This window comes from Empidonax traillii, unplaced genomic scaffold, assembly GCF_003031625.1.
Source record: "Empidonax traillii isolate 1590-97213 ecotype Southwest subspecies unplaced genomic scaffold, ASM303162v1 scaffold126:size1624879, whole genome shotgun sequence".
In the NCBI taxonomy this organism is placed as follows: domain Eukaryota; kingdom Metazoa; phylum Chordata; class Aves; order Passeriformes; family Tyrannidae; genus Empidonax; species Empidonax traillii.
Window position 1 is genome coordinate 781,030 of NW_020955319.1, and position 70,402 is coordinate 851,431.

General features: G+C 48.1%; 2 protein-coding genes across 2 annotated transcripts; one reads left to right on the forward strand and one right to left on the reverse strand.

Annotated features, from left to right (window-relative positions):
• The first annotated feature begins 18,260 nt into the window (after positions 1 to 18,260).
• On the forward strand, positions 18,261 to 19,237 carry ODF1 (outer dense fiber of sperm tails 1). Its single transcript, XM_027883399.1, has 2 exons — positions 18,261 to 18,631; positions 18,815 to 19,237. Exons 1-2 carry the CDS (start codon positions 18,402 to 18,404, stop codon positions 19,122 to 19,124), a joined length of 540 nt encoding a protein of 179 aa, XP_027739200.1. The 5' UTR covers positions 18,261 to 18,401; the 3' UTR covers positions 19,125 to 19,237.
• A 22,246-nt stretch (positions 19,238 to 41,483) lies between these two features.
• KLF10 (Kruppel like factor 10) lies at positions 41,484 to 46,960 on the reverse strand. Its single transcript, XM_027883404.1, has 4 exons — positions 46,871 to 46,960; positions 44,797 to 45,037; positions 43,818 to 44,694; positions 41,484 to 42,946 (listed from the first exon to the last, which is right to left on the reverse strand). Exons 2-4 carry the CDS (start codon positions 45,025 to 45,027, stop codon positions 42,687 to 42,689), a joined length of 1,368 nt encoding a protein of 455 aa, XP_027739205.1. The 5' UTR covers positions 45,028 to 45,037; positions 46,871 to 46,960; the 3' UTR covers positions 41,484 to 42,686.
• Between the last annotated feature and the right edge of the window lie 23,442 nt (positions 46,961 to 70,402).

Consider the following 70,402-nt stretch of genomic DNA (forward strand, 5'->3'; position numbering starts at 1 on the left):
ATGGCTTTACACTGAAAGAGGTTAGATTTAGATAAAATATAAGGAAGAAATTATTCACTGTGAAGGTAGTGAGGCACTGGAGCAGGTTGCCCAGGGAAGCTGTGGATGTTCTATCCCTGGAAGTATTCAAGAACAGGTTGGGTGGGGCTTTGAGCAAGCTGGTATAGTGTAAGGTGTCCCTGCCTGTGGCAGGGGGATTGGAGCCTGCTGCAATCTTTAAGGTCCCTTACAACGCAAACCATTCAATGAATCTGTGATTTGTTTCTCCAGTTTTTACTGTACAGTCGGGTTTACTTTCTCTGTTTAGGGGAGCTGGCACAGTATGTCTGAGACTGAAGTGAAGTGTCTGCCGAGTACTCAGTGGAGTTTGTAGATCCACTGGTATCTGTCAGACTGAGATTTTGTTTTGTCACATCCCTCACTTGGCTTTGCTCCTCATCTTCGTTGTAACCCCTCACTTGAGTCCTTCTCTTCCAGCTCTCGCAGAGGCACTCATGAACACCTCTTCCTTCAGACTGGGCATCTGAGATGTCTCTTCTTTGTGGTCCCCATCACAAAGTTTACATGAACACTTTTATATGTGTATAGCAGACCTGTCCACTGACAAATGCAGCTGAGCATGGCAAGAGGAGCTCACCAGCCATCCCAGGCACCGTGCAGGAGCCAAATGTCCTGGAAGAGAGGCTGTGGGCAGCTGCCCTGTGCGACTGTCGCTGTAAGATGGTGTGAACAGAGCTGGTGTGCACAGTATACGTGGTGGGTATGGCTGAGACTTTGTGTCTCCTGGGCAGGTGTTCTTCTGCACGCAGCAGGGTTGTGCTCTTTTGCATCAGAGTGGCTTCCTGTAGGTTCCTGATAAGGAAAGACACAATTTGACCTTTAGCAACCTAATGGTGGGCATGTGTCCCTGGCAGGTTGTCTGGGTTCCCTGTGGAATTGCCATTTCCTTCTTATCTGTCTGCAGGCTGTCAAGGGAGTCCAAATGATTAAGTAGGATGAAAAAAGATATTTTATTTTCCTACTGGTTCCATTTCATTGGATTAGTTATTCATCTTAACCATATTTACCTTCAAAAGTGGCAGTTTTGAAAAAAAAGTGCCTTTATAAATTGTCAGGGTGAAATGCATCCACAGCAATAGTTTTGTATGGCCTTGATTCATGTACTGCCTTCTGGAATTATTGCTGAGTAAATTTGTTTCTGGCAGGGAAAGGAGTGGAGACCTTCCAGGTCAAAAGCAAGTGAATTATTCCATGGTCTCCAGTGGAGCCATGATTTACCTTTCAGTGTATATACTTCCAGCCTACTTTTTAACTGCTGTTCCTCTGTTATCAAATAGCCATGTGTCATGGATGGCTATTTATAATATAGAAAGAAATAGTAGATGGTTCTTGCATTTGGCTTTAATTCCCTTTGAAAAAAATACTAAAATTAAAAAATTTCCTGAGGTGTCCAATGTAGTGCAAAGCAGTGGGTGGTGAGAGCCCAGCCAACCCCCTTTTGAGGAGGGTTGTGTTTGCCAGCTCTAGGTGTGTTCATGGACTGAACATCCACAGCCTCCCCAGAGATCATGCTGCACTTTGTGAGCACAGGTTTCCTTTTGGTTTCACCCCAAGGGAGCTCTCAGGCTGCTCCACAGAGTGAACTGGAGGGTGGTGAGGAGCTGATGAGTTTCAAACCCCAACTGCTGATTTGAACGATAGCACAGGCACACAGAGAGGAAAACTGAGCTGCCCGTGAAAGAGCTCCAAAGCAGCCTCCGTTTACAGCTGGCATTTTAAGCAAACCAGCGGCTGTGTCATTTGAGAAGTGATAAACAGTGGCTGTTGAGGAGAAATTTGGCCTGTACAAAATGAGTGTACACAGAGGCTGCAAATTCACCACTCCTTCTGAAATCGTTCTTCCATGTTTCAGCAGTCAGGACTCCCATCATTAGTGTGCAGGCTTTCCCTTTAAATGGTGGTCTTTGCTTTCAGTGGAGATTGCACCATTCTGCTAAAAATCTTGTGAGCTTTTTTCTTCTTTGTTTCTCCCCCTCCCCTCCGCTTAAATCACTAAGGACATTCACACTGAACAGGATGACTGTTTTTCAACTGTGTTTCCATGTCCCTATAGGATATTCCCAAGCTGGGAACACAAATGCAGTGGGTCATCACAACCAGTTCCAGAAGTGATTAAATGTAAAAAAAGTAGATGTTGACTTTGTGTGAAGAGAGGCAGCTCTAACAGCTGAGAGTCCCATGAAATAAGGATTTTTATGGTGATGGAGCTTCAGTGCTGAAAGGGAGAAAAAAAAATTGCAATGGGGATAGTGGTCAGTAGGAGATGGAGCACACAGAGACTGTGCTGGGAACTGCTTTGGTAGTTAACATTTAGCTTCATTGAAACTAATGGAGGAAAAAATATGAATAGATAGCCTGGAAGGTTTTTTTCCATTGCAGTGTAGGAGGAAAGGGACAAGTTAACTGATGGATGAACATTTTATTGTGAATAGCAGCAATTGCAACACTCAGTTATATATGCCTGCATATGTGTTGGTGAGCATATTTCTATAGATAGGCAGGTAGTTAACACAAAACTTCAGGCAGATTGCAAATTCGGAATTACTTGCTACTAACTAAACATACAAGTAGTTTCCTCTGCAGTGAATGTTGCCTTCTGCTGTGAACTGACACTTTAATTATTTGGGCTTAAATGTTTAATACTGTGTATCTGCTTTGTCTGGTTTTTGACAGAAGTGTCAAGTTTAACTGTTTGCAAAATGTGAAGTTAGAAAAAAGATAGCCCTAAGTCATCTTTGAAACATTTTCTTGAAAACTGTAATGCCACTAGAGTCAGAAGGGAGCCAGTCAGTATATTATCACTTTAAGGAAACTTCACAGTTTTCCTGAATTTGGGTTATGAGCACTGGGCAAAAGAAAAACTTAGCTAAACAAGCCAAGTAGAAACTTGTTAGGATTTGACAGATCTGTTCACTCAGGATTACCTACTTACACTTGTCCTGTTCCCCCTATAGCTTGTACAAGCTACCCAGACCCCGCTACATTTGCCTAAAGCTTTCCCTGTTGGTGCCTTCCTGCTGGCAGGGGAGGAGGTGGCAAGCCATCCTACCCCTTGGCTGCTCCTCTGGGCAGAATGCCTGCCAGGCACGCTGCTGGAGGGGAGCTGGCATCGAGTGGGAAATGTCTTCTGCTGTCCCCTGACTTTTGGGGCTACAAAGTCAAGGCACAAGCGCATTGGTTTGTGAAGTCCCATTTAGAAATGCTGGACATTTTTATGCACAACTTACAGGTGTTTGCCTGAGGAATGTACAGAAGTTTGTAGTATTTAAGTTCAGATAGGCTTCAGTCATAACAACAGGCAACTTATCCATTTGGCTTATTTCCTAGGATTCATTCTGCTGCTCCAATAACCTATGATTTAAAACATGGTGAAGTGCCAGTGCAGGCTAAGAGTCCCTTCTCCTGTGCTGAAACACATCACTGAGAGTAGAAGACGCTGCACTTTGGATCTGACTCCCAAGGTGAGGGAGAGAATAGCTGAGAGGCACGGGGCTCAGCCTGCAAAGAACACCTCATGGGCTGGAGTGGGAATCAGATCCAGAAAACAGATCCCTGATTTTAGGTATCTAATCTCCCACACTAGTCAGGGGAGACAGTTACAGGAGTCAATGGGCTGGGAGTGTGACTCAGCTGATGAAACGGTAGGTAGGTATCTATCCTCTGGTGAGCTGAATCTCTCCTGGCAGTAGGAGGTGGGATACTGAGCTCATACCAGTGTGTCCACACCTCTGGGCACACATCTACACCTGGAAGCCCATCCCTGGTAAAGATGTGCTGATGACAGAGACCCACTCTCCAGCTGCTGCATTGTTTCTCCAGTTTTTAATGAGAGGGGTGGGCTGGAACCCCCTGGCGAAGGCTGGAGCTGCTGAGCCCTCTGGAGGGTCTGTGCATACGTAGGGCACCTTCAGCCCCTCTGTGAGGGGTGGGTGAGCACAGTAGACCTTATTTAGGTAGAAAATGGCACCGGGAAAGACCACTCAAGGCTCTGCAATAAAGGAACAACATTGCTCCATTAAAATTATTATTACAACCTCAATTGACGAGTTCAGACAAATAGACTTACACTAGCCTTCTCAGGATATGAAACATTAGTAGCTACCACTTATGTTTGAAGCTATGTTTTAGATTTTATTTTCGAGACAAAAGAGTAATTTAAAATTATGCAAATGAGCTGCCAAAGCAAGGCATTATGCAGATTTGTGGAGGCAGGCAGCAGAGTGTTAACCCTTGGTGGTGCATCTCCCTGCAGAGGGAGTGCTGCTGCATTGGCTCTGTGTGAATTCCTCCCAGTCCCTGTGCTCTTTAATTACAGAGGTCCTGAGTCAGGGACTGAAGTGTGAGGCTCACCCTCCTGCATACCCCCATTGCCAAGTGTATTGTATTTGCTGCAGTGTTCACCTCAGTCCTACCTGGCACAAGCTGTACCCAAATACAGCGTGAGCATCTCAGAAAAGACAAGCATTGTGACTGTTGTCCACTGTTTCATACAGGTTGTTTCCAGAGCATTTGAAGTGACTGTCGTGGGAGAAATACTGAATTGCTTTTCAAATATCAGCAGTGCAATAATACTTTATTAACAATGACACTGTCAGCTAGAAGTCCTCTAGCTTCCTGGGCTGGCTAGTGTACACAAGATGCAGTAGGATCTTGTGGAGAAGAAGGCTATTAAAAGAACTCCATATTGTGCTAATTTGAGGGTTCAATAGCTCATTATCCCACCCAGCCATAAAGGTGGGGGAAATAACTCTTCAGCCAGGAACAGATGGGTTTTGGTAGAAATCCAGGGTCTGATCTGCTCTGCTCTGGAAATTTGCCCTGATCTCTGTAACCGATGCCAACAGCTGACATAGCCACGCTGGTTCAAGCACTAGCGCTGAGCAAGAAACCCAGTGTTTTATAGCAGTGGCAATGCAAATGGTAGGAGCAGGCAAATCCCCAACATGCTATGAGGGTGTAAGAGCAGGTAATCTCTAAGGGAGGTGCATGATGCTGGGTTAAAACAGTGGCAGCCAAGCCTGGGGAGAGAGGGAGAGAGTTCATGTTGGGTGGTTTGTGCCTCAGTTATGCCCGTGTGTGGGATGTCAAGCCCTGTGAATATGAGGTTTGTTCAGCGTCAGGCAGGGATGGATGCTGCTGAGGGTAGAAAGGACTCTGGCTGCAGCATGGAGGGACTTGAATCCACCTTTGCTCCTGCACTTCAGTTCATAGAATCATAGAATAGAATCATACGATCAGAGTTGTTCATGGCTCTCTATGAGACAGCTCACAGAGCAGTGCAGGTTCCAAGGAAAACACCGAGGCACTTGGCATTTGCTTTCCAGTTGATAAATGTGTGTGTGTGTGTGTGATTTTTTTTCCACCATCTTTGAAGAAATATGTATTTGTGTAGTGAATTACTTTAGTAACAAACAATGTGTCAGTACTGCTCTAGGAGATGGAGGCAATCTCTCTTGCACCTATCTTACACCCAAACCCTTTACAATTTTCTCCACTCACCAAATTACTTCCTCACTTTCTAGTTAAGAGCGTCATTTCAAGCTTCCTGTCAGAAGCTGCCTGTCTGAGCCAGTACACGATACTGAATAAACACTTCAGTATGTTCAAACATGCACACTATCAGTGAATTTACAGACCTAAAACCTATGGCCATTTTTAAAATGGATACATATGTGTGCGTGCAAAGGTTAGCTCTGTTTATCTGCTTTGGTTTTGCATGTTCTTAAGAGCATTTTTGGCTACAAAATGTGATATCTCTCATGTATTTGGAAAGACTTGTCCAAAGCACATGATCAACATCTGTTCGTTTCGATGTGCCAGAGGAGCACAAAACATTGCTGCAGTTTGTATTTGTTTTTAGATATGGACTTGGAGTTTTAGTATTGCTCAGCAATTTGAGCAACGGACTGGTGGTCTGGTTAGTAAAAATAAGCGAGAAACCCACCTGCGTTTGCTCAGGTTTCTGTTAGTTTTGAAGGAAACAGCTGAAAAAGATATAAATCAGACACTGCTGCTGTACTGCGCATGCCTGGCCAGCTTAAAAGAACTGAACTAGTTTCAATAGGCAGAAATGCTGTTCTGTGATGGCCCACATCTCAAAACAAATTTGAGCACAAAGACCATGGAAGGAAGTTGCTAGGAAACCTCTGCAGTGTGCAGAAGAAGTTTTGCAGCGCAGGGACCTGTAAGAGAGTCATCACCACCTGCCAGCCTGGGCATTTCCTAAAAACTGAGGTGTAGAATTGTAGACCACAATAATTTCTATAAATGCAGCATCAGGAAATGCCTTACAGTTCACTTTAAATCAGTACATCTTCAGAGGACTTGTAAGCCATTCCCAGAGCTGTCCCTGAAGACTTGGCACTAAGGTCCTGTCTACAATAACACTGAAGCTCTGACTTCTGTGATCAGGAAAGGTCTGCCCAGGCTCCTTTGGTAGCACATCCCTACACTCATCCTAATTAGGTTCTTAGCAAAGATCTTTGCTTTCTTGGGCTCCAACCTTGCCTATACTGAGATTGCAATAAGGTAACTGTAAATCAGACTAACCCCCTGGAGGCAAGGCTGCCCTGTGCTTTTGCACTGAGTCTCAGGGTGGTTGTGCCGGCAGAGATTTCCTGCAGGCATGCTGCCACCTCAGGTGAGTTTTCTGCGTGGGGTTGCTCCAGAAAGTTGAGGTGCATCAGTCAGAAACATTACAGCTGCAGGTTTACCGTGTCAACATGCACATATTAAAGCCTCAATTTCTGTACCAAGCAGTTGTAATTATAATGATGTCTTAATCCTCTTAACACATGATTTCTTTACTATGGCTACTTCATAGCTGAACCTTTTAAGCCCATTTCTATGAGGAAACTGGTAGCTGAAAGATTGGGGAATCACCAAGGACATGTTTTTCTTTCATCATGAAGTCATCTGTCAGTGCTGCTCGTGACTGGGTTAAGACAGGTAATGTCTATCAGGTGTTGCTGGGGTTGCTCGTCTGCACACTTCCTTAGTAGCTTTTACCTAAAATGGGCAATGTGAGACACGGGGACGGAGGAGTTGCTGCCGTGAACACAGCGAACAGAACAAGCTGCCCATGGTTTAAGAGTCCCCATGAAATTCTCTTTGTGTAGGAACCCCCTGAAGGTGTGTCAACAGCAAATTCTTGCCTGCTGCCACCCGTCCTTGTTACACAACACATTGCCCACTCCTCCCTGCCCACCTGACCCATCACTGCTAAAAACCATTAGCACTCAGAGAGTGGACAATGGGATTTCCCCTCTTTCAAAGATAAGCAATAAATGAAGAGAAACTGGGAATACACGTTAAGCCTGAGGATGCTCCTTTAAAGAAAGATTCCTTTTAAAACAAAAGGATTCATTCCACAACAAAGAAGGCACTCCAAAAAAGGTGTGATGTTGATATGCAGTGCTGATAACATGAAATGTGGCTCCAACAGGATTTTCCATTCTGGTTTATCTAGTCCCCTGACATATAAAAAAGGCAGGATCCAGATAGTCAGTTTGACTTAAAAAAACCCAAACCTCTTAGGAAACCCTTTTTTACACAACATATAATTAATGTATGGAATCACCAGTGGTTATTCCTGACAGGTTTAGACTAGTTCTGCACTTGATGGTCTAGCACTGTTTGTAATCTCTGTCCGTGTGAGATGCAGTGGGAGGAAGGGCTCCAAAACAGTCTGTAATGGCAGGAACTCAGTTGTTAATTTAAAGAAAAGCCCTCTCCTCCAGTATAGTTTCTGAAGCAAGAAAACTGTGCAAGAGCTACGGCAGTGTCTGGAGCTTTCCTGGTTTGGAACAGGTTTTCTGTGTTTCAGAAAGGATTACATACATGGACAGAAAGCATTTTCAGTGATGTTGCTGGAGTAAGGTCACATCCAAAGACTGTCATATCCCATGCTTTGTGACTCAGAAAACAGCACCCATCTCACATGCTTTTATAGTGGTGATGCCCACACCTGAGCAAGTTCCCTGCACCTTCCTTATGGCAACTGGGGAGAAACAAGGACCCAACAGACCCAGCTGTACAGCTGCTGATGGGAATAGCCATGCACTGGGAGCACCTCTCTCCTTTGGTGGCTGCAGAGAAAATTTAGAGGGGAGTGGATGTGTTTGCTGTAGAGGTTTGAAGAGAGTGAAGCCCACCAAGGTGCCTGCTGACTGCAGCTGGGGAACATCTGCCTGACCCTGCTCTGAAGGCAGTGTCACCCAAGTGGGGATGCTGGGAGGCTTGCAGGTCCCACTTGGTGTTGGGTGTTGGAAGGAGTTCCTCTTGCAGTTGTCCATCCTGCCCCTTTGGTAGACACAGTTGCCCTGAAGCGAGGATGTGCTCCTCCCGTGAATCATCTCCTCAGCCACAGATGTTAATGTGTCACTACATGACTGCTGGTCCCTGCACTGAGCACAGCCATGGGCATGGCACTGATGCAGAGCAGAGCAGGACCCAGGCAGAGCGGCTGAGTAGTGAGGAGAAACAGGAAAGGCAAGTTCAAAGGCAGGTGTGACACAAAGGAAAAGGTGAGGGTAGTAGCACCAAGCCAGCAGCAACAGCAGCTGCTGCACGTGGCAGGCACAGGCCCACACAGCCCACTGCTTTCCACTGGACCCTCCACATCAGGATATGCTGTGACAGCACCATATCTCCAGCTGGAAATGAGGAAGGGTCTGCCCCAAAGCAACTAGCATAGGCAGGATTGTTAGAGGCAGGATGCCAAAGCAAACCTGAGCCTTGCTCATGGCCACAGCATCCATGTGCCTCTCCCAAAGCAGCAGCTCTCACAGACCTGAGCCTGGGAAGTGTGAAGAACCTGCCTGATACATGTGGCCATCACAGTGATCAACGCTTCTGAAATAGGGTGTGATCATTACAGTTCATCAAAGCACAGGCTTAATTTTAAACTCCTCACTAATACCAGAAGTTACTGTCTGACCCTGTCTCACACCCTCACAGTGCTGCCAAAGGAGGAGGGAAAGACTTGAAAATTTACACGGTGGCATATGGAGCGATTCAGAATTCCTCCAAAATGAAGATGTTGAGAACAACTTTTCTGTCAGGTCTTTGATCCCTTTCAAAAATACAACCCTCTGGATGTGGTTAGAGAGGGCTCATGCTGTGTGCTGGTGTTTTTGTAATCACTGCTGACTAGAAGTGCCTGTCATCTGATTTGTGCATTTTTCCGGTCTGTTTTATAGTACAATCAAATTACTATTTCCACATTGTAAGAGATACTTCAGAAGTTTCTTGGGAGAGGACATCAAGTTCCAAGGCTAAGTTTTTTGTCCTCTGGAAAAAGAACTTTTCCATTTTTCCTTCCTAAACCATTTAACTTGATAATTAACCACAGAGGCTGAAAATCGATTCAAACAAATCTTGGCTCATCTCCAGGTATTCCCCAAAACTGGAAGCCCACAATTCAAAAGAGTTTAAAATAGAATGAAAGAAAAATCCATAAATTGAGGAACTTCATATTTCACAATACCTAAATGGTGAAAACATCTCTTGTAGAGTGGCATGTCAGGATGTACCTGATGCCTAGAGGTATTTCCAGGTAGAGGTTCAGATCCCTGTGACTGGTCCTAAACCACTGCAGGAACAAGATAACAGAAGCCTTTTGATTTTAGCCACCTGGTTATTTACATCTGCTCTGAGGATACTGTAGATAAAACCTTTGGTGCCCTAGGATAGACTCACTGAAGAACATAAGGCTGACACAGCTCCTGTTTCACCACGCTTAGTGCCACGAGGTGGGACCTGTCAGCTGCACAGCTCATCCTTCTGGGCCAGTGCTATGGCTGCACCTTGCCAGGGAGACCCTCACTGAAATCAATAATGAAAAGGAAGGCAAAATTAGGGTTGGGGTTTTCCTGTCATTCCCAGAGCCTATGCCTTGTTCCATCCATGTGGAGAGAAGCTGTCACAGAAATGATGGGAGGTTGGCAAAGAGACCTGACTGCCAAAGGAAGTCACTGTCAGTAGCCTGGAGTGTGCAGACAATGTTGAAGAGTGGTATAAATTTAATTGGTAACTCATTTCTTATTAAAACTGACAGATTTTTTTCTTCCTAGTGGAACAGACAAGAGTGGAAAGGTTTCATGTAATCACTGATTTCACTGAAACTTGACAGCATTATCAAGCATTTTAAATCTTTTTCAATTTTATATGAATCCCATAAAGCATTGAAACACCAGCATATAAACAAAGGACTTCAATAAACTTTGGTTTTCTATTATGTTCCAATTTGAAATGAAAGGAGATGTGAAATAATCAATTTTCCCAAGAAAATGTGATGTTTGAGACTGACACAGCTCTAACCATGCTTGCATAAGCCTCAAGGAGCCCAGTGACCCCTGCTGATGGACAAGTCACCTCCCGAAAAGTCTCCTCCTGCTGCAACAAGTGCAGCACACCTGCCACAAAGGGAATTTTCATTCACATCCTGTTGGATGCTCAGGGTCACCCTCCAGGGTGGCAGCTCCAATAGCTAATACCGTGTTTAAGAGACATACTTTGTGAAGCACACTGATGGAAATGGAGAGGTCTTCACTGGTGCTTGAGTAACACAGGCACATCTCTGACAAGTGAATAGACCTCAGCTTCATCCTGCAGAAGAGGAAACAAAAGGCACATGCAAACTATTTTCTGCTGAAGAGAACGTGGATGTTGGAGAAATGAGAGAGTTCTCATTAAAAAAGTTCTCTCTCACGCTGCACTAGCACATTGATTTCTAATCCCGCAGCAAAGCTGGGTTATATTTGTAGGGGACTAACCTGGAGAGAAGCAGATATCAGGTTGAAAACTAACAACAACAAATGCACTTTGTCATAGCAAACAACATTTTCTTTATTTACACTTGGGTGGACAAGATGCGTACAATGGGAGAACAAGACCCAGCAAATACACTACATATTGAACTGCACAGGCACCAGTGGCTTTTGGCACTTGTTCTCAGATGGGGCTTTGTACCCCGGGGGTGTTGTGCACAGCTGGATAATACCCACCTCTCCCATTCCACCAGAGAGCTGGAAAGCACAGATAGCTGCTGTCTTCAGCTGCTCCACAATTTACATTTCTTCTGGGTGCTCAGTTTGCTGAGCTATTTGAACTAAATGGGAGCAGTAGGAATTCAGTAATGTTGGCTGAAAACAAAAGCTGAAGCAAGGGGATTTTCAGAGCAGCTTTAGGGCCTGAAAACTGCTGCAATCCTCCTGTTTGTGCTACAGAAAGGTGATGTGAAGTCCTGTAAATGACTCTGGTTGTGACAGAGAGAGAAAAAATTCAATTTGTCAGCAGGCTGTTCTCTTTAGGCATTGCAGCAGCTTTCAGATACTACCTTTGGGAAGAGTGGATTGGCTTGTTGGAGGGATTGAGGAGCTCTGCCATAGCATCACCCCCTCCAAATGTGCATGATGGCAAGCAGCTGCTGTGAGTGCATCTTCCAGGTGGTCTGCACAGCCCCACCAGTGTGGGAACATTGGCAGGGCTGGCACAGCCAGGCCAGGTCCCCCACATCAGAGAGGCAATGAGCAGGCAAAAAGTCAGAGCTAGTGGGGAGAATTTGGAACATTTTGGGGTTAGAAGAGGCTCAAAAAAGGGCAAGCTTGGTGAATGAGCACAACTGGCATGCCATGGCAGGCATGCCATGGGCTTTTGCTCTCCAAGGCGTGGTGCTGCAGGATGTTTTGGTCAAGATCCTGTGTACATATGGGATGAAACATCTTTAACAGTGATGCTGGGTACCATGGTGCCCTGAAGTGTGCTGGCAAAAGACTTGTCACTGCTTTAATTGTATTCAAATATGCAGAGTTAGAGTGAACAATACCATGAGGAGGTAAGGAACTGAGTAACTAGTTTTCTATGAAAGGGAAGGGTAACACTCATTTTCTTCAACCTGGACTGTTTAGACCAGACCTTGTTATGGAGAAGGACATTTGTTCATTTAGGTGTAAGAAAGCATAGTCCTGCCTCTCAGATCCTCTCCACTGTGTGCCAGTGGGAAAGCAGGAATGGAAGAGAGCCCAGGATGATGAAGGAAAACAAGGAAAAGACAACTTTTTAAAAGTTAACCAGGCATCAGTGTGTCTGAACAGCAGCATGAGGAGTCAGTGCAAAACATTCAATGGATCATTTAAATTTGCATCGGAGGAATTAAATTGATCCATTATGAATTTCAAGTGGAGACAGGATTCCTTGAAGAAAGACATAAAAAGCAGTTATTGATATAACATGAGTATTTTTTCCCATGGAGGTTAAAGAGTGTTAAATATGTCAGTAAAACCAAGAGAACATCAAAGGATGTCTCATTTACATAAACAGTGTTTTGGCAATCCAGAAATACCATTCCCAGGAGTTAATTCCTCAGGTTTGTGGGTGAAGTCAATACTACTCCAAGTAGCACAAGACTGAGCTGGAGCCTTTTGCTTTGGGTCTGCTCCAAGGCTTTCAGCTGTTCTTGGCTGTACACATAGGTGCACAGTTACATGGTTAATTACTTCCATTCCACATGGAAATTAGGAGAGGGGGAAATGATCATTATTATCCATTTGAACACATGGTTACCTGATTGCAGTGTGTGGCTGCAGTGCTCTGTGTGCAATTGCATCCTCAGTTAAACAGCATCTGGCTGGTCCAAAATGAGCTTGAGGTGATATCCTTATACCCCACTGAAGAAGGCATTTGGAGTGTTAAGAGATTCTGGATGATACCTGTAAATCAGCAGATCAGACATTGTCAAAACCTGACAGGTCTGAAAATATGTTGACCAAACTCTGAATTGATCAGTACTTGCTGAACTTGATCTGTTCTTGCTCAAAAGAAATCAAGAGAAACTTTGAAAGAATGGTCAGTTCAGGCATTATGTCTGAAAGGACAATGAAGGCAGCAGTGCTTCCAGCCCTGGGAGTTGGATTTTGGAGTTCTGGGGGTTTGGAGTTGGGTTTTTTGTTTGAGGGGAACTCTGGAGGGGGTGTGTTTGGTTTTAGGGTTTGGGGGTTTTTTTCAATTTTCAGGTAATTTGGAGTACCCTAAAGTCCATCTCTATGGACTCCCCTGGCAGGCGGATTCTGAGCAGATGGGTGCCTGGCTCTGCACCGAGGGCAAGAAGAGGCAGTCACACCTGACATAAGCAGTGAAGGTCATCTTCCAGTTTCCATCTCTTCATTCTGCTTTTACATTTTAGGAGCTTCTCAGCTTCATGGTTTCGGGAAGACCTTGACAACCAGGGATGCTAAAGGGATCAGAACAATGAGCCAAAGATCCCCTACTGTGTTTGACTTGTCTGTGTTGGGATGCTTCCTTTAAGGTCTCTATGGGAGTAGTTTCAAGACAACCTGAGACTGACAAGGGCTGGATGAGAGATGGATGCTGTAGTATATGCAGTCCTTCATCCTCTTCCTCATTCCAGGTCAGAGCTGACTGTCCAGGATCCCTAGGAGTGCAGCAGACTTGAAGCGGGAGGATTTCCTATTCCATTGATAAGTAAAGAACATTTCAAAACAGCCCTTGCAAGTTAAGCTTATTAGTGGACTCGCTTCACTGACAGCCCCAAATATGTTTCATCGCTTGATCTTACCAGAAGTCAAAATTCACCTTGACTTCTCAGGGCAGGGACCTGATTAAACTGAAGCCTTCATCACACCACAGTGGTTTTACCCTGCTGATTCTCCATGTCCCAGTAACACGGAGCATCCACATATCAGCATGTCACCAGCAACTCCACATTGCATTTACAGCACCGGCTGACTTGCAGTGAAGGAGAACCTCTAAGAGATCCTCTTTGCCAGATGGACTACTGGAACTATCCCACCGGCAGCTGGAGTAACACACTATGGCAAAAGTCCCTCTTTCCCCCAGGGAAATGGAGCTGAGTTGGTTCTTGAAATGACAGACAGCACACCTTCAAGGTGGAGTTGATCTGTACTCAGAACAATTCCCAACCATCCACATACTTCCTCAAAAGTGTTTGGTGTCTCTTTCAAGTGTGGCCAGCTTGACAGACCCACAGAAATGTGAGTGCCACTTCCCCATGCCTGAGAAGTCCCCAGCTCCACAGCGGTGACGTTGGCCAAGTCACCTGCACGAGGTTGGTTACTCCTCTGATGTGTGTTCATAATTACCTCTCCATGCCCAGAAGGGCAGGCAAGCTCTCCCACAGCTCACAGGAAATAATTACAGAGCAGCTCATCTTCCTGCAGCACGAAGCTCTTCCTGGTACATCCCAGAGGCACCAGCAGCATTACTCATAGTGGGTGATGTTTCCCGGTGTGATTCTCCCACCCCAGGTCAGCCATCCAGCCCACTCCCATCTGGGGCTAGTCAAGCCAGGACAGCACATTGATGCAGGGGAGCTGGGGAGGAAGGGGAGCAGAGGACATGGCTCTGGCTGTGGGAAGCAGCCTATCAAGAAATGCTTGTTTAAGGCACAGCAGATTAGCCTCAGGAGTGAGCTGTTTCTGAAAATCAAATTGCTTGTCATGAGTCAGAAGCCCAACCCTTTATTACAGTGTTGCATATTTTCAAAAATGGATGAAAAAGTAGCAGGCATTTTGGAGAGGCTGTTTCACATTGCTGTGGCTCTACTTCCAATTTACTTGACTGGTTGCTGTGCCACATCTGCAGCTCCCCAGCTTCATGTGTGGAGTAGCTGGAGGTGGTGCAGCACGGTGCTACCCTGGAAGAGGTACCCTCCCATCCTGATCCTTCCTTGATAAAGGAGTTAAAGGCAAAGGTGGGGGACTTCTCGTGCCAGCTTTGCTGGAGAGATGCCGTCTTAGCAGCTCCACCTGCAGTACTCCTCATTCTTCTGATCTGGAGGTACCTTGAGTATCCCTTGTTTTATTCAGGAGTGGATGTAGGTCTCTGGTGGAGACCCAGCAGCCTTAGAAAGTCTTTTTACCTGCTTATGGTGATGCCTTAGGACACAATACCTGCCTCAGGGAGCGGACCTCACAGCTGTGGCAGAGAGAGAGCTTGTGTGTCACTGTTTGTTGTCCTTGTCTGGTGACATGTGGTGGTAGCTGAGGGACTACCCTCACCCCAGTCCGTGAGTAGGCTGGAAGAAGCTGGGAAGTGGGACCTTCATTCTTCACTTCCCTATAGCCCTGCTTTGTGGAGAGAGGTGACTCCCCACCATCACTGCTGGAGGCTGTGGCCACCATATCTCTCACAAGGCACCATAAAGGCTATTTTTGTTTGGGTAGTTTAGCTCAATAAGCACTGTGGAGAGTGGAGTAGCCCATAGCCTGAAGGCTCATGGAAGACCTTGTGTCCCTGCAAGCTGATGCACTCTCAGTGATGAGCCCAGAGCATGGGCCTAGCAGGCTTTTCAGGGCTGAGAAAGTCTGAGTGAACACTGGGTTGTTTAAGATACCTTTAGCTGCCACAACAGTCACCAGCTCACAGTGATGTTGTAGAAGATGCCAGCTATACCATGATCTTTTCAGAAAGAAGCAAGACTATGAGAGAAGTCTGGGAGAAAAGGCAGAGAGAAAATAGAGGGTGGAAAGACACATATTCTGGATTGTTTGGAGGGTGTAGCCAAAACCTGGAGTCAGTTTATGGGTCATCTATGTACCTCTCTCCCACCAATTGATCTGTGTCAAGCCTGGGCTCAAAAGGACCCACCAGCACAGAGGGGCCCAGGCAGTTGCCCTGTCATCTCTAAGGAAAAAAAAATTGCTCCATCCAACCTATCACTACTGTGGTATCAATATCAGGTCACACATTTTTCCCCCAAAGGGTGGTGGGTGATAAAGCTTGTTGTTATAGTTTACTCACCTGAGCAGGTCACTCACTTCCCCACCTGTCCCCTATTTCTCTCACTGTAAAAGGAGAAGGTAACATCAGTAATTTGGGGATTTTTATTGTTAAAGTTGTTGGGGTTTGTGTACCAGGCTAAAGTGGGATCTGACTTCTCAGAACCATTATGACCATAGATTTCTGGGTAATGCCAGCACCCAAAGGGAGTGAAAGCCTGTAAGGGGATACCAGGCAACCCATCCACTGCCACTGTTTGCCAAGAGAACCAAATCAGTCTTTCTCCTCTGAATGCTTTTGAGGTCTATTTCCTAAGAATGACATCCACAGATGTCCTCTGTGGGGGCACTACTGGAAATGATCATGTACGGCTGAGAATGCTGAAACTAAATTTGTAATACTCAGCTGCTGTGATCTGCAAACAGTGCTAAGTGCTAGAAAGAGGCAGCAGCCGCCTTCCAAAGCTGTTCTCAAGTACGTATGATCAAGAGAGTCACTTGTCAGCCACAGCAGGTGCCCACTTCTACTCAGACCCAAGGAAGTCATGAGGGCAATCACCATGCAGATCTTTATAGAAATACCATAAAACATGAGATGAAAAATAACTGTTGAGTTGTCTAGTCTAGCCACTCATCCATCCCTTATAAGTACAAAGTGAATGATTGGCACCAGAAGACCAAAGGTTTAAAGTGGGGGTGTTTAACTAAAAACAGCAATAGAGGCACGAGGAAAGCAACTCTGCTAACATACAGTTCTGGCTTAGCTGGTGCAGTAAGAGGAAACAAGGCTACAAATTACTTTCATTGCTCTGTACTTCCATTTGGTTTAAAAACTACAGCCCGGTTTTCAAAGCATTACAAAAACATCCTGCCTGCAAAGAGGTTTTTATTATTTTTAAGCACTGATTGCAAATATAAGTGCAGATATGCAGTTGGTGTGAAAGGGCCCCTGGGGATGAACAGCTCTGCACAGAAGTGTTTTGGAAAGTCTCTGTAAACACGTATTGCTACCCCTGGGCTCATTGATTCCACAGAGGGCACTCACTGACACGGTGTTTCATCCTACTGCAGAATTTCCTGGGAGGTTTTGGGACATAGTAAGATAAGGCAAAGCCCATGCTGTTCCCAACACATGGCAATGCACACCAGGAGCACTGCTGGATGCTGTGCTTCTGCCTTTGATGATGGGATGGGAAACAGAGCAGAGGAGGAGAGCAGCAGATTGGCAGATGTCTGCTTGGTTGATTTGTGTCCACAGACACCTACTTATCCTATGTAAGATGTGTGGTGATCCCCTCCAAGGTTATTTTGCATGCAAGTCCCTCTGCTCAGTGGTCTGCTTGCAGGTCATGCTGATGATCTCCAGGTCTGGGAACAGTCTCCCTGGCTGTGAATGCCTGCAGGAAAAAGCTCTCCTCTCCTAGAATAAAGATCCAACCCAAAGGAGTTGCATCCTCTGGGCACCCCTGCCTGCAGGTCTTCCTCAGTCTCCTGAGGTGCTTGTGGTGAATCCTCAACCCCCCCAATTTCACATGCCAGGAAGGTTTAACTTCAAGTTATTTTCAAGCTGTTGTTTTCTCTGCAGAAATTTTGAGTTGCTACATATCCTTGTGTTTGCCTCTTTGCTTTGTAGTGGCTCTTGTGGTCCGTACTCTGGCAGGAAGATTGAGCTCGATGCTCAGTTCGAGTGCTTTTTCCAGACCTCGTCTCTTCAGATGGGGCTTGGCAAACAAAGCTCCCTCTGGGAAATAAAGGGTTCAGATTCCCCAGGCAAGAGAGACCTCCTGAAGGACTCTTTCATGTATAGCCAAAGAGACTAGAGAGTGTCAAAGACAAAACACTGCCGTCAGAAAGGTGTACAGGCTCCATACAGAAGGGACCCTTCACAACCTGGCAGCCTTTGAATTCAGCTTTTAAATGAAAGGGTTTTCTTCAGACTGAAAAAGTGATGCAAAAGTAATAACGCATAAAGAAAAGGGGTTTTTTGTGGATGAAACTACCTTTCAGTATAAAATAAGCTGGCTCTTTTGATTTATTGATGAGCCAAACACATATTTTGCCTTGGGAAAATAACACATCATCCAGCTGACCACTGGGCAAATGCCTGAGAGACGAGGGTGTTGGTGCTGCTGAGGCTGGGATTAGCTTCTGTATCACAGGCCAGTCTGAGGGAATATGGCCCATGTCTTGGGCTCCAGCACTTCATCAGAGATGATGGTGTGGACAGCTGATGGTGAAATAATTCCTGGGAACTGTGGGCAGCCGCACTGAAGCAACGTTGTGCATGAAACCACGCCCAGGTTATGCTCCCCATGGCCTGTGGCTCTGCTGCCTGGCCACTGTGCCCCAAACCCCTGGGTGTGTCCCTGGGCTCCCCTGGTCCTTGTGGGGGCTGCAGCAGTGGGGATGCACGGACTGGGCTGTGGTTCCCATGGCGACTGCGGAACGGTGGCCCTTGATGTCACAAGGTGCCTGCTGGAAGGCTGCAGGAGCACCCGCCGCTCTGCTCACACGCTCGCCACCAGATGAAAGTCTGGGGCCACCCGAGTTCATTCATGCCCTGACGCGCTTTGCAGCTTCGCAATGTCGGCGCGCGGTCACTTCATGGCAGACACCAGCCAGCACCTGAGGCGGATACAGCGGCAGATGAGGCTGCTGGACCTGCGCCTGCAGCTGCTCCGTGAGAAGCTGCTTGCAGCCCGCCTGCACAGGATGATGGCCTTTCACCGCTGCTGCCTGCAACTGCCCGAACTCCAACCCCCACCAAGAAGAGCCCTCCCTGCAAGGCTGGATGTGGAGCGACGAATCAGCAGGTAACGGGTGTCTGCTTTCTACAAGCATCACCACCCCTTCAGGTAGGATAAGGGAAGTTTAGCATTGCTATCGGGAGCAAATGTTGAAACAGATAAGCGGGATGGGAGAGAAATAGCCATTTTGGAGAAATAAATTGGAAGGGGAACGGGAAGGTAAAGGCTACCCTCTTGTTTTAATTCCAGAATACAAAGATTTAGCAGGACGTTGAGCTCGTCTCATAATCGGAGTCATTTGGCTTTGATTGACGTGAAGGGTTTTGAACCCAAGGACGTCAGTGTGGAGGTGAAGGACGGGAAGGTGACAGTGTTAGCAGAGCACAGGGAGGAGCGCAACACCTCGGTGTCAAAGACCTGTAACTACAGAAAATTCATGAAGGAGTTCAACCTGCCGCCAGGGGTGAGCGAGGATGAGGTGACCTACTCTCTGGAATCCAACAGCGTCATGAAGATTGAAACAGCACCCAAGGGCTGCCCTCAGCTCCAGAACTACTGAGGAGGCACAGTCATCCCTCTGCCGCATCCCTTCTTCCCACCAGCTTAAGTCTGTCCTGCTAACTGTGTGCTAGCAGCTTCTCTCACCTCTTCCAAAAAAGAAGACAGCACTCTCAACAGATGCGTATGAGCCTCATTTGAAGGGATTTGGTGGGCAAAACACAGGGGTGCCTGCAGGGAAACATGAAGATGTTTTTGGGCATACGTGGCTGTGGTCACTTGCTGGGCACTGAAGGCAGGGCTGGAGGTGGTAGGTTTAGGGTTTACAATCTCGTGGATTTTAAAGGCTGAGAGGCACAATTATGGTCAGTCACATTTCTGTAAGGACACTTCTCTCAGTCCAACCTCTTCCATTTGAGCTGCAGGGTGTTTCTAGAAAGAAAACCTTGATGATTAACACATTGAGGAGAGGTACTGTGCAGTTATGCTGCCCAATTGAAACCCCTCAGAGAGGGCTGTCGTGCCCTGCCATCAGCCTGGCTGAGAAATGCTGTCACACAGGGGGACCTTGGCCCCCATGGGACCCTCGTGCTGCTGGGACAACATATCTCTGGCAGCCAAGGGGTCCCCAGTGCCAAGGGCTCCCACTCGCTGCTGCATCAGGGAATAGTACCCTGGAAACACTCACACCTAAAGAAAACAAAGCCAGTCCTTTATTTAAAGCCTGCAAACAGACAGACTCACTTCCACAGCTCACATGCATCATATGAAGGTGGTGAATCAGAGGGGACAGGTCGCAAAGCAGTGAGTCCATGGCTGGGAGCGCCACGGCTTGGGAAGGCCCTCGGCTCTGTCACCCCCTGCTCCTCTCCTCTGGTGGGAGATTTGCTCTAGAAAAGTACAAATCTGTCTCTATCCATGCATCCAAAAGGCTCAGAGCAGTCTTCTGTGTCAATTTGATGCCATTTGGACCAGGCTGGTGAACAGCAGCACCTTGGCCTTCTGTTGAGTTAACACAGCCCGTTGAGACAGCTCACTGCAAAGTCTCCCCAAAATCATGATCACTGTGATCCTTCAGTCAAACGTGTCAGCAAGTGGTTGAGGATCAGTTTGTGTTGGCCATAACCAGCTCAATAATTTAATTTTGGCACAAGAAATTAGATGCTTCTGGGACGTTTCCAGCATCCAGCTACCACTTAAAATAACAGCTGATAATAAATTTTAAGCTTTATGGGCTTAATGTGTAGCTGGGTCAGTACAGAACCATACAACCATGAAATGGTTTTGGTTGGAAGGGACTTTTTGAAGGTCATTTACTCTAGCCCCAGCAGGAACACCTTTCACTAGAGCAGTTTGCTCAAAGCCCCATCCAACCTGGCCTCTGGGCAACCTCTTACAGCGTTTCATCACCCTCAACTTAAAAATAATCCTTCCTTGTGTCCAATTTAAATCTACCCTTTTTCAGTTTAACCCCCCTTGTCCTGTCACTACAGGCCTTGGTGTGAAGTCTCTCTCTTTCTTACATGCTTTTTTTATACACTGAGAGGCTGCCCGTGCACAGGTAACCTGATTCTGCTGATGTTGGTCAGGGATGTTTAGACCTACCCACATCTCACCAGGGAGGCTGCAAGGGAGACTCCCGGGAGAGCAGGTGGCAGGGATGGGGACTGGGGTGCTGCAGAAGACTGTCTTCCTCCAAAGCAACCCACTGAGTAATAAAACTGAACCCCTTTTGGGATACAGTCTTTGCACTTTGTAATGATTTCTGAAGAAGCTGTCTAAGTGTGCAGAAGGGAAACATATTTCAACACCTCCCCTTTACCCATGACTTGCAGAATGTATCGAGTGCCACAGCAATCACAGGGCTGGCTGTGACTGCTCTTATCTTCATAGCTTATCCTTTAACACATGCTCATCACACTTGTCCCTAAATTAGGCTTCTTAGGCTCCTAACACCAAATTACACTCCTGAGCACTTTATTGGCAGATGTGACTGAAAAAAAATTTGAATCCACTTTAGATCCTGTGAAATGCTGGGCTGGGCTGGTGGGATAACCTTTTAGGACCTTTTCCATAACAGAAGCAAAGCACTGAAAAGTCACTTGATTTTGTGAATACCTACTTGCTGTTAACAACTTGGGTCATACCCCAAAATCTGTACCTTCCAAACACTGCTAACCTGAGAGTTTGCAAAGAGGAAATACCTTTGGAAAACCCTCATTAATATGGCAAGCCATGCTCACATCAGCATCTCCCATAAAACAAATCCATTTGCCACTAGGTGGCAGATACTATTTTTTTTTTCAATTTATCACCGTGCAACTATTTTATTCTAAGCAAACCTGCTGAAGGTGGTGACACAAAGCAGTAAGTCTGGGACACACTGCAGCTGGTATTTTTCTTTGTTATGCAAATAGCAAATGAAGAGGAGGGCAAAAGACAGAGCTGTGTTTTGTGATCCTGGATGTGCGGGAGCCCTCGGGACAGACCACTATCACATTAGGTTGTTACACTGGATTATATCGACCTCAGATCCTGCAGCTCTCCCTCTTGGAGTACAGCTCCTAGATAAGGCAACTTTCATTTGCTTCAGCAGCCCAGCTCTACTCCAGTTATCAGCCCAACAGGGGCTTCCAGGAGTTCATGTATTCTTCAGCATATTGTTGCAACAAATTATTTTGGGGGCTAATCTTGACCATTCTCATGTAGCAGATATCCTCTCTGAATTCCCTGGCATGAGGAAGATGCCAGAGATGGTGAATTGGCTCTGTAGTTCTCAGTGCTAGTGCATTCTTGAACTCCAGTCTTATGGAGGCATTTATAAATAGCCAAGGAATTTGTAGCGAGAGGTCATCTGAGGATGCTAAATCCAGACTTCTCCTCAGTGATCGATTTCTAGGGGATTTCCTGCAGCCAAGCAGTGCTCTGAAGGCTTAGGCTGTGTAGAACTGTTGTTTCTCTCTCAGCTATTGAAAACCTGGAGAGAGCAGTCCCTTGGTGGTAAGGTGTGAAGTGATCCCAATTGTCCTCTCCCAGCGCTCCGGTGCACCTCTGGGGCAGGTGGCTGCTCTCCCAGGGGGCAGTGCCAGCCTGGCAGGGTAAGATGATGCCTGTTGCAGGGGCCAGCTCTGCTTCTCACATCTCCCTTCCTTGTCCTTGGAGCATTAACATGGCCAGCCTGTTGGGATGATGCCAGCCAAGTGGGGCCCACATGGCCTCCACTGCACCTCTACATGAGGTGAGAAGCTTCATCCCTCCATCCACTGTGTTTGTGTTTACAGTTAAATTTAACCATTGTATCTGCTATGCTGTTTGGCACCTCAGTCTCTTAGATAAACTTCCCAAGCCTGTTTTCCTTCATCTCCCCTGGAGAAAACCCTAAGAGTTTAGAGACAGACCAGGATCCATGGTTTGAAGTTTGTCTCTGCACTAAAAACTCAGTGGATCTGTTGGTATTCTGGACCCTGCACTTGTCACCTCATTAATAATCCTGCACTGAATTTAGGTTATGAGTAAGCTGATCCTTCCAGCACGCTCAGCGTGACTGTCGGGAAGTGCCACCTCCCCGAGCATGGGGTGCTGGCCCGTGTTTCTCCCCTTTAGCCCTGCAAGTCCCTTTGCTGCTGTCTGGAAGAAAAAGTTATTTTTTCATCTTCATCTGTCTTCTAATTCCTCCTGCCATCCCATTTGTCCCTCTCCACCTCAATTGCTGTAGGTTGGGCCTTTCTTTTAACAAGTAATGTGTGGGGTTTTCTTATTCTCTTGAAAACTCAGTCGAGGTGAAAAAACCTTTGCAGTCCCAGAGGTTATCCTTTCAATTGCCCTGTTATATGTAGATGGTGTGAAATCATCCCCATCCAATTGTCCTTCTATATTTCAGCACTAATTACAAATAAAAAGGTTCAACACTAATTACAAATAATATCAGGTGTCTCAGCTCTTTGGTCCCGTGTGGTGGTCCCTACCTTGGGTGTTGAATGTAGTTTTTAAAGACCTGCAGGTGACAATAATGCCATAATTCAAAAACTGAAAACCAAAAATCATCATCTCCTGTGCCTCACTAAAACAGATTTTAACTTGCCAGAAAAAATAAAATGCAGCTTCTTTTTTGTTTGTTTCTTTTGTTGGTTTTATTTTTGCCGTAGCTTTTTGCATCTACACCTCGATGTGCAGAGAAGCCTGAAAAGGGAGAGCTGCCAGGGCTCTGCCTCACGGTCACACGAGTGCACATGGCACTTTAAGACATATCAAAAGAGATTGTCATCTGGGGGTCACCAGCCACCACGTGCTCGTGTTTGTGGGGTGTGGGGTTGAGTGCCTGCAAGCACAGAACCAGGAACACCACCCAGAGCGTCTGGCTATGGACCAATAAGGATTTCAAGGAGGCTTGGAGCCAAAAGTCACGTCAGTGGGAAGACAGAGAGGCAGGGAGTACTCATCAGAGTGCTCACAGCCCAGCGATGAGCAGCCTCTCACCAGGCAAAGCACTGGATCCAGCGGGACCCAGCACTTCAGGCTGCCACTGGGACAGACTCCGGCAGAGCCCAGCGTTTGTGAGCAGGGAGGGAAGGCAGGACATTGAAAAGAGAGGAATAAATTAAAATTCCAACACCTGGGTCCCACTCATGGCAGGTCCTGAGCACTTTCTATTCCCACTAAATTCCTTGGACAACAACTTTACACAGCAGAACTGCAGTGTTATTGTGAACAGCTACACAGCTGATCTCCTTGAAGAAACACAGAGATATTTGCACGCCCAGGAATGAGTGTCACTGTGCAGAGAAAAGAGGAAAACTCCATCATCTTGGGTAAAATGTCAAAAATACACCTTTCCTGACCAGTTCCCCTCCCCTCCTTGGCTGCTCAGTGTGCCTGGAGAGCCAGGCAGTTAGTTTGAAATCCAGGGCTGGCACCCTGAGAGATTTATGGATGTTAGTGCACCAGTGTAATGTAATCCTTGCCCCAATATTTAAAAATAGCCCAAGGGACTGGCCTACATAAACTCCAAGCCATGCAGTCTGGCCTGGGTGCCCAGTTAGTATGATGACATTTCAAACGTGGTGCAGCTGTGTTCACGTCAGTATCGTAGGTTTCATCTGGGAGAGGTATGCAAAGTGTGCTCAGGGAATGATGCTTCATGTTGGATTAAAGCACCAAAACAACCTGGAGGAAGCACTCGCTGTTTACTCTCCAGAGCAGCTCCTAAATGAGCACGAGCAATGTCTGTTCTGTAAGAGTTTTCAGCCATTTATGTGTGCTTGTTTTTCCTGCAAAACAGAGGAAAAGCAAGCCCTGGCATGGCAGAGGATTACTGCACACATGAAGGGAGAAGCAGTAAATAGGTCAGCAAACACTGACCAGTGTGGGGCCTCTGGGGTTGGGCATCCTGCTGGCTCCCAACAGAGCTTTGCACAGGCTGCCTACAATCCCCAGAGGCAGAAGTCAGTCCTGCTGCCTGCAGCTTGAGCCCTGTCTTCATGGGAGCTCCTGGAGAGTGGCCTTTGTCCTCCTGGCTCCCAGGCAGGGACAGCGCAGGGATGCAGGTTTTGCGCTCTCGGTGTTGCCAAGCTCCTTCAGCCCTGGCTCACCCAGGGACATTCGTGATGAGAAGAGCAAGTTTCCTGCTCCTGGGTACCCACTTAGTGTGGCTGTAGGATTGGATGCCACACCAGACAGACCCCACTTAGCCTCTGCTCCCAGGGTACCTGCAGCCTACTGTGGAAGTGGGATAAACTACCTCAATCCCACCAGGCACACCCAGAGCCCTTGTACAGAGGAACTATCAAGGGCAAAAGTGCCCCCTTATGTTTGGGGGGAATTTCCCAAAGCACAGGCAAACCCTTAGAGCCGTTCTCCTTCACCCTGACAGCAAATGGAGAGGACTGAGCCAGAAGCCAATGCAGTTCTTGATGCCAGCATGTGCTTCTGGGAACCACAGCACATGGGGCACCCTGCATGGGATGCAGCCAGATGTTTTGCCACACTTGCTTCACTTTGCCCTCGGGCTGTATGGGAGAACACACATGTGCACGGCTCACCAGGGCTGCACACCCCCTGCTCAGCCCTGGCCCTGTGCCCTTGGGTGCCGTGCGCTGCCAGGGAGCAGGAAAGCCAGTGCAGCAGAGCTTGGCTTCAGCCAGAGGCTCAGTCTGGTAAGACTTACATGTAAGGTAAAATCTGATCTGGAAGAGATTTAGACATGAACTCGTGGAGGGCTGTGGGGCCAGGAAGTGGAGGGATGCCCTGTCTGTGGGTGTATCAGTCAGCAACCAAAACTTACCCTCTAACAGGCTCTGTGACAGGAATTTATCAGTCATGGCCTGGCCCCTGGATGCTGGTGACTCTAAAGGAAAAGCTGCACCTTGTTTGCAGCCAGATTACCGTGGCCCCTGCTCCATGCCAGGTAGCACTCTGGGCCTGTGCCATTCCACGTGCCTGGCTGCTGGAGGCAGGAGTCACCTGGGATGAGGAACCGTGGCACCCAGTGCACAAACACAGGACAATGCTCGGACTTTCCTGCTTTTCTGACTACCTCTTTGGGAATGTTTTAATGACAGAACAAGGGTAAGGTTGCCCAACCTTAAGAAAAAGAATTCATATCAGAATTCCCACAGAAAAGCCAAGCACAGGCTTGAGGATGTTAGAGTCTGTGTGTTGGGAGATGCTGCACCCTCAAACTGCCAGAGGACTACATTCAGTACCTAATTGTTTTGGCAGAAGGTTTATATGTCTGAGACCCAGCATGGCACGGTACAGAGAGCACTCAAGTCTGTATTTCATCTGAGTAAAAAAAAAAAAAACCAAACATGAACAAACTATTAAAGGAGGAAAGAGTAAAGAGTAGAGGTTCCAAAAAATGTCAGAAGAAATCAGAGTGAGGGAAAATTTAAAGCAAGAACATTAAACTGCATGTTAGGAGGAGACCTAACTTAGGAGTGATGCAAACAGGAAAAGACTGAGCAGGGCTGCACAAATAGCCAAAACAGGGAGAGGCACAGGCTTTGGGATACATCTGATGGGCCAACAGATTTGGTGGGATTTCTCCCTGCTGCTTGGTATGTAATGGCAGAAGTGGATTCCCCTCAACAAATGCTGGAGTAGAGTACAAAATTTAGCTCAGTTCAAGAACACCCTTTGAGGTGTAATGGTCTGAAATACGGTGTATTGAACTGGATGGCCTAACAGTGCCTGCTAGTCTGAAAGGCTCATTAGCTTCTCCAGAGCATCCATCCACCCTAGGGAAGTCTCACTGCAGTGTGTAAGAAGGAGTTCCCATCCCTCCCCTGCCAATGACAGCAGTAGCTTGAATTCCAGCACCCCTCATGTTCTGTAAGGGAAATTTTATCTTTCAAATCTGAAATAAACACATTCTTGCACAGCAGGTATCTCCACACAAGAAAGCTTAATTGGTTCTTAATTTGTAAATCACCTTAATACATCTTGTAACGCTCTAAGAAAGCCTCTGGTTTCAGCAGGACTTGAATTTCAGCCCTTGAGCTCTTTTCTTCCAGCAATATTGAGTCAGTCCTGGGGCATCCATGTTTTGGAGAGATGTGAATCTGAGGCTTGGGTTCTGTGCAGAAGTGTCTCCTGATGACACCCCAGAGACCTGACTTCATCCCTTCCATTGTGGGGGTTGGCTTGGAAGAGAAACACTCTGCAGCACCTTCCCATCTCATCCACTTTATTTCACCTCAGGGGGACCCAGACTTTCCACTTAAATCAGGTGGCTTTCTAGACCTCAGCTTATTCTTTCTGACCTATTAACAGCTTTCTGCCCATCGACCTCTTTGACTTCCAATTTAGAAATGAAGAGCAGTTTGCTTCCAATACTTCGTGTGGGAAGACCCATGAGATCTGGCAGAAACAGCTCATAATTCAGGTTCATTACAACCAGAGCAGAATATCACAAATAACAACTAGGGAGATGAGCTTACTTCTAATAACCCAATATTTTTAGAATATTCCTTTGATTATTATAGAAGGAAAGGTAACTAAATATGTTTGAAAAGCCAGAGGCTCTCTCCTTCGCTTAGCATTAGCATCAGTCTCTTTGACATTATTTGTGCTAGTTTTCTCCTGGGTATAGATAGAGGTTTAACTGGATTTCAAACTTTATCAAGAAGACTCAAAAGGTAAAGGCCAGATATTTTTATGTTTACTGGCTGAAATGGTTTTTATTCCATCTCCTTGACTGTGATTATAGAGAGACTTCTTGCTCCTTGAAAACAGTATTAAATCCTCAAAGCCATATAAAAGCAATTTATTGCACATCACTGAACACCCTCGAGAGGCCTGAGGCAGCATTAGCATTTTTATTTGGAAGTGCTGGTATATCCTTTTGCACATACCCTACCTGTTTTTTTCGTTCCTACATGATGTCTATGAAAGGCGTATAAATGCTTGCAAAAATGTTCCCAGCTCTGTGTAAAAGTTAGAAAAGTCTCCATCGGGATGCAGCAGGTCACACCAGCCTTCACAGCAGCTGCAGCAAGATATTTTAACTCCATGAAGTGCTGAGGAGTGAAGGCACACGATGACAAATCCATCCGTGCTGCCCACATAAGGCTCGTTACTCCTGACTAGACAAGCCTTGACTCGCATGATGTCCGGCTGGGGTGGGGACACCAGGCTGTGGCAGGTGGCAAACGGAGGACCCAAGAGGAGAAGTGACTCAGGCTGCCAAACAGTAGTTTTAAGACGCATTTGAGCTGAAATAAAGGTGACCATCACCGGTGTCATTGACTGTGCAGAGAAATAATCTTAAAATATCCAAATAAAGAAAAATCAAGGACAGAAGCAAGCTCATGCTTTCTGCCAGCCACACCGGTAAATGCCACAGTAATTCAAATGTAAAACACCAGGATAGTTGGGCTTTAAAATCAACAAAGCAGTAGCAAAGGAATTTCATATGAGCTAATACAGATAGTGCAGACTGAAAGTCACTTGGCACCAGAGAGAAGTACAGGAATTGCTCAATTTTTGGCTGTAGTTCTAAGGGGTTGTAAAAGTTACGTGAGCAGATGGATTTGTTGCTTTATTAGCTGACATTCCTTCTGATCAAACTTCTTTTTCTCCTCCCCCTTTTCATTTTTTTTTTTTAGGGCATTCATTCCAGGTACAGAAGGGCAGCAGGTGCTGTTTGTGGACTTTTCTTGTCGCAGAGAAGCTGCAGTTTGGATCTTGGATCCCGGTAAATACAGAGAAGCAGCATTCAAAAGCATCTGCAGCACAAGACAATTTTCTGCTTAGTCCATGTGCCTAAAAGGAAAAGCAAAAAGATAATTGTCTTTTGCCTGGGCCACTGCTGCACCTGGCTCCGATTCCAGCTCTGCAGAGAGCCGGACTTTGCAGCAGGCGGCTGCCCACGCGGCAGGGACGTGCTCACTCAGCACACCGAGGGCACCCGCATGTCAGGGAACACCAAGTTCACCGGGAGCTCCTGCATAAATTCCAGTGTTTGCTTGCAAAGCACCACAGTTTGTGGTGCTCCCCTCCCAGCTCAGTTCTCCCAGGATTTGAAGACAGCCCTGTCTGGGACAGGGCTGAAATTTCCAGAGAGGCTGTTTTAGCCATACCCTGCTGAGCACTGGCTGCTGCCAGATGAAGTAAGTTTCTCTCTAAAGCTCTGCTGCAGGTGCTGGCAGGGCTCCTTCTGCAGCAATGCCTCAATTTCACACAGAGAGGAGGTTGCAAGTTTGGTCCTAGGTCACCTCCTGCCCAAAATGACCAGCCTTGCAGCCCACATTTCTCAGGGAATCTCACCAGACAATAGCTGAAAGTAGGCAGACCTAGAGCAGTTCTCTGGGGCAGGAAGGGCAGAGCTGGGCAAGAAAAGCCCACAGCAGAGAACAGGCAATGTGCTCCTGACTGCAGCCTTGGGCAAGGATCTCTCTTGTGTTTGCCATTTAGGAGCATCTGCACCAGATGCAGAGTTGCCATCATTAGGGTGTCCTGGCTGAGTCAGGTTCACTCCCACCCTCCAGAGCTGGCCCTTCCAGGTGTACAGCGACCAATGTGAGCAGCAGAGAGCAAGGGTGTATTCCTCACTGCCACTCCTACAGCTTCAGTGCTTACCTGGCAATGCAGTCTGTGGGCTGGGGTCCAGGCACGTGTGGAGGAATGCCCCAGACCCTGGGCAGGATGTATCTGTCCCCCATGCTGCTCACTGCTGACCTAGCCTAGCACCTCAGATTCCAAGTGCCTGATACCAGGGACAAGATTATCCCACACCAGTTCCTGCTGAAGAATCATAGAATCATAGAATCATAGGTTTGGGTTTTTAGGGGCTTTAAAGATCATCTAGTTGCAGCCATCCCCCCACGGGCAGGGATGCCACCCATCAGATCAGGCTGATCAGGGCCCCATCCAACACAGCCTTGAACACTTGGAGGAATGGGGCATCCACAACTTCCCTGGTTAATCTGTTCCAGTGCCTCACCATCCCCAGGCTCAGCATCAGGAGCTGCAAACAGCAAGTGTGGTGACCTGTGTTGTACACTGGGAGAGGGGCAGCCCTCCCTGTGGGGGTCTGGGTTGCCACTGTCCCCACAGGTGTTAGCAAATGGTGCTGAACACCCTTCCTGCTGTTTATGTGCTGCTTTAAATTTGTTCCAGCAGTGCAATAGCAGGGAAACCAGTGTCACTGGGGTGTGTGAAGTCCTGCCCTTTCGTCTTTTACTAGCACAGACTTTACCAGAGAACTAACTCCCTAAAATCAGGCTTCCATACAGTTATCAGCGCTCTTCATGCCTCTGGGGGTCAACCATTACTTAAAAACTTCCTTTGTAACAAACTTGCCTCAAGGATCTTATTGTATTTATGATCCCCTAAATGCCCTTGGAAGCTCCAGGAGAACGATAAGAATCAGGCCAGAGGCTTTTTGTCAGCTTGACTAATGAAAAACCCACTAAATGAAACGGAGTGACCTTCTTTCCAAAATACCATGTCCGTGTCCCAGACACTAAGGTCTAGGGATGGGCTCATATTTTATGGCTTTGTTTTCAGATCAGTATATTCATACTCAAAAAGAGGGTTGAGGTTTTTTTTGATTGGTTGGTTCATTTTTTAAAAAAAAATGAATTCTTAGAGCAGCTGCATGGACTGAAAAAAAAAAAAACCTCCCAGATTTCTCAGTAAAGCAATATTTTTTTAGTTTGCCACCAAGTTACCTCAAGGGCTGCCACCAGCATGGAGTCCACTCAGATTTTAATCAGATCAGTCCGAGCTGCTGAGAATTGCAAAAAGGGCCATCATACGGCAAGCAGAAGACAGAAGGGGGAAGGGATTGGGGCCTTGTATCCAAGCTCCACACTCAGAGCAGGAGGAGGTCTGAGCACTGGGGAGGCCCCTTCTCCACAAGACGTGACAAACACTGTTCTGTCTCACCACAACAGCTCCTGGGGACCAACACGCAGGCAGAGGCAGTTCCAGCGAGGATGGGGAGCGAAGCCTTGGCAGCACAACCTGTCACCTGCTTTGCATGGATACTCTGTGTTACAAAAGCCCCTCTCAGCCCCTTTTTCTTTAATTTTAGGACTACCTGGGGGAGGGGGAATGAACTGACATTACCCAACAGGGGAAAAAAAAAAAAAGAAAAAAAGAGGGATATAGAAGATGAAGATGAAACTCCCAGCTGCAGGTTCTGCAGGTTCTACCTCAAAGCTGGGAGATAGGAGGTTGCAGGTGATTGTTGCAGGAGGCACAGGCAGCAGCTTTCCAAGCTCAGCGAAAGCAGAAAAGAAGCTGCTTGTCCTGCCTTTGTTGTTCTCTGCTTCCTTCTTGACAGGCACATTCAGCCCTTCTTCCCCATCGTTCCCTATGCCAAGGACATGCAGATGTTCCTCTCAAAGGGTCTTAGATCCCTGCTGCAAGAGTTCATGCCCTTGATTTCATAACTTGGAGAGGGGAAAAAGGAAGAACAGCTACGAGAAAAACGATCTCTGAACAACAATTCTCTACACTCCACTCTGGAGTGTGTGATGGGCAGGAGCAGGAATGGGATGGCCCCAAACTGCATCCCTGTACTGCAGTGCCAGCCTTTACCTCTGCTGAGTGTGAGCACGGCAGCAGGACCTCCGTGCAGCCAAACTGGAGACGGTGCAGCCCTTGCCCTGGCCCGGCCCTTGCGTGCTCTCTCTCCCAGGGGTCTGAGTCAACGACAGGAATGTGTGGAGAATGCCAACATGCTGCAGTAGAGGAGGGGAAGAAAACAGCAAAAGAAATACACTGTTAGGGCTTATGTTACACAGGAAGCTAATTAAAAATGCTCAAATTAAAGAGGGAAGCAGAGTTACAGCTAAATTTGTCATTTCTGTGTTTTCTGTGCTTTGCATACTCCTAGGAAGCCCTGTTTTTGAACCCCATGAGGCGCCACTACAAACTATCAGCATGCCTGGAGACAACCCACTGTAACCATGCCGTGCTTTCCTCAGGGACCCATTGCAATCCCTGCCCCTCCAACCCCCCCTGCCTCGCAGTCTTGCCTTCCTCTTTGGGGCAGCAAAACTCCTGCACCACGATTAGACCCCTGGCATTCCCAGAAGCTCCCTGTGGACCCCCTCCTCCAGAGCAGCTGCTGAGCTGGGGCTGGGGGCTGCTGTGCCCAGCCACCACCCCCCAGTGTCCACTACCCACGGCACAGGTGTTGCCCAATGGAACACGATGCCGAAGTGGTCCTTCTGCAACAGCTTTCCCCTGACTGACGTCTCCTTCCAGAAGGCTTCCCCTGTTGCTCAACCTTCAGCAGTCCCTGTGGCCCTAAGTGACCCAAAGCATAGGAACTATGCCAGGACAAAGCCCAGAAGGAAAGGAGAGGATCTAAGATCTGCCACCCTACATTACTGACACTGGCAAGGAGCCACAGCTGCAGCCACAGGCTCATCAGCATCTCCCAGGGCAGCATTCAGGCTCCAATCCCCACTTTCCCAACAGTGGTTAACACAAGCTTGATCTCTTTTAACCCTGCATTAAAAATTGCAAATTCCCTGAAGCTACACCTACAAAGGTAGGTCTACAAGGTCTTAGAAGACACATGGTGTGTCCTACGCTGTCATGTAGGAAAGCTGCCCCTTTCAGGAACCTCTCAACCAGCAGCTGTGTAAGCGCTTGTTCAGAATAAAATATGAGGAATAAACTATTTTGGACATTCTTAAAAAAAAAAAAAAGAGTAGGAACACACCCATACACACATACACACACACTGCTACACGTTTCTCTCTGAAACACCGAAATACAAGGTGGCTCAGTCAGTCCCAACTCTAGTGTGCCAGGAGTACAAAAGATTAAGGGAACTATACCATGGATTTAATTTTCTTCCCGTGGCCTTAGGATCAGGAGGGTTTTCCAAGATGTCCTTAGAAATGTGATGCAATGAAAATGGCATGGTGTGGTTGCATTTCCAGCCTTGTCCAGCCAGGAGGCAAACTGAGGCCAAGAGAGCAGGGCTGCAGCTGGATGAGCCCAGGTGGCTCCATGGTGGCAACATCCTGGGCTGCCCTGAAAATCCCTTGTCAGACAAGTGTCCAGTTTAATACATCAACATCTCAGGCAGCAAATGCTAGGATCTGGAACACACTGGCACACACTTTGGGGGCAGCAGTGCCTGCCGCCTTGTGAGACCCAGAAGGGTGCCCCCTTCTGGGGGAGGTTTTTGCACCAACTACTGTCCCAGCAAAAGCCATAAACTCTTCTTTTTGCAGAGTTTCAGGTCACATCCAGTAAATTTTGGTGGTTAATTCTGTTGTATCCAACATACTCCTAGGGCTCCCCCCACCCTGCCAAGCCCCAGGACCCCATTTCATATCCCATCTGCAGTTAAACAGAAAGCAGTCAACACTGTAGAACTGCATTGGTTTCTGCAAGAGCAAGGTTTGTGCTGGGTTTTGTATAGGGGTTGTTGCCATGGGAAATATCAGTGTTTGTCAAAACTTCAAAATCCAACCCAGCATATCAAAGCATCCTGCTTCCTCTTGTGCACCCACAAAGCTGGGGACAAATTTCAGTGGTGGCAAAGCAACTGCAGGGAAGATGTGGAATTAAATTTGCTCAATACACATTAAAGAGAGAAAAAAGCAGACAGCAGCAAGGAAAACAGAAAGGAGAGCATTAGTGAGTAAACAAAAAGTACCAGGAAAAAATAGGCCAAAAGGCAAAAGAGTTAATTAACAGCAACATTTTATTTTAATAAAATTCGATGACACTTAGAGAGAGTCCTGTGATGTCAAGCCCAACCCTGAAATTACATTGCAATCAGCACTCAGGGTTGCAAAGTGTTCCTGTTACATGGGCATTGCATTAATGACACTCATTAGTGACAAGGCCATGCCTTGGCTGTGTAGATGGGGGTGGAGGTGGTCCTGTACCTCCACTCTTCTGCCTGGTTTTCTCCTCCTCCCCAAGCCCCTCTTCTGAGGTACCAGTACCTTCTGTACCAGTGCACAGGCTCAGAAGGGGGAGGGAAAAGAGCAGCTCCCTCTCCCCAGCTGGTCAACACCCAGAGGAGCAAAAACGAGGGGAAGTGAAAACCAGCTTGTGCCCTTGAGCCCGAGCCCCAGCTTGTCCCTCCTGACACCCCTCCAACACAGTGCAGACAATCAACTCTGCCAAGCACATCCAGAGAGCTGCCAATAAGACAAGAATCAAAGCTTTCACTTTATACCAAAAGTTCAGAGCTCCAGACAGACAGGTGAGAGTCCAGGAGGAAGACACTCAAAATCACTGCCAGCCAGTAGTGCTTTCAGGAGGCAGGGTCTGTGTTTCCTGGGTATGATGTGATGAACCCAAGACAGCACCGTGCCATGCTGCTGAGGAATTCTCCTCTTCCCCAGCAGCAGCACTGCAAAACTTCAGTGCCTCAAGATCACACAGAGAGGAGGTTAAAACTTCGTTGCAAAGTTTCCACTGATGGTGGTGGTAAGAGCCACTGAAATACACTCGCAGGAACACATTTCTTCTCTTGTTACCTTCTAAAGCCAAAAATACTTTAAGCACATCCAAGTTGCTTTTTTTTTTTTTTTTCTTCTCTTAAAGGCTGTGTGTAATGAAGGCAGACAATTTTCTTGACTTTGGCAAATAAAACTTCAGGCATCGCTTTGATTTCCCCCTAGAAACATTCTGATTTGAGTAATTTCTTTAAAGATGCACTAGGTGAGGAGCTGTCACCCAGCTCACACTATTCACTACTGAACTGCTGCCCATTCAAAGCCTGAAGCAGTGTGCAAAAAGCACTGACCATTTTTTCGCTTTGTGTACACTCAGTCAAGAGAAATTGTTACTTAAACACCAAAGATCTGTCCTCCTTCTTCCCCAGATCCAGCTTTATGAAACTAGAGCTTAAATAAACTCCTAAAGATGTTAATCTCATTAGGTGTGCAGGTGTCCCACAAACTGGGACATGAACTGCACATCAGCACCAAGCCATGTGTTGGTGAACTGTGAGCGCTGGATCAAGCCACCAGCACTTAATCCGTGTCTAAAGCGATAAAGCAAGCTCATCACCTTCTAACTCCACTGTCCTGTTTAAGCACCTGTTTGACCGTGCCATGACACGGTTTTGTGACACGATTCTGGATTCTGACCCAGTGCTGGAAGTAGGGACGATGTGAGCATACAGCAGGAATGTGAGGGCAAAGCAGTACTGGCCACCACAGTGACTTATGCTGAGGACCCCTCTGCCCCCCCTGAGCATCAGATACTGGTGCAGTCTAACCCCTTCTGGCAGACACTGACCTTGTTTTGCAGGTGGGACTTTTAAGCCCTCAGGTGCTCTTTGATTTCTTGGCAATGCATCCTTCCCTCCTCCACTGCCCAACTGCATCCCAGAGCAATTATCCATAATTTAACTGTCAAAACCTGGGGACATGCATGAATATCTGCTGTGTGAGGAGGCCATGACACATTGCTTGCATGTGCCCCTGGTGACAACGCAGGCAGTGCTTGGCAGAGGTGAAGCTTTTGTTGCTTTCCTCTGCCCAAACCCTGTGCCAGGCAGCGGCATCTCCAGTCTGTGGGACCACCCAGGACAGTTTGCACACTCAGTCATGCCCTTGCAGCCACGACAACACTGCACAAGTATTGCTAAAGATCTCTTTAATTTATTTGTTCTTCCCGCGGCACCTTCGTATCCCACCTTGTGGTACGGTGACGTGAGCTGAATGAGCCAAGAACCGTAGGGGCTAAACCGCGGAGAGGGTTCCTGTTGAGGGCTCAGTACATCCTGGCAGAGGAGCTGGCAGAGAGCAGAGTGGAGGAATCCCTTCCATCCACCTCCAGCCACTGCTGCAGCAGAGCCCCATGGCTGTGCTGCCCCCGGCAGTCCCTCACACCTGACCTTTCTGGGATGAGCTGCCTTGGCACACACAGCCAGCACTTGTGCCGTGACGGCAGAGACCTCGAGCTGTCCGACCTCCCCTCCCGGCAGGAGGAGGCGGTGCAAAGGCGATGGATGAGGGGGATCCTGGCTGCACGGCCGTGCCCCTCAGAGGAGACTGCAGAGCTCTTTGCACAGGGCAGTGGCCGGCAGGCTCTGTCGTGTCTGCTGCTCCACACAATGCCAATGAGTCCCTCCTGAAAACCAGGCACGCCCCACCAGCACCTCCCCCTCCCTCCTGGGAGTTTTGCTGTCTGGCGCCTGGGAATATGCTATCCCACAAGAGAAGCTGGAGTCACTTTCCAAATGTAACTGCATCTAGAATGTATTTCCTTTCTTTCTTTTACATTTTATAAATAGTCCAGCCTTCCTGCAGCTTTTTTCCTGGCCTGGTGACTCATCATCGACTCATCATGCTTATTGCTTCACTTAAATAGGGCATTGAAAAGTCTTTTGCATAAATGGAAAAAAATTAATAAAAATATCCCCCCCCAGCTGCAGATTAGCAACTGACCACTTCAGATGGGAAGACCTGAAATAATTCCTGGTGTCCCATGGTTGGGAGAGTCATGTTAAGATGAATCAGTGTGAGACAGCAGCAACGCTGTCTAGGCCAGCCGGTCTGTAAGTGCTTGTCCTTTCCACCCACCCTGCTTCCCTCTAGGTATTTCCAAATGGTAACGATTTCTTTCTCCTTAGTTCAATGGTGGGTATTTTTACCTCATGTACTGCACTGAGAATTTCACAGGGATGCCACAGTTTCCCCTTTATTTCAAAAAATGGCAAGATTCTTTTGCCAGCATGGTTTCCCGGCAAAAGGAGATGGAGGTGATCACACTGAGCAGCCACCAGCTTTGCTAGCAGAGTGGGAAGCTCGTGGGTCACCTCAGCTGGGGCTGAGCGAGGATGTGAGGTCCCAAAGATACTAACAATCTCCTAGGTTCCATGAGAAGAAGAGCCACCAGTTTTGGACTGCTGCCAATCAGGGCTGGGGGTTCTGTGAGCGCCAGTGCTGGAAGGGAAGGTGAGCCTGTGAGTCAGGGCCAGGGAGGGATGCAGCCAGCAGTGTCATGGCTCCAATGCAGGGTTCAAACTGCTCCAGTGCTCCCAGTGAAGACCCCCATGCAGCAGGGGTGCTTCTGGTTTCCCATCTGCAGAAGGCAGGGAAAAACCAGGAGCAGTGTGGTGCCAGGAGATGGGGTGACAGGGTGGCTGTCACCTGCAGATGGAAGGGCTTTGATGCCAGTGGGAAGTGCGTGGCCCAATTCCCTGTGGTAGGAGCTCCCATTAAGGCACTGCACAGGCTGAGGGTGTGGGGCAGCCCCTCTCCTAAGGATGACACGCAGCCACTTGCAGGTAGCAACAGGTGTTCTCATCTCCAGGAGGGCAGGGACCCTGACGTCTCTTCAGACCTCAAAAGCCCCAGAGCAACTATGCGGCACTGTGAAGGCAGGCAATGTTGGTGGGGAGAAGAAAAGGAAATAAAACACTTATGCTCAGCCAAGAGCATTAAAGGCAACTGCTCCCTAAACCTGCATAGCAACCAGATGCCAGCAGCAGTACAGCACACACATGTGCTCCAGGGCAGGAGGAGCTCTCTGGCCATCCCCATCACCCTCCTGGGGCCAGCGCTCTGTACTGCAGCCGAAAACGGGGAAATCTCTTTGGTTTTCTCAGCCTTTGCTTCTGCCTTTGCAGTCTCTACCCCCTTAGTCAGGATTACCTGGGCAATACTGATTACAGCTGATAAAGAATTCTGTCTTCATTAAGCTGATTGTGTAGCTTGTTTGAAAATGGCTGCTCTGTCCTCCTGTGCTGTGGCTCCTAAATGCCTTTTTATTTAGTGGCTGCTCCTCTGGTGTGCAGCGACTGGTGATGTTACCTCGTGGCTGAGCGGTGGTCAGGGGACTTGCTTTTTTATCTGCTGGATAGGGGTTTCATTAACATTTTGACCACTCTGCATTTTAGGCCATTAAGGTACTTTCTGTATCCTATATTTTCTTGAATTCCACTCAGATTGCACACAACACTCTCTCTTTTCATTTAGGGGAGGTGAAGGTTGCTCTTCCCGGCTGCCTGCCAGGCAATTGAACATTAAAAGCTCTGTTTCCCAAGCAGAAGTGTTTAAACTACCTGAGGTTGCTGTTCACAATAAGTACCCCATGCCAGTCTCCTGGCTATCCCTGAGAAAATCTCAGCCTTCACCATTAAATGATGACTGTATGGCATTCAGCCCAGACGGTACTAATGAGAAGTTTGTGAAGGTTTTAAAATAAAGGTAGACTTGATGAATGTCAGATCCTCTTTCATGTGTTGGAAGCAGTCAGGAGATGAGCTGGGCAGAGAGGAGACTCTGAATGCCTCAGCTATTCAAAGCCATCAAAGTTTTGTTGAGGCCCTGGGGAATACTGAGCCAAGGCAGGGTCTGCTTTTGCCTCTCTGTAGCTGTTAGCACGTGGCCAGTCCCCGCAAAGCTGCATCCATTTTTTTCAGTCTGTTGTTTCCATGCAAGCACGTTGACATCTACTGAAACCTTTTGAGTAGGTAAAGTCGTGGTAATGAGCAGAATTTTTTCCCCAGACAACTACTTTAACTTTCAGGGTAGAATACACAATCAAGTATAAAGCTTCATCAGAATTGTGTTATCCTAAAAGAGCTTCTGAATTATTTAATGCATTTTATATGATGATTATCTGATTTATATTACTGCACACCAAGTGAGTTAGCAAGTTTACCTCCTGTCTTCTCATGAATGTAATGAGACAGCTAAAGATGTGTTTTGCTCTTGTTTTATTACTGCTAAAGTATCACATTTTCTTTTGGTGACAACAGAAAACATTCCAGATCTTCATATTCTCAGACGTGGAAGCTCTGTGTGACGTGTTAAATTACACTGTAAGACATATTCCAGAAACATTTGTTCTAGCTGATTATTACCATCCCCCACTCTCCCCCCTGCCCTGACCACATGCTCCAGGAGAAGTAAAGTTTTCTGCAGAAAACTTTGTGATACAGAACGGGAAGCTTGAGGCCTTAACGCACATATTCATTCATCATTTCTCTTGACCTGATTTTGTGCTCTAACTTTTCTGTCAGATTGTGTCTCCTTGGTGATCGAAGTTTGTTGCCAAAGCAGAAAAATGAATCATCTATTTACAGTAAAAGTGCAGAGCTGCCAGGGGAATACCTGATGCCACTGCATGTGGTGTGCAAGTCTCAGGCCAGCGGATGATGAAGTCCTTCCTCTCAGCTCTTTGGGCACAGGCCACATCTGCACTGTGGCACCCATGCCAGCACAGAGGCTGAGCAGACCCTCTGCCAGGATCACAGGACCGGCTGCTTAAGGGTATCTTGAAATAGCGCTGCTGGATGGTACAGCTCAGGAGGAAAAACCTCAGAAAGCCAAGGTCACCAGGCAGGATGGGTGGACAGGCTGCCCTGGTTCTTGTCTCAGCTGCATCTGTGATTCAAGACAAGCTGACCCAGCTCAAGACCCCTCTTATTTTAAAATACATTAGTTCACTCATAGAGCATCTAAGCCTCCCACAAATACTCCTGCTGTAATGGAAATCAGTCTTTTCCAAACCACAAGGGAAAATGCTTGCTGTTTCCAACCTTCTCTTCATCCTCTCTGAAGATTAAAATCCCTGAGAACTGGCAGAGTGCTCAGGGCATATGCAGGGTGCACCACAGTTCCCTATCACTGATCTGTCTGGATTTAGGCTGGGGGTGGAATAACCAGACCCCGGACCCCCTAACGCATCCATCTTGGTCCTGCTGCTCCTCCTGTGGCCAGAATGAGCTGTCTGCACTACACCCAGGGCAGGCAGGCACCCTCAGCCTCCCTTTCCTCCTCTTCCCCAGCACCCATTGCCAAGGTAGGCATACCAAGCAGGGGGTTGTATCGCTTTGCTTTGGACACAGTGGTTTCCTCCCTCCTTTCCCAAGACAACTTGTTGTGACATCCCAGCTGCTCTTCCCTGCTGCCTGCTGGGACTGTCTTTTACTCCAGCTCATGTAATTGATGTCACCACTGCAACATCAACTTCCATGTGAGTGCATCACTTCAGAGCGCAGTGCTAAGCAGCAAGCTGAGGGTTTATAGATACTTAAAAATCTTCTTCCAAGAATATATGCTATCTCTTGGATCTCTTTAGCTCGACCCCCCAGAGCCAGGTGTTTGCACAGCAAATGACAGCAGTGGCCACCCTGGCAAGCCCCACTGCAGCCAGCGACAGGCAGTGTTAGCATCCATGTACTAATTATGGGGGTCATCGATAGCATCTTGGTTTGCATTTCTGTTTGGCTTCACCACTGAACCCAAACGGGAGGACAAAATACGAGGTGTGCCTTTGGTTTACCTACAGGAATAAGGAAGTTCTAATTATTTACAGCACTGTGTAAAAAAATCATAAAAATTAAGCTTCCTACTACGCAGCCAACTTTGATTGCACAATAAAGCCAGCATTGAAGAGATGTCTAATAATGCCTTTCAACTACATTTTTCAGGTTAGCCTTAGATTAAACCCCAAAATAGCTAACTTAATTTCCAGCTGGCTTCCACAGTTAAGCTTTAAAAATGATATATAAGGTAAATTCACAACTACGGCTCTGCCCTCGGCTGGAACCAGTCAAAGTGTACTTCTTGCTGTTAAATTCTGTATTTAGAGCGAGAAGCAATATTTTATTTAGGTCATGACAATGCCAGAAAGAGGCAGCCTCCCAGCAGTGCAGCCAGTGGGTGCTCCCAGGACACACCCCGCACACTCCTCGGGAGTGGAATGCTACACAAAAAGCACCAGCAGCTGCTTTTTCTTCAGAAAACTCAGGCAGTGAAGATGGCCACAGAATGGAAACACACCTTCTTCCTCTTCTACTGCACAGCAGCACCAGAGTGCTCGCTTGGAAAGTCAGATTTCAGTTTAGCTCCATGCTGAGCTCAAGGGGCTTTGAAGCCCACCAAATGGACTGCTGAGGAGGGCCACAGGGCCAGCTCAGCATGGGCAGGATACCAATGGGTGGTGGCACTTTCTTTATGCCCTCCTTCTGTAGGGCTGAGGCACTAAAGGGGAATTCAAGGTTCAGCGTGCTAGGCAGAGCTGGTGAAGGGACTCGGTTCCTAGTCCAAAGGCTACCTGTAGATGTGGAAGGGTTTCAGACCCAGAGCTGTTACAATATTTTCTCTCATGCTCATGAAATGAGAAGTACACTGAAACAAGACGGTGAGCAGGACTCACATTCCTGGGGAAGAAGCCTCTCTTTTGCATTGGGCTATCTCAGCGTATTCCGTCTGGAACAAGAAAGGACCGTGAGTCAGGTGTTCCCTACGCAGAGCCCTGCGTCAAACAGGATAAGGTAAGGAGTGCCCTGGCCTCAAACGCCTGGCAGGGAAGGGCAGTGACTCAACACCCATGATTGTGAAATGTGGGGATCCCTGCAGGCAGGGGAGGCAGGGGAGCAGCAGTAATGGCCAGCCCTGGCACGCATGGGCAGCAGGCAGAGAAGCCGTGCTGCCTGCCCACTGCCCTGAGACAGGAGAACCCTGATTCCCTGCCCTCCTCCCAGCAGGGGACTCCCACAGGACAGCTTTAATGGGGGCAGGCAAACCCCTGGTCTGGAGCCCATCTCAGTGCCAGCCCTGCCTGCCCACTGGCCCTGTGCAAGGCCACAGGGGACCTGGATCCCACACTGTGGGGGTGGCAGCCAGCTGCCACCACCTCTGCCTGACAGCCGAGCCACCAGGAACAGGGGCTGAGTTCCTTCCTGGGGAAGACAGTGCAATCACCAACAAAAAGTAAAATGCTTTTTATCAGTGTTATAATGGCCCACATAAGCATGTTTAGTTTTGGCTGCTGAAGAAAATAAGGGCGATGAAGAGCTGGGAGAAAAAAACTAAAACCACAACAAAACTGAAATGCAGAGTAGTAAGCACAGACTTGAAATTCCACTCCCGCGGGCTTTATAGTGCTTCAAAAATATCAAAAATTAGGAGAGGTTCTGCTATGAATTTAGAAAAAAAAAAAAAAAGAGGTCTATATTAAAGAAAATTGGTTTATTGTAAACAAAGTAAAAAGTACAACATAAGAAATGTGCAAATCTTTGAAGTAGTCACAAAAAGCATATCTAATACACTATTTTCAAACCATTCACTTTCTGATATGTGTCCTCAACATAATATGATAATATAGAAATAGTGAAAATTGATGCATTGTCAAAAAGCTAGTTTAATTTCTAGGCTGGTGTCTTTGCTGCCTTGTTTTGCTTTTCAAATCACAACTTTCTAATTTAATACAATACACAATATATCCATTTTATTTTTGGCATAAACTGCCTTTTAAAGAATAACACAGTCAAGAAGCCTAAGATTCTTGGTTTTCTTCCTTAATCAACCCGAGTAGTTTACAGTTACCATGTTTCTCTTCAAAGTGCCCTATATCCGCTCATCACAAGCGCAGTGAGAAGGTGGAGACTGTAAGCAACACAAAAGCAGAAGCATCGTGCAATGCCCAGGTATAACCAGCTGTAACAATCACAAAACCTGCCAAAGCAGCTGGGACAATATTACAAAGCTAATAAGGATTCAGAAACGTTCCTGCCCTTTGGCTGCCCATGTGGCGACCCTTCACATCCCTCCCAAGCCACTCTGGACAGCAGTGTAAAGCTGAGTGTGTCAAGCACCCCATGCAGGAAGACAGGCCTAGAATCTCCAGGACTCTGGCACCAAATCATTGGTTAGGATGGGGCTGGAGAACGGTTAGGAGGAAAAGATTCCCACCAAGAAAAGGTGACAGAGGTAGGAAAACCTGTTTAGATTATCTTAGCAGGTGGTTTCTGGGCTTTCAAGCCTGTGCCCATACATTGCCACTGTCCTAGTCTGTGCCTACTGAAGACTGACAACTGGTAGCTAAAATCAGAGTTGGTCTCAGGCGTCAGCAGCAAACCCTCAGGAATACCTGACTGATCTAGAGTATACACGAGTAATTTGCAAATTTCAAATCTGGCACAATATGGCTGCTCTGCTCTAGAACCTTCTCTTTCTCTCTCTCCCTATCAGTGCAAAAGACACCCACTATTCCAGTCAGCCACTGGTTCTCCCAGCAACTTTTTTTGAGGCTGAGTGCAGGCTGCCTTTGCCTCTCTGCACTGGCGTCAGCAGCCAGCACAGGAGAACCACAGACCGGGAGCAAAAGTCTTCTTTCAGCCGGCCTATCCCAGCAACAACAGTTAATTTCACCACCTTCAGAGCAAGTCCTGTCACTGGGCAGTCACAGACGTTACTGGCACGACCACATCGTTCAACTTGCTCACTTCCATCTGCCAGTTCGGTAACTTCTTTGTCGACAAGTGGCGACGCGCGTGCTTCGTTAGGTGGTCACTGCGCATGAACCGCCGCTCGCACATGGGGCAGGCGAACTTCTTCTCCCCAGTGTGGGTTCTGCGGTGGCGAGACAGTTCGTCAGACCGTGCAAACCTCCTCTCACAGCCTTTCCAACTGCAACTAAACGGCTTCTCTCCTAAAAGAAAAAAAAACGACAAAGGGAAAAACCCAGTGAATACTGAGCAACAAACGCTACTGCCTTGATTGGCAGGACCTGACTTTTTCAAACTAAAGTTTCTACTATGACAGTTGATCCAAAAATCTACATCAATATTACACCCACGGAAGGTGGAAAATTGTTTATATACCAGTGTTTAAATATCTAGACTCACTATCCACAAGGCTAAGTAGTACAAAAGGTTAAAAATTCCCTGGAACCAAATATTTAGAAATGGTCTTTATACCTCAAGACAGATGATTTTAACTCAGCTCTACATGAACTGCAGATAATGATGACTCAGCATGCCCAAAACTCCTCTCTGAAGTGCAGCCTGCAATGATGTTTTATGTAACAGGCTCTGGTACGGCACTGTGAGCCTATGTGAAAAGAGAGGAGATTTTCTGCTACTGCAATTAAGTGCTGAGGCAAGGAAAAGTTACTCTAAAACAACCAAGGCAGGAATAGTTTGGAGTGGATCCTTAAATTGTTTCATAAAAGGATTTCCAAGTCACTCAATTCTGACAAGAGCATTCCTGAGGAGAAGCCTAATAAGGCATCTTTAACTCTGCATTGGGCAAGGCCTTGCTTCCACAGAGACATTACTGAACACCTTCTGACACGAAGTGAGTCCAGCACAAACAAACTGCTGAGTCACCTTCCCCTCTGGGAGATTTCCTGTTGGAGATTAGGCAGCATTATAATGAGCGCTGGCAAAAAAAAAAATATTTCTTTGCTGCCCCACAATTTGCTCCATGAACAGATCCAGTAATTGCTAGAACTATAACAAGCTGTGTATAAAAACACAATTTTTTTAATTAATTTTTAATGTGCAGCAGCAGTGACCAACCTGTGTGTGTTCTGACGTGAGCCTTCAAATGAGAGCTCTTGAAGTACGTTTTCCCACATCCTGGGTAGCTGCAAATGTGACTTCTTATTCTCGAAGAATCAGCCTGAGGAGTGGTTTTTGCTGAGGAAGGTACAAAGCCAGGAGCAGGGGCAATGGGAGAGAGTCTCGTGCCATTTGGACTAACAGTGGGAGCCTTTGCGCCCTGCACAACTGGCTGGGGCACAACAAACATGACAGCACCTTTGGGAACCTGGGTGCCCATGAAGACCATGGGCTGGCAGAGAGCTGGCTGCTGGCTTGGCACGGTGTTGGGCACTACGGCCGTCACAACATTGTTGTTGGAGGGCAGTGGGACCATCTGGCAAATCACTGGCACAGAGGGGGCTCCGCTGCCTTGGGCAGGGGATGGTGGTGCTGCTGCCTCTGGCTGCTGTGTTGGTTCAGGGACAGGCTCGTCCCTGATGACTGAGGGCATTGTCAAGGGCACCGGACCAACAGCTTGTTCCGTGGTTCTTCCTTCTGCCACCGACAGTCCACCGCCCTCAGCGCTGGCTCCACTCGGCACCACAGCGGAACACATGGAGCGCTCTGCTGTGGCCTTCTGTTTACTGCTTGCTTCCCTGGAAGCACCGTCCTGGTATTTGAGCACACTGGCTGTTCTCACCGGGCAGGTTTTGTGATCACAGAGCTGGGCATCGGCCGTGTGGCGGATAACACTTGTGGCCTGAGCTTTCAGGGGCCTGGCTGCCGGAGACCTCTCCGCCTCTCTCCGAGGTGCAGCCAAAGGAGTCTTGGCAGCCTCAGACAGTGACTTGCTGAGCGGATGGATCACTTGTGACATCTCGAAGTCGGAAGGGCTGTAGGGTGGTGTCAGGCACTGTGCAGGGGAGAGAGACACAGTAAAGGGGGTACGTTAACAACACATCACCACACTATTTGTTAAAATCAGGCACACGCACACACAAATTCAAAAACTTACAAATGCTGGTATCACATTGAAGTCTGCTACTCCAGGAAGCAAAGCCTCATCACTTTCCTCTGACATGTCAGATGCTGGAGTTATGGGTCTCATTTCTGCATGTTTCTTGAAGTCTGATTTCCAGTTGCAACTCATGGAAATAAGTGCTTCTACAGCCTCAAAATCACTTTTTTCAGGTGTATTGTTCCAGAAATACCTTGTATCTCTTTGCTTCTCAGTCATCACCTCCATTTCTTACTCCTGTTTTGGTTAGAGAAAAAAAGGAAACTTTAAACTTGATGATAAGTTTGAGTATTTTGCAGTTAAACATATTTTTTGCAATTATATATTTTGCAGTTTGCTGCTAAGAAGGCATCATAAAAAACAAACAAAACAAAAAAAAGTCCAAGATAAATACACTTGGTGTGCCTGTATTTTCCTGCCTAGTTTCTTATTTATATAATATTTTTATGAAGTTGTTAGTTGGGAAACCTGGTCATCAGGTGAAAATTACATATTTTCTTGAGACAAAAGAACTCAGGATTTAAGTATGCTAAAGTTATTCTAGTTTACAAGAGCTGCATCTGAGAGATTTAAGAAAAATCTTTACCCCCTCCAAAACAAGTAAATTAAAACTTTCTCCACCATTCCACCCTCCTTCCATTTTCGCTTTGGACACAGCCTTCAGCACCGTGCTTACTTTGGCAGGTGAGAAAGGATCGCATTGGGACTGATTTTGACCAGTCAAACAATCAAATGATGCACATTCTTTTTCAAAAGGTATTAGCTACCGAAAATGTTCTGGAAAACACTCAAAGGATTTCTCTCACACATTCATACGTACAAGGAAATCACCAGCCTGGAGAGATGAAATATACATATATTTCACAGAATCTATCTATCTATCTATCTATCTATCTATCTATCTATCTATCTATCTATCTATCTATCTATCTATCTATCTATCTCTATATATCTCACAGAATCAATTAGGTTGGAAAAGATCTCCGAGATCATCGATTCCAACCTGCAACCTACTGAGTATGTATGTTCTATATGTATATTCCCTGTGTATACGTAGATATATTTATATATACGTAAGTGTACCCCCTCAGAGGGCACAGGGGGCGTGGCTGAGGCGCGAGCCCCGCCCCCGGCTGTTGGGCGTGCGCCACCCTCACCTCAGCGCACCCCGCCGCCCGCCTCCGCGTGCACCGCCCCCGCCCGCCCTTTATTGGCTCCCCTCGAGCCGCGCCGGGCGCCCATTGGCTGGCGCCGAGGGAGGCGCGGCCCGGGGCGGGGCACGTGAACAAAGCGTGATCGGGTGCTGCCGCGCGCCGACCTTTCCCCCAGTTCCCCCGCGCGGCGCCCCCGCCCCCGGCGCGCGGCGGCGGCCGCGGGGAGGAGGGAGGAGCCGTCACAGCGGGCGGGGGCCGGGCTGGGGTCAGCGCCGCCACACCCGGCGCCTCCCGCAGCGGGGGAAGGGAACGGAAGGGAAAGGAAGAGAAGCGGCGTCCCCGCGGGGAGCGGGGGCGGTAGCCGGCTCTTCCCGCAGCGCCGCTCCGCTTCCCGGCCCCCGCGCCACCCACCCCGCGCGGCGCCGGGATCCTCCCCCGGCTCCCTTCTTCGCCACCGCCGCCGCCCGGCACATGCAGCCGCCGAGTCCGGCGCCCATGCCCGGGAGGACACGCGGGCACAGGGGCTGCACGGCGCCGCACCGGCGCTGCCAACAGGTTCCCGGCGGCTTCTCTCTCCCTCCTTCTCTCTCCCCCTCCCGCGGCTTTCCTCGCTAGCCTGCCCCGTGGAGGGCTCTCCCCGCGGGCGGCTCTCCGACATCACGCCCAGCAGCCCCAGCCGCCCACCGCGCCTCACCCCGTTCAGCCGCCGCCCCAGCCCGCTCTCCCGCCGGTGCCGTCGCCCGCAGCCCCTCCTCTCGCCCGGGTGCCCCCGGCACGTGCCCTGGGGATCCCCCTGCCATGGCATCCCCGGGGACTCCCTCTGCACCATCCTGGGGACTCCCTCCTTTCCTTCCCCCCCCCCCGCGCAGCCCGCCCGGGGTGCCCGGGTCGCTCACCCGCCGAGCCGAGCCGAGCCGAGCCGAGCCTGCCCGCGGTGCCGCCGCTCTCCCGGTTTTCCTCTTTTTGTTCGCCGCTCGCGCTCGGGCGGCGGCGCCCCCGGGCCCGCGCGCGGGGGGGTGGGCGGGGCCCCGGGCCGCCCTCCGCCAATCACCGGCAAAGGTGTGTGGGGCGGCGGCCAATGAGCGCCGGGCACCCGCGCGTGATCGGCGGCCGCGCGGCGGCGTGTCCGGAGTGTCAGCGCGGCGTGTCCGCGGCGGCTGAGTCAGGGCGGCCCCCCCGGCCCTGCCCTCCCGGCAGCAGTGTGGGAGCGGCGGGGGCGGCCCGGCGCTTCCTCCCGCATGAGATCACACGGCGGCGGGGGAGGGAGCAGGAGTAACCTCCCCGGCGCGGCCCCCGCTCCCCTCCGGGCTGAGGTGAAGCGGGGCCGCGGGTGGGGGGGGAGAGGCAGGGGAGGGCGGCGCGGTCGATCCGACCTCCTCGAGCCTTCCCGGCCCATCCCCTCGGCTGGGCGCGCCCGGGGACACGCGGCTGTGTCCTGGCAGCACCTCGGGCTGGGGTGGGGTGTGTGGTCGCTGCCACGCGTCGGGACACCCCGGGTCTGCACCGGGGTTCCCGGCTCTGGCCGCGTCAGGCCAGTCTCTGTTGCCACCAGGAGCTCCGAGGTAGACCCCGGGCAAGTCCGGCCCCGCGGCTCCCCCGCCCGCTCCCGCAGCTGCCGCCCGGCTGGCTCGGGAGCAGCTGCGGCTCCGCCGGGTCACCGCTAATCGCGATACCCCGCAGGCTGCGGCGCGACAGGAGGGCGAGAGACGTGCAATGCATTCTGTTCTGTGCAGGATTTAAGGCGCGTTCTTTTTCCCGTCGGAAAGTTTTAATGAGAGCAGAAAGGGCGGGGGTGTGTGTCAGGGACCTAGTAGGGAGCCGGATCCGAGCCAGGATGCAGCTGTGAGTGCGGCTCTGCCCTGGAAATGCTGTTGGTGATTCGTTATGGTTGAGTTCCATTTCTCCTGCTTATTCAGATTCACTTAAGAGTTCTCTCCTCCTCCTCCTCCTAGGCAGTCCAGTCTCATTTGCTCATTCATTTTTCTTCTTTTTTTTCCTTTTTTTTTTTCAAAGACATTCTTTGCCTCGTTCTTCGATAGGACCAGTTATCCTCAGGACAACTGGCTCTTGAGCTGATGGACAGGGACGGACATACAGGACAATCAAGACATCAAACCCTGCCAGGATAGGTTTAGGAAAGGCAGGTCCTGCCTGGCTTGCTTGATCTCCTTTTATGACCAGGTGACCCACCTGGTGGATGATGGGAAGGCTGTGGATGTGTCTACCTGGACTTCAGCAAAGACTTTGACACTCTCCCCCATAGCACATTCCTGGAAAAGCTGGCAGCCCACGGCTTGGACAGGGGCACTCTGTGCTGGGTTAAGAGCTAGCTGGAGGGCCAGGCCCAGAGAGTGGTGGTGAGTGTAATTATATCCAGTGGGCGGCCGGTCACCAGTGGTGTCCCCCAGGGATCACTGTTGAGCCCAGTTCTGTTTAATATCTTTACTGATAATCTGGATGAGGGAGTCAAGTAAATTTGCAGATGACACCAAGTTGGGTGCAAGTGTTGATCTGCAGGGGAATAGGAAGGCTATACAGAGGGATCTGGACAGACTGGATCTTTGGGCTGAAGCCAGCAGTATGAGGTTTCAGTAAGGTGAAGTGCTGGGTCCTACACTTTGGCCACAACAACTCCAGGCAGCACTGCAGACTTGGGGAAGACTGGCTGGAAAGTGGCGTGGTAGAAAAGGACCAGGGGGTGCTGGTTGACAGCTGCTAAACATGAGCCAGCAGTGTGCCCAGGTGGCCAAGAAGGCCAGTGACATCCTGGCCTATGTCAGGAATAGTGTGGCCAGCAGGACCAGGGCAGTGATTGTCCCCCTGTACTCAGCACTGGTGAGGCCACACCTCGAGTTCTGTGTCCACTTCTAGGCCTCTCAGTTCAGGAAGGACATTGAGGTGCTGGAGTGAGTCCAGAGAAGGGCAGTGAAGCTGGTGAAAGGTCTAGAGGCAAGTCCTATGAGGAACATAGCTGAGGGAGATGGGGTTGTTTAGCCTGGGAATAGGAGGCTCAGGAGAGACCTCATCACTCTGCAACTACCTGAAAGGAGGTGGTAGCCAGGTGGGGGTGGCCTCTTCTCCAGGTAACAAGCAACAGGATGACAGGACACAGCCTCAAGCTGTGCCAGAGGAGGTTTAGGTTGGACATGAGGAGGAATTTCTTCTCAGAAAGGGACTGCTCAAGGAAGACTGGATGTGGCACTTAGTGCCACGGTCTAGTTGACATGGTGATGTTCGCTCATAGGTTGTACTCAATGATCTTAGAGGTCTTTTCCAACCTAATTGATTCTGTGACTTTCTGTCCTTCCCCTTTCCAATGGTGTCATGGTCCAGTATTCTTTCATTCTGTTTAATTCTTCTTCCCCTTGTCAACCAATCCCAATTGACAGAAGGAATCTGACAGCAGGTGATGTCCTCCTACATGTCCCACTTGCCTAGAAGCCTCTCAGAGTGTTTAATTCTGTCTAAAAAAAAAAAAAAAAACAAAAAACAAAAAAACCCACAAAACAACAACAACAAAAAACACACAAAAAAACCCAAACAAAAACAACAACAACAAAAACAAACAAACAAAAAAACCACAACTCTGCAAGAAATGAGCAGTTTCTTCAGCCTAAAGGTAGAATGAGGATATAAACTTCGCAAAACATGACCCCAGATGTATGTAATTTAAAGTAATACTTAATCAATTCAAAAATGAATATTGACAGAAGAGTGGTGATTTTATTCTCAGGAAGGCACTTTATTGTTTTGATATTGCTTTAATTCCAGTATTTCCACTGGTACACTGTACAGCTGAAATCTCTGTAATTTGGCTTCACTCTGGTATTCTGGACACATCTGGTGGGATGTGCCCTCCTGCTATGCCCCCTTGCACCAGGCTGCCTGTGGTGGGATCTCTTTCTCCTTACTCCTACAAATTCCATGATTGTCACCTCTAGGAAAACCTGCCGCTTGGCAGAGGGAAATCTGCATCTCCCATCTTCTCTTTCTAGTACACAGCCTGTAGGTATCTACCTGCCTTTTGGACAGATGTTATAAGATCCCTGTAGTCACAGGTTGGCTTGGCTGCCTTATCTAGAGGGAATTCCCAAAAGAGAATTCACTTCAGCATGATCCAAATCCCTTTCACTACTAGTAGCAAACAGTTGTTTACCAATTATTCCACTGGATCCCAAATCTCTGCGTGTCTTAACAGGAGGAAGTGTGTTTCCTGTGTGTTTCACACTGAAATCAACAGGGAAAAAATGTTAATAGAATAGTTGCTTGGCTCCCAGAATTTGCTGTCCTTTGCCAAAAGGTGTTCCTGTCACGTGAGGCATGTGAGCTCTTGGCTCACAAGTGCATCTGTCTGCACCCACCCCAGCTGAAATAAAGGTCTTGGAACTAATACACAATACTTCTTGATGAAATTCTGTGTTTTCTGTTTATGGTAAGTTCTATCGTGGTTTTTGTGTTCATAACTGGTTTTATTTAAAACATTTTGAAAGCTCACTTGAAGCATGTTATTGCCCCTAAAACTGAATCTGTAAAAGTTGCACCAGCATTACAGTTTAAATTTATGTGAAAAATTCACTCGCAAAACTAATAGCTTCCTCCTCCTGTACATTCAACAGAAAATTGTCACCTTTTTCACCCTTACCTGTATGTAATGCAAAGGTTTTACTGATATAGTGAGAACTTTAGTTTTAAAAACCCAGTTGCCAACATGAACAAAGGTCGGTAACATAAAATACTGTTGCCATTTTTTAGTTTACTTGCTATGGCAAGGTGTTAGAGGTATGTGCTGAACTGTTTGAGGAAGTTAAGGTGATTCTGTAGTAATGTTCCAGAAGTGTTCTCTTGAGGGAATACAATTATTTCATATAAAATGGAAAGATGAAAAAATTAGCATAGCGATGTTTGAGCTGGATCATGTGCCTTTTGGATTTGTCAGAAGGGTGAGTTTCAGGGGACATTGAGCAAGGCTGTTGTAAATATTTTTAAGTTTTGGCCATGTCTCAGTTTATGTGACGTGAATTAGGATGTGCCCCAATGCTGACAGGTACTTCTGCACTCCACTGGAGTGTAACTGTGAGAAAATAAGAAAGGATTGTCTTGCAATAGCAGCTCATGCTTTAGGTGGCCTATTCTGTCTTTTTCCCATCTTACCTCTCTCTCCCCCTGTCCTTGGTTTACGTCCTTGTCCCTCCTTGCTTTGGCTTCCCAGTAAGTCCTATCAGCTTTTTTTTGCTGAGGGTCCTGCAGGATTGCCCTTGCTGGCCATGGCACCGCTTCCAGCAGTGATTCTCCACAGGTCCTCAGAGCTCCCCTTTCCCACTTGCCAGTGTCACATGCCCTAGGACACATACTGCTTCTAAATACTTCTTAATACACCTTCCTTCCCATGACATCTGTACTGCTTTTGCTCCATGAAAGCCTCTCCCTGTGGCCATTCCCATAACCTGCCCCTGCCGGAGCCTGCTCTGCACCACCTGGCAGATATGGCCATTCATATCCTGCTACCTCCCCAGCCATTTCTGGATCCTCCCTAATATATTCCTCCTCCACTGGCACCTCCAGCCACTCCATCCCCTGGTGTTCCCAGCCATGCCTTCCCAACTGCCCTCTTTCTTTGCTTCTTTGAACCAGTTTGTTTCAGCTTTAATTTCCAGAGCAGCCCTCTGCTGCTGTGCCTCTCTTCAGTCTGCAGGTCTGGTTACTCAGAGAGCCTCCTGCTCATTCTCCCTGTGTGAGAGTCTCCTCTCAGCCCTGGGCTTCGTTCCCACAGTGTCAGTGCTTGCCTGCCACTGCTGCTGTTCTTGTGCACTGGACCTTCTGGCTCTGCAGGTTTTGCATTTTGTACTGAGCAGCTGCAGTCAAAGGGCACAGAAAGGCTGGGGTTGGACTGGTAGGTCAAAATCCTGTTACATTTCCCATCCTCAGGACCTTTAGGCCAGATCTTCAGATGAAGTGTGGGTTTGGCAGGGAGTATGGGCTCTGTAAAAGGCTACCTGGTGGTATGGGGATTGGGATGCAGGTGGGGTGAGGGACTTCTTGTGAGAGGGTGGAGAGGGGCTTTGCTGTGCCTGTCCTCCTCAAGTAGGCTTGACTGTCATCTCAGTGGCAGCTGGCCTGGGGTTGGGAAAGAGCAGCCCTCGGAAGTGTGGAGACTTATTTGTTCCTTGACTCCCATAGACCATGGGAGCTTTATGTCCCCCAGAGACCTTCGGTCCCTTCTGAGTGCACAGCCAGGAGCCCTACATGTGTGTGCAACTGCTGTAACTTCCCTCTTCTTCCCTTGCCCTGTGCTCTGCCTGTGAACTGCAGGGCAGAACTGTTAAAACCACCTCTCCCAAAAATAATCTCTTGCTTCAGAGCCTGGAAAATGTGACGGCTCATTTTCATATGCAGAGCGATGCAGTGGGTGTCTGAAAGCAGCTGAGGCTGAGGGGGTGGCCAGGGAAAGGCAGCTCTGAAATGGCAGCTGGGGAACATGAGAGGAAGGACGGAAGGAAGGGAGCAGAGGGGGCGGAAGGAGGGCCGGAGGCAGCAGAGGGCAAGAGAGGGTTGTATGGTGTGGGGCTGTTATCTTTTCCTGGCATGCCTACTACTGCTCCTATTCATTTCTTGATAAGTGGAAAAATATCTCTGCTGCTACAGACAGCAGTTGCGGAGCTTTATATGTTAGATAACTGGGGAGAGGGAGTGTATAATCAGCAACAAGGCAGCTTGTCTCCTTTTTCATCTCCAAATTCTTTTCCCTTCTTCATGCTCCATTTTCCTCACATATCCCAACCTTAGGGAAAACCTGTTTTGTCATGGTTCTGCAATTGCTTATTAGAGTACCAAGTGAAAACCAAAATTTCGTCATTAAGATTTCAGTTCATGGGTTTTAGTTTGATTTGCCAGTCTGATTGATTGCCAGATGGAGTAATTCCTGTTTTCCTGGCAGTGCCGTGTTCCTTCCCAGCCGTACATGATACTCACCCCAGTTTCTGTGTACGTGCATTTTAGACGGTATTGCTCATGACTCTCTGGAGCATTTGTGGCTGTTCCTGAGTCACCACAGTTCCAGTCCTACCATGCCTGCTCAGTGGAAAGCTTCACAGGCTATTAGCAGCACTGATGTTTGCACTGCTACCATAGGAGACAGCTTGGTGGGGTGAGGGGAAACCTCAAACACCCCTAATGTAGCCAAGGGCAGGTAAGAGAAATTCTTTTTTGGCAAGTGAGCTGTTTTCAGCGAAGCTGATTTTCTCTGGCAATCACTGGAAGCAGCCAAAGGATCACTGTCAGTTCACAAGTATTTTCCATTCAGTTTCCCAGAGAAGCTGGGGATGTGGTTTTATGCTGCCCAGGAGGAAATGGACATGTCTGGTGGGATTTTTTGGTTTGGTGTGGTTGTTTTTTTTTTTTGTTTGTTTGTTTGTGTTTTTTTTGTGAAAACTTTTAGGATTTTGACTGTTAAGCACTTTTGGATTATTTATGTGTGCCTATTATACTATATCTTAAGTTTAAATTTCCCAAAAAAACACTCGTCCAGTCTGCAGGTCATAGAATGATTTGGGTTGGAAGGGACCTTAAAGACCATCTAATTCCAATCCCCCTGCTGTGAACATGGACACCTTCCACTAGACCAGGTTGCTCAAAGCCCCATCCAGCCTGGCAGTGAACACTTTCAGGGATGGAGCATCTTATTCTTCTGATGTGGAAAGCTAAATTGTCACGAGATAAGGACAATAAATTAGAGAAGAAAATTGGCAACATGTCAGGTAAATTACTGGCCAGCTTTGACTATGCAGTCGAAGGACTAAGGCTAAGTCAGGCGAAACTCCAGTCTGCTGAATTTCACTCTGCTCTTATGAAACACAGCTGTTATCTGTAGCTTATCTTGGCTTTGGCATGCGGAATTAAGAAGGTGTTTTAAGTTGCTCCTTTATTCTAAACTCTCTGGCTTCTATGTACTAGTAAGCAAGAGACATTTTCCACTTCTCATGACAGGACATCAAGGGGTATTTTTAACCTCTGATGTGCACCTGTTTCACATTAAGACTGTGGGATAGGTGGCTATTTTACTAAGGGCAGAAAGTGTCTAGGTGAGTAAATGATCACTTCAATACACACTAAAAATTGTGAGAGGTTTTATATTCCATTCCTTCAGTTAAGGATTAGGTTGTATGCCAGCTAGAACTTTCCTCAGGTCCTGTGGCTGTACAGGATGTACAGGATGGTGTACCAGCTATAGCCCTGCTTCCCATCTGTCTTTCTGGAAGGTCAGCCAGAACAGGTGTCTGGTCAGCTCAAGCCAGCCAAGTCACATACTCATTACATGTCTTGGTCCAAGAAATGCTGTGAATCCTCTGTAGTGAAAATCGGGAATTAAAATTGGAATGATTTGTTGATTCTTTCAATGTAGAGTATGCTTCCTATTTCACTTCTCATGGTGTGACTGTGTGTTTATTTTTGTTTAGTATCTTGTGTGGTCTTTCTTCACTTGTGCAATGCTGGTGGTTCTGGTGATACCTCCAGTAAAGGGCAACATTGTCGTGTTGTGTGGAGATTGCCATTTCACAGCAACATGGATGCCTTTGGAGAGCTAAGGAAGAGTGTGGCAAAGTGACAAGTGACGTTTGTTTGCAGACAGAACTTGGAAACTATCAGAAAACACAACTGAGAATGTTTTCTGCTTGTGAGGATATCATACAGGTCTGTGTGTTCCGTCCCTTGGAGTGGTGTATTTATTATATCTAGAGTTTTCCTGGTGTTATGATTTATTAAAACTATTCAGTATAAAAAGCTAACTGATGAGTTTGAATTTTTGCTATCAAAATCAGATACTTAGAAGCTGAACTGTCATCCAGTAAGATGAGAAGCAATCAGCCTCTAAACATTGTCGAATGAGCTTGTGTAGCTAACAAAGACACCTATCAAATAAATGTTTTTCCCAATGGAAGCCTTAGAAACACATTTTTGTGCTTTTTCATGCCAGAACAGAGTTTGCTTCTTACACAGTGACCTAATGGCTGCTGCATTTCAAAAATTCCTCTGATGGGCTAAATCCTGGAGGTATGAAGGAGATGAGATGGTGGTGTTATGTGTTATTATAATATAATGGGCAAGTCAGCAGAGACAGCTTTACCTTTCTTCCTAACACAGGTAAAAGCATTTCCATACTTCCCATGAAAAGTATTGTCCTGGTTTTGGCTGGGATAGAGTTAATTTTCTTACCAGTAGTTGGTACAGGGCTGTGTTATGGATTCAGTATGAGAATAATGTTGATAACATACTGATGTTTTAGTTGTTGCTAAGTAGTGCTTTCCCTAAGTCAAGGAGTTTTCAGTTTCCCATGCTCTGCCAGTGAGGAGCTGCACAGGAGGGAGCACAGCCAGGACAACGGACCGAAGGAATATTCCACATCATAGAATGTTGTGGTTGGGTCCCCACATAGTGTGGGGAGAAAGTGCTGGTTTTGGCTGGAATACATTTAATTTTATTCATACTAGCAGATTTGGGACTATGTTTTGGATTTGTGCTGAAAACAGTGTTGATAAGAGAGGGATGTTTTTGTTATCACTGAGCAGCACTAACACAGAGTCAGGGCCTTTCCTGCTTCTCCTCTCACCCCACCAGCAAGGTTGCTGGAGATGCACAAGGTGTTGGAAGGGGACACAGCCAGGACAGCTGACCCCAACTGACCAAAGAGACATTCCAGACCGTACAGCATCATGTCCAGCATATAAAGCTGGGGCATGAAGAAGAAAGGGAGGATGATTGGAGTGACTTGGAATCTTCTCAAGTCACCATTACATATAATGGAACCCTGCTTTCCTGGAGATGGCTGAACACCTGCCTGCCCATGAGGAAGGGTGAATGAATTCCTTGTTTTGCTTTGCTTGTGTGCATGGCTTTTGCTTTTCCTATTAGACTGTCTTTATCACAATGTTTGAGCTTTCTCACTTTTCTGATTCTCCTCCCATCCCACTGCTGGGGATTAAGCAAGCAGCTGTGTGGTGCTTAGTTGCTGTCAGGGTTTAAACTGTGACAGGTCTTTTGACAGAACTCCTGTGATGAAGGTCCTTCTTTTCTCTAAATCTGCCTTTAATAACTTTTGACCTATTGACTAGTTTCAGCCCCATATGACAGATGTTAATAGCTCCTGCAGTGTTAATTTGTTGATACTATTATTTGATCCTACTGCATACCTCTTAGTTTATATTCAAGCAAACAAATAATCTCTAGATAGGAAAATGAATGTGGAAAAAATGCAGGTAGAATGTCCTACATGTGATACAGACTAAACTGCATCCAGTTGGCTCCCTGCACCCAATACACTCCTCCTGTATGTGCTGGCAGGCCTTGAGCTCTCCCATATTCCACTGCTGTCTCTTGCCAAATGCCTGGCTCATATACCACACCCTTGGCATCATGGTACAAAACACAACGCTGGCATGCTGTTAAGCAATCTACTTGCTATTAGTAATTTATTTCTTTAACTTTCTTAAGATTTCACAGGAACTAAGGGTAGGGGAGAGACAGTTGTGGGACCTGTGGAGATCAAGGCCTTGTGTTTCATTTGAAGAGACGTCAAGAGCCACATGCTGCTCATGTAGTCTCTTGGCAGCAATATAAGGATTAAGTAATTCTACTTTAAATCTTTAAAACAGGAGCCCTCCTGAAAGCCAGCTTTGGTGTTCCTCAGTGCAAGTAACTTCACTGTGGTCTCAGATTGACATGAGGGGCTGCAAGGAGATCTCTGTTTACTCTCCAAATGCACAATGTGCAGAGATGGTGTTGGCTTTGTCAGAGACCACAGGGAGGGAATCCCCATCAGTGGGGTTGCCCTCATGACCAGAAGAACTTGCTCAGAGATTTTCATCAAATATTCCCAACCCCTAGACTTTGAAGATGCCAGCTGTAGCTGTAGATTGTGGAGGTTACGCAATGTACCATGCATACCAACCACCTGCCGGGCAGCATGGTGCCAGCATCCAGCTGCTCCCTGAATTCTCCTCTGTGTGTCTCACTTTGCTCTTGCCGCTTGATTTTGGGGACATGCACTTCATTCCTGCAGCCCTCTGTAGGAGATATGCACTCTGGGCTTGAAGCTCGCTGTTGGAGAGTTATCTCTGTCCCACAGCTCATCCTTGGTCCATTCTTGGACATTCACTCTGCAGAAGCCACAGTGTCCTTGTTTTGGCTGGTATAGTTAATTTTCTTCCCAGTAGCTGGTACAGTGATGTGGTTTGGATTTAGGATGAGAATAATGTTAACATCATTGTGATGTTTTAGTTGTTGCTAGTAGTTCATACCCAAAATCAAGGGCTTTTCAGCTTCCCTCGCCCTGCCAGTGAGGAGCTGCACAAGAAGCTCAAAGGGAGCATAGCCAGGACAGCGGTCCTGACCTGACCCAGGTATGTTCCATACCACAGGATGTCATGTTTGGTACGTAAATTGTGGGGAGTTGGCTGGAAACTGCCCATGGATGGTCTGGACTTTGGACAGGGGTTGTGAGCAATTGTATTGTACATCACTTGTCTTCCTTGGGGTTTATTTATAGCTCTTTTTGTTCTCTCCCTTTTCATTACTATTATGATTTTTAAATTATAATTATTATTATCATCATCATCTTTTACTTTCTTTCAGTTATGAACAAAAGTGTTCCTTTTCTCAAAATAAGAACAAAACTGTTCTTATCTCATCTAACAGGTTTTACCTTTTTTCCTGATTCTCTTCCTCATCCCAGTGGGCAGGGGGAGCAGTGAGCAAGTGGCTGTGTGGTCCTTAGTTGCCAGGTGGGTTTAAACTACAACACACGGTAAGAAGGAAAGGGACAGTGTGGGCCTTCTTTGAGGTGATGTACAGAGTGGCACCTTGACCTCAGGGAATCTCTTCTAGAAGAGGGCACTGGCTTGTCCTTTGTAGACAGGGTATCCTTTCCCAACAGGATCTGTGATGCAGACGGAGCCCATGTAGCTGGTTATGGTACCCAGGACTCTGCAGGGCCTGCCAGCCTCCAAGGGGTGATTCCCTGCTCTGTTAAGGTGGGCATCCAGTGAATGAGGTGCTGTAGTTATAGGGCTGGCAGGTAACTTTGTAAAGACCTCATCAATCTGAACCTCCCTGTGACTGCTGTCTCCCTGGTCCAAAGTCTCCTCTCCATGACTGGAAGAAGGGACGGCAGATGAGGTCAGTGTTCGGAAGGGTGTAAATGTGTAGGCACATGTCTGTTGCAAAATAGCCTTGGAAGGCTGTGGAGTGTGGTGAGTGCACAGGCGTGGGAGGCCGAGGAGGCCTGGGGAGGTGGGCCATGGGCTGACATGCTCCCATTCATCTTTTCTGTGGGTGCAAATCATCTGCCCCAAAGGACCCTTGTTGTGAGCAGCAGGAAATCGAGCCAGTTTGCACTGTTTGACCCTGGGCCCAAGGTTGTTCTTGGATTCCAACAGCAAAGCATATGTAAATGTAACCAGAGTCACTATGGGTGGAGTTAATTGAAGATTAACACAAACATCTGGGTTTATAGCTCTTTTTATAGTCAGTGAAGTGCTAATAAATGTGAACCGCAGGGTTCAAGCATGTAACGTTTTTCCGTGATGTGGAATGAATTGCATTCTGAGCTCTGTTGACCCTTATCTGCCATGCCAGTAATGGGAGCCTGGGCAACTACCCCCGTGAGTGACTACAAAGCAGGAGGGGTGAGGTGGATTCCACCATGGGTGCCCACAAGGCCAACAAGAACCATCAGCTGGGCAGAGGAGAGTTTCGTGGAGGGACAACAGAGCGAGCTCAGGCCTGCCTGTTCGCTGGCTGCTTGGCATGCAGGTGTTCACAGGTGTGTCTGCAGCTCGAGCATAGCACAGACTGCCCTTTGCTGCCAAGAGACCTGGGTAAAAACTGCGGTGAGAGAGGAGATACTGTGGTGGGGACTCAAATTTATGAGACGCTGAAAAAGGCTGAGGGTCTTGCAAGGGCACAAAGGAAGTAGATAAGAAGGTATACTGTAGCTATTGAGATGGGGGACAGAGAAGACAGTTTCAGACCCTGGGAACCAGGCTCCCCCAGAGCAGCTGCCTCAGGAACAGCGTGGTTGCCTTTATCCTACAGCTGACTGTCACCATCTCTCAGAGGTTTGCTCTGCACAGGGGCAGTGCCTCTGTTCCTGTGGGTTTTTCAGAAATGTGCTTGTCCATCATGAATCTATTCTTTGGCACCTGTGTCTGTCTCTTTGGGTGAAGCCGTAAGACTGGAGTCAAAGGCTTTGTGATCCCTTTGGTTTTCACAAGTGTAACTTGTATTTAAAAATAAAAAGTCAGGAGATGGCCTGTGTCAATCTCCCAAGGGAGATTGACATTAATTTCTCACTACTTCCAGAACTGTTTGGTTCTGTAAAATGTTTTTTTCTTTCAGTTTCAACATTTTTCTGATCTCTTCCTATTGCTGAGTCAGCTTGAGGTGGGTTTTGCAGGTAAGCTCTATTTCTACACAAAGAGGAATGGCTGAAGCTTGACTGATGTGTTCAGTTCCATCATGAACTTCCAGCACTTTTCACAGGTGCTGGTGAAAAAAAACCATCTGGTTTGCTGTAGTGGAATGATAAAATGATTCTTGCAAAATCCTATTTCATCTTCCTTTTTTTAGGGACTGAAAATGTAGATACTGGGCAGAAATAGAGTGTAATTCTACAGTTGCTGATCCCAGTGCAGTGAAGTTTTTTGAGCATGGACTGAAAGGCAGAATGAGGGATGTCTACCAGAAGAAAGTTTGCATCTGGTTGTTAGTTTCAGGAATTTAATAAGATGCTGTAGTTAAAGATGCTTTAGTTAGTTTTAAGAGGCTTTCAAGATAGTTCTGAAGACCATCTTCATTTATTTGATGGCACCAGTTATAAAAAAACCCACTGGTGTTGTAATGTCTGTGTGTGTTCATGTGTTTGTTTTGCAGCTGGAACAGTTTTCACTACCAGAAAACAGCCGTGTCCTGCCCTGCACAATCAGGGTTGTGTGCTTACCAGGAACTTTCTTCAGGGCCTTCCCAAAAAAGGACATTTCCAACTTCAATGTGAGTGTGGGTGGAAGAGAAAGCAGCAAGTGAGGGTTCTTGTGCCTACAAAAGGCTTTTTCAGATAAGGTGGGTCACATTTTCCACACTTCTGTTCTGCTTATGTGTTCAACCTTCACTGCACGAACCTGGATGCACTGGTGGTGGATGCCACCCTTGTGGGTCCTGCTCACAATCAGTGAGTACTGGCTGGAACTGGTGTTAGAACATGAGTACAGAAAAAAGGAGGAAGCCCTTTGGTTTCCTTTTTCTTCAGGAAGCTTTGATGTTCACCTCCAATTCAGGTCAGCCTCATGAGACTGTGTATGATATAAACTGTAATGTCTAGTGCTCTGCAACACATAACATCTGCATCAGAATTAGGATGAAACAGATGATACAGTGAAGTCATGTTTTTTAAGAGCAGACCTATGTGTGGCCCAGCTTGCCCAGACCCCTCTCTCCTCTTTAGGATGACTATTATTAGCACGGGGCCTGGCCAGCCCAAACTCAAATGGTGTGTGGATCTGTTTGATTACTGCAGGGCTATTTGGTAACTCTGGGTGAACGCTCTTAAATAAACCTGCTGGCACTGGGTGTTGGAGAGCTTGAGACTTTGGAAATTTTTGGGTCAAATTTACTCTTGTTAAATAAACAATGAGTATTGATTAGGTCATATGACAGACCAACAGATCACTCTTTCAAATACCGCAGCTCACCGGAGTTAATTTTTATGTATTTATGTACTCAGAATCCCTTGAAACGGTTGCTTTGGTGAATGACTTGTCAAACCTTTTACTCGTACAAGTCTATGTAATTTATACACATGGCCCTGTGCACACAGATAGAAGGATTTTTGAGGCTGCTCAAAGGATTCAGATGCTCACTTTGTTTGTTTTAGTTGGAGACTTGAATCCCTTAGGCTGATTTGAAAATCTCAGCCATAATTCTTTGCTTATTTTAGTACATCGGGGTAAGACCTTTTCCCTGTTAAAATAATTTTAAGTGCTCCTTTCTTGCTGCCATAAAATAAAAATGTGTTTAAGTGGAATTTTAAGAAGCCTTTGTTTTTCTAGACATATTAGTTTATATTACTCATTTACTGTTTTGTTTACTGAGGAAGCTCTTAAGTCACAGTCTGTCTATACTTTGTACAAATAGCAAGGAGTTTGTCAGGACTAAACCTACACATTTAAGAAGGCCTCTTATTATGATTATTTGTACATCTTAAATGTCCTGGAAGAGTTTTCTCATCTTAAATCTCTCAGCAGTTACGTATCTGGCCTCAAATGTATGTCAGGAGAACACCATATGGCCCTGCCAAGTGCAACACCCGCACACACTCAGGTATTGGTTTGCAGCGGTGGGAAAAAAGCGAGGAGTGAAATCTGTAAACAGAGCTGAGTAGGTGAAAGGCTGCAGGGGCCGCGGGTGCTCTGTTTACGTGCATCCCGAGCGGGAAGCTCTCATGTTGCACAGGCAGTTTTGTCCAGGCAGGAAGAGGAAAGCACAGCCTGTCTCATTTTTGCTTCCCAAGGCGGCTCTTTGCACCACTCTCCATATCTGGCAAGGTGCTGCGGGAAGCCTGGAGGAGTCTGGGTGTTCCCTCCCAGTGCCCTCCCAGCTGCTCTGCTGCGAGTAAACCATCGACTCCCCCACACTGGAAGCAGCTCTGGTCAGGTGGACACTTGCACTGTTAGCAGGGCTACCCAGCACAGTTCGGAGCTGCACAGGGTCAGTGTTGCCTTTCTGAGCTGCCTGAGTGATGGAAGGAGGTGAGCTGATGCACTACCTTGTGCTGGGGTAGGCCTAAGTGTGGGGAAAACAAGCCCATCCTCACACCTGACTTGGATCTCATTGCCACTCTTTAGGGTTTGACTTATGGTTTAGGGTGACATTTTCCAGTTTCATTTCCACCGAGGAGAAGATTTCCTTGGGAGTAACATGCTGAAATAAACAGAACTTGGGAATTTGCTTATTCTCAGAGTGAGCAAGGGACTGGCTGTGCTTCAAGCACATACAAAGGAAGATGATGAAAAGTTTTAGATGGGTTTTTGAACATAACCTTGCATTATTTTTGTGTGTTGAAATGCCATGGACCTCAGATTTTGTTTTGCTTGCAAGTGCTGTAAATGGTGCAGGTGTTTTGTTAAAGAAAATACTCGCTTGTCCCCAGCAGTTTATTGAAGGTGCTTTCCCCACCATTTCCTCTTGGCTTCAAAAACGAGAGACGACAGGTCAGACTCCGAGCCCTGGAAGGAGTGCTTGCCCTGCAGCTGTCCCTGTGACCAAAGGAGCTGAGTACTCACAAGGAGCACTAGCACCTTCTCCTGCACTCCTTTTTGGTTCTTTATTGTAGCCAGGCACGTGGCCCCAGTGGCACTCAGGAGAGGATCCTGTGGCTGTCCCGGATGTCTGTGGTCCCTGCTGTGGGTTAAGCAGGGCAGGGCTTGCACTGCCAGGCTGAGGACATGCTCCATTGCATGCTCACAGACATGCTCTGGTTTGACTTGGGTTGAACAGAAGTGGCCATAGAGCAGCCTGGAGGCACCAGTCCCTTCCCCAGGGCCCTTGCTCCTTCCATGCCTGCCACAAGAGCAGCCCTGCATTCTGCCAGAGGCACGGAGAGTGTCCAGCAACTCCGCTGTGGGTGGGAGAACCCTGAGGCTAGCTCAGTTGGTTAGAGCAAGGTGCTAATAATGCCAAGGCGGAGGGTTCAATTCCCATATGGGCCATTCGCTTAAAAGCTGGACTCAATGATCCTTGCGAGTCCCTTCCAGCTTGGAATACTCTGTGATACTGTCTCTGCTGTGGGCTGAAAGCAGCAGGGAGGGACAGCTCATGGCTGCATTCTTCATCCTTCAGGAGCACTGCCAAGCATGGTTACTCATCCATAACTCATGCCAGCTCTGGAGGGGGCTGAAGGATGTTGAGGAATACACCTAATGCCGGTAGCTGGGTGTGCAAGCTGCTCATTGTGCTTCCAGGAGTTGAGCCATGAGTGGGCGCCAAGCCTTTCCCTTTAAAGGGACTTGTGGTGCCAGCGGAGCAGGGGGTGGATGGTCACCCAGAGACTCCAAAGGGCCCAGTGAACAACAAAACTCCAGACCAAATATCATCGCTGGACCAAGAGGTGTGTCCAAGGCACGTGAAAAGGGGGTGGGTAGACTGTGAGGGTAGAAAAGCCCAGGGATCTCTTTGCTGGAGGTCCCTCCCCACAGGTACCATCCTAGGCTGTTGTTGCTGTACCATGATTAGGATGCTTAAAGGAACCAGATGTTTGAGATTCTGTTATGAGAAACCCAGGGTCCAGACAGAGACTATGTGAGAGTGGTGTGTGTAGGGAATCAAGTGGGGCACCCGTCATCTCACTGGAGCCACTCACTGCAAAGGGGCTCCAGTTTCAGCAGTTGAAGTTTGGGGTGATGGGAGACTCCTAGAGTGGCTCCTGAATCATCAGACAGGAAAGGTCCCTTAACAGGAAGAGAGCAAACTACCATGTCACCTTCCTCCTTTGGGCACAGGACAGCCTGTGAACCACAGCAAAAGGGCCTTTTAGAAATTTGTTGTGAAACCCCGTGATCACTGATTCTTCCAACAGAAGCTGGAATCATTTAACAGGTCTGTCTCTGCTCATCCTATCCTGCCAGTTATAGACAGCATAGACACTCTATATGAATTATGGACTAGGTATCAAGCCAAACACTGTGCTTCCATCTGGAGCATTACAGTTCTGCTCCTTGTTTTTACCAGTTTGCTGAACAGGGCAAGAGACCCTTGTGCAGAAACTGAATTTCTTTGAAAAGTATTAACAAACTACTTAATGCTGAAACAATGCCTTCTGACTCGCTGTCAGGGCCTTCAGCTGGTTTGAGTGAGCTTATTCCAGACCAGGCAGCTTTATATGTCATGGTGCATGTCCTCAGCTTCACCCTTCCATTGTGCACCTTATCTGAAACCCTCCTCCTGGGACTTGCACTCATTCATTTGGAATTAAAAGTGAAACATATCATCTTAGATCTCATTTGCGGGAACAGTCAGCCTGAAGCTGGGAACTGTACTGGGTAAAGAAATAAGTGATTTATTGAATGTTCTGGGGATATGCTGCAGAAGTGTCCCAAAGCCCAGCACTGTGTGTGTGTAAAACACAGGTGCAAATAGAGAGCTTTCAAGACAACATGTTTTAAGGTGAAGTTGCTACAGAATGAGACAAACCCCAGAAGCTTGAAGGCACAACATTAGCCTGACTTTGGCAGATTGTAAGCAGTCACTGGAAAGGCAAAAGCAGCTCACAGATAGAGATAAAATGTGATCATTTGGGAACAGGCAGGTGGAGCGAGCCCAGCTGCGCCCTCTCCATGCCCAGAGCAGCATGCCAGGCAGACAGGCTGTCCATGGCACAGGGAGCCTGCACCAGCAACTGGGCAATGCAGTGCTGCTGGTGGGAAAGGGGCCATAATGAACTGCAGGAGGCTATGGTGTGACAGGGTACTCCACTGACACCACATCCCCTCTCTCCTCTCCCTGTGTCCCTGTCAGGTGCCGAGTAGTCTCCTGCTGTGCCCTGGCAGGTGCATGGCTCTGGCTGGTGGGTGTGGAGGACACGGGTGCCTGGATGGCAGGGATGCTTGGCTGTGGCTGCAGTGCTGGGCCCTGGCATGTGGATGTCTGAATTCCTGCACCATCCTATCCTGGGGGCTTTAGTCCTCAGTGAGTGCACGTTGGGGCTCTTGGCACTTGAGTGAGACAGAGGTACCTCTTCTGAAACTTCCCTAGCTCTGGCATCCTCCAGGCACAGGGGGTGGGACTTTGTTCCTGCTCAAGCTGCATCCAGCGTGGTTGCCAGTGACTGTTTGGGCCAGGAGCAGCTTTGTATGGCTGTGCAGGGCTGGTGCCCAGAGCCACAGCCCTATGTACCTGCCCCCAGCAGATTGGCACCAGCAGGTTGAGTCCTGAGCACTGAGGTCTGGAGCCAGACCGGTGTGTAAGCAGTGGGCTGCAGGGCTTTACATGCCTGCCCTTTCGTCTCTGGGCTGCAGGTGACTCGTCTTGACTTGCTAACAGCCTTGTTTGAGGTTTGAAATGGCTGAACCCCACCAGAATGCCTGAGCACGTGTCATCCTTCAAGGCCTTAGGCTCAGTGGACAGCAGCTGCACCCCAGCCATGCAGGCAGAGCAGCAGCAGCCCATGGAGGTGGGTGTGTGCCATGGGCATGGCGGGGCTGGGGCTGTGGGCTGCCTGCCACCACTGGAAAGAGGCTCCAGCCCTTTGGCAGCACCGGCAGTGGGAGAGCCCCTGCTCCAGGGAGATTGCAAAATGGATTTGGCAGAAGCAGAAGCACAGCGTGCTAAATGTGCTAAGCTAAACCAGCTTTGCTCTGTGGATTTTTTTTTTTTTTTTTTCCGTAAGCCACCAAACAAAATGCTGCTTTGGGGGCTGAGCTAAAGCTGGGAATCCCTCTTCTGTTCCTGTCTTTTTCCTGCCTGTGGCAGCCCAGGGACCCCTGACTTGTCCGTCCCCCTTTCAGGATCCCACAGGGCCCCCACAGCCACTGTGGCAGCACTGTGGAAAAATTCATTGTGTCTCCATAGGACTTGGCTCGATGGTCCCAAGGGATGAAGAGCTGAGACTGCCAGGGCAACAGTGGCCTGACACTCTGGAGCCTGAGGGGCTCTCCCTGTGGGGCTGTCTATGTAGTGGGGACTCCCTAAAGCCATCTGGAAGGTGTTTTAAGAGTAAACATTGCAAAGCTGGTCTTCCTCTAGCTAGCGGGGGAAAAAAGAATACCCTGGAAATCTATTCTGGTCTTGCGTGCGTCTCAAGTGGAAAATTTCAGCGGCACTGATTTCGGCTGGCGGGGTTAAGGGAGGTGAAGCTCAGCTGCCGCTGGCTCTGCGGCGGGAGGGCCGCCCGGCCCCGCAGGCACCGCGCCTGCCACGCGGGCAGGGCTGGGGTGGCGGCTCCGCGGGGAGAGAGGAGACCTGAACCCGGGAGCGCAGGGGGTGCCCAGCCCTCAGTCAGCGTGGCAGCCGCCGCCGCTCTGACACCTTCCAGTCCCCAGCTATGCGGGCGCTGAGGGCGGTCTGTCCGTCTTGTCCCCCGTCCCCCAGCTGCAGTCACTCCTCTCGGTGCAGCCCGTGGAGGGGAGGTAGCGGCAGGAATGTTGGGTGCGGTGGCTGGCGGGGCCAATCCCGGTCCTGCAGGAATATCATGAAGCGTGTCACCAGCCCTGCTGACGGCACAGGCCTTGAGCACCGGCCTTGAGACCGTGCCAGGGCAGCTCACCTCGGACCAGGGACTGCGGCGTGGAGCGGGCTGGAGCGAGCGCCTCGGGGTCAGGCACAGCTGGACAAAGAGGTGGCTCCTCAGCCTTCCCGTCAGTGCCGGTGTCCCAGGGACATGCACTTTGGGACTGAGAGCTGGCTGGGAACTTGCTGTTGAGGCGTTTGTTGTCGGCAAATACTAGTAATTTGTTGAAATTGAAACTTTTAATGGGAATGTTCATGTGAGTGGGGGGAGATCGAGTCCCCTGGTCCTATTTTCCTGAGTCTGTCTCCCACCTCTGCCCTCTAGAATGGGTAGGTCAGTCCCCATTCCCATGTGGAACAGGAAGGTTTAGAATCCCCAGACAGCTCAAAGAGGAACGGCTTTTCCAGGCAGTCCTGCTCATGTCACCTGCCAACAGAGCACCAGCAGCACTCAGCCAGGGTGGTGGCACAGCTCAAACTGGAAGGAGGGTTTGTGATCTGGTGTCACAGGATCACAGGATAATTCTGTGGGAAAGGGGCCCCGGGAGGCCTCCGGTCCAGCCACTGACTCCGGGCAGGTTCAGCCATTAGGTCAGACCGGGCTGCCCAGGTCTTCATCCCGTCGGGACTGGAAAAGCCTGCGGGAAAAAATCCCGACAGCCTGTCTGGGCAGCCCCTGGCACTGCCTAACGCATCCAGACGGCTTCCCCCGTCTGCATCTCCAGGGGCATCCGAGGAGCGCGTTAGGCGGTGACGTGGCGGGTCGGGCCGTGTCCCCTGGGGCCGTGACTCGGGAGCGGCCGGGACGGGGAGCGGAGAGCGGGGCAGGGCTCCCCCTCCGCCCCCGCCGCTGCGGCCCCGGGCGGGCGCTGGAGCTCCCTGCTGGCCGCGGGACCGCCCGGCGCTGCCAGAGCTCCAGCGCCGCCTGAGGAAGCGGGGCCGAGGCGCCTTCGCTGCTTGCAAGCAGCAATACGCGCGGGGGGGCTCACTCCGTATTCCTATTCCTGTTGTTCCAATGGGGAATTACTGGGAGGAGGGTGTCAGACCACCGTGCTGGAGCCCACTTCTGCTCACACAAAACGCTGCTGCCCGGCCCGGCCCAGCCCTCTGCAGCCTCTGCATTCCCCGAAGGGGCTGCAGCGAGCGAGGGACGAGTGACCTGCACTGCACAGCTCCCACTTCCACAGCAGGGATTGCCATTTGAGAGGTGCAGTTGAGCAAAATACTACAATCAGGATCTAAAATCATGCAGATAACTCAGTAAATCTTGAGCCTGACATAGTTTTCCCTCCCATTTTTGACTGATACCAAGAAGCTGCCCTACTTGACATTGTACAGTAGGACACGTGTTACTACATGATACACACCACCACAGTGTGGTCTGCACTACCGCCCACTGCAGCGTTTCAGAGAACATTAAAATTATTATTCAACTGAACTTAAGAGGAAGCAGCAGATCAGATTGAAGGGGGTGGGGACCAGCTGCTGCCACCACATCCCAGTTCAGGCTGGCTTTGCCCTATAAAGCCAACAGGGTAATCCTATTAATGCCCCTAATTCAGCTCAAAGACACCGCAGCTGCAAAAAGCTGAAAAATGTTAAGTGAGAGAAGGCTTGTTACTCCAAGCATAACAGGCCCTGGAAGAGGGTAGGTCCCCACCATTCCCAGCCCTGCACAGCAGCACCTGCTTTCCCTGGGCAGCCCCAGTGCCACAGCCTGCTCCACTCCCCTCAGCAGCACATCCTGGGGGGCAGGGGCTGCTGCCAGTAATGGATCCTGCTTTTCCCTAAACCTCAGGGCAAGTACTTGATGCACACAACACTCATGTTGCGTGATAATCCATAAATAGTAGTAAACTGTTGTAGTGAATTACACGCCACTTGAAAGCCTTGAAAGTTTGATAAAGGGAGGAAATAAGAGCTCAGAAAAGCTAGAAGCCTGCAGTCAGTGCAGTGCTTCCAGCACAAGGAAAAATTAAATGTGTGATGTCTAATACCTTTCTGCAGCACACATTGCAGTCACAGAAACAGTTTTTTCCTTCATTTATGATCAGGCCAGGTAAACTATCTTTGGCACAGATCCTGTTTCTGCTCCTGGCAGCCAGTACCCATGGTGGGTAGAGCACCACAGCCCCCTTCCTTTGGGCAGCCCCTGCCACCCTTGCGTGGCATCCAGGCTGCTCCTTGGGACTGCATTTGCTTTCCAGCTGTTGTCCAAAGCTCTTGGCAAAGCCCCAAGAGCATTCACCTCACAGAAGAGGAGGTATAGTCAAGGTATAGTCCCTGGTCAGCCAGATCAGCTGGACCAGAGCTAGGGTAGTTACCCAGCTATCAAGGATTAAAAGGTTGTTGCTTTTTCCTCACAAGGTAAGTTTTGAGTTTTTTTTTTTTTTTAAAAAAAAGGCAGGCTTCAAACCTAAAACATACTAACAGACATCTCCACCCCACCTAAAAAAAACCCCCAACAACAATGACAAAAAAACAAAGCAGAATGAAGAGTACATAGGAAGTGGCAACACAGCCAGTGGTGGATCCAGGGCACCCACTTTTATTCTGATCCAAATGCAAGCCAGCTGTGAAGCTGCTCAGGCACAACAAAAAGCTGGAACCATTTTCCCATTCCTGAGGAAGTAACTGGCACCAGCAGTGCCACCAGTCTGAGGCCATCCTTGGATGTTCCTTGGGAAACAGAACACAGGCTGAAGGGTTGTCTCAGGGAAGCTTTCAGGGCAAAGCAGCTGGATGGGGGCTGTTTGCCATGCACAACCAGCCACGGCACACAGGAGGGGCTGCAGCTGTCTAGGGAGCACAACAGAGCTACTTTACTTCCAAGTACTACATAGAAATCATCCAGCTTTCATGTTTGGTATAAATTCCGAACTGCAGTTACAATATGAACAGTAGCACTGAGCAAATCAAACTGAAATACATACTGTGTTCAGACTCCAGGTTGGCTTTAATGGCAGACTGTCTTCAAGTACAGCGAGTATTTCTGCTCTGACCACCACATCATTCAGAGACACTTTTTTCAACTGATCTGTAAGTTAACATAAAATAACTCTCCTTAAGACTGCATGACAGAATCCTGTAGAGTTCTCATCTTAGGCAACTAAGTTGTATTTAGTTGAAAACCATGCAGCAGTCTGCCTTATGTCGAGAGAAACCTCAACAGGTAGACTGCAGCCCATACCACTTCTTGACACACAGGGACAGTTAGAAACCTCAGATTAAAAACAAACAGAAAACCAACCCAAAACATAGGTTTCCCACTATTGTTATTTACTCCCTTTCCTACTCCCACATTTAATTACAGTAATAAATATTTCTTAGACTGCATCTTCAAAAACATAAGCTATTTTGTACATCTTAGGTGGCCCATAAAACTGTTCTCAGAAGTCCAAATTGAGAATTTTCTTTACTTTCAAGTAACAAGTTCATCAAGTTTTATAAAAATCTTTTTAACAGAAGTTAAAACTTCCTATCAGCTGGCACTTGTGTAAAATACACTTGCAACCCAAGGGCAAAAATCTTTCCTCCAACTAAAGGGTTTTAAAATGTCTGACTGCAGGATCCAGACCTCAGTGCATCGTTTCTGACAACTCTTCTCCTCTTTCACCCAGTTTTCAATAAGGGAAAGTTAAAATAAGAAAGTAAAGACCTTGAAGAAATCAAGAGGCTCCAGTACCACAGTACAGAAATTATGACCAGTTCATCACTCGATGCAGTTGGCACATGTACTTGCAGCAGTCTGCTCCACCTTTACATCGTGGATATATCTAAATGAAATCCAGTGCAAAAAGCATTGAGGTTTCTGAAGACTTGTGCAGCCATTCCCTTCGGAGTCAGCACTACACAGAAGTAGCTGAAGTTGAAAGGTAAGATTTTTCAAATAAACACCATTAAAAAAAGGAGCCAAAGGTTCTGTGACAACGTGCAGAGTTGGGCTAGCCCATGCTGACTCAGGGCACTGCATGCACACAAGCTAAGAGACTAAACCTCTTCTGTGCACACCCATGCCTAGTGCAGGTTTGCTGTTTGGTGTTAAGAACTGAATCTAAGGTCATGCTCTAAAAACACCACAAACTGCATTTAAATTAGCCTTCCAGCAACTTACATGACTTTCACCTCATACGGATTTATCAATCTCAAAATTTTTACTGTTTAACACAAAGTTGAACCTA

Bases quoted from the DNA above. Each gene is read 5' to 3' on its own strand.
- ODF1 (XM_027883399.1), top strand. From the start codon at position 18,402: ATGTCGGCGCGCGGTCACTTCATGGCAGACACCAGCCAGCACCTGAGG. The intron at 18,632-18,814 runs GTAACGGGTGTC...TTTTAATTCCAG, and splicing joins GTGGAGCGACGAATCAGCAG to AATACAAAGATTTAGCAGGA.
- KLF10 (XM_027883404.1), bottom strand. From the start codon at position 45,027: ATGGAGGTGATGACTGAGAAGCAAAGAGATACAAGGTATTTCTGGAAC. The intron at 44,695-44,796 runs GTAAGTTTTTGA...TCCCCTGCACAG, and splicing joins TCAATGTGATACCAGCATTT to TGCCTGACACCACCCTACAG. The intron at 42,947-43,817 runs GTTGGTCACTGC...TTTTTCTTTTAG, and splicing joins TCACGTCAGAACACACACAG to GAGAGAAGCCGTTTAGTTGC.